Source organism: Rhinolophus ferrumequinum, chromosome 17 (genome assembly GCF_004115265.2).
Source record: "Rhinolophus ferrumequinum isolate MPI-CBG mRhiFer1 chromosome 17, mRhiFer1_v1.p, whole genome shotgun sequence".
In the NCBI taxonomy this organism is placed as follows: Eukaryota; Metazoa; Chordata; class Mammalia; order Chiroptera; family Rhinolophidae; genus Rhinolophus; species Rhinolophus ferrumequinum.
Window position 1 is genome coordinate 30,675,599 of NC_046300.1, and position 72,089 is coordinate 30,747,687.

General features: G+C 45.1%; 1 protein-coding gene across 1 annotated transcript; it reads right to left on the reverse strand.

The window, feature by feature from the left end:
• Positions 1 to 274: 274 nt before the first annotated feature.
• Positions 275 to 42,731, reverse strand: GALNT15 (polypeptide N-acetylgalactosaminyltransferase 15). The gene is made up of 10 exons (XM_033132954.1): positions 41,457 to 42,731; positions 24,154 to 24,320; positions 21,358 to 21,562; positions 15,632 to 15,799; positions 13,191 to 13,308; positions 10,973 to 11,167; positions 8,420 to 8,551; positions 7,940 to 8,044; positions 4,838 to 4,981; positions 275 to 2,274 (listed from the first exon to the last, which is right to left on the reverse strand). Exons 1-10 carry the CDS (start codon positions 41,984 to 41,986, stop codon positions 2,128 to 2,130), a joined length of 1,911 nt encoding a protein of 636 aa, XP_032988845.1. The 5' UTR covers positions 41,987 to 42,731; the 3' UTR covers positions 275 to 2,127.
• Positions 42,732 to 72,089: the final 29,358 nt, after the last annotated feature.

A 72,089-nucleotide genomic window follows, 5' to 3' on the forward strand; every position in this document is an offset into this window, starting at 1 on the left:
CACTATGAGAAAAAGGTTGAATGTCTTTTAGAACTAAATGGAGGCATCTGTTTTGTTTAAATTAAGGGTCTGTAAGTACCAGCCAGGGACTGAGTTGACAGCCATTTTTGTAATAAAGTAATAAATCATGGGGATGTTTCAGGAAGTAAAAAACACCACGTTGTTTCTTTGTTCAACCAATTAAGTAATAAGCCATCTGGGTCTTTTTGTTAATTACTGTCAAACACAACTTATACAATTGAATTCAGCTTTTTATTTAATTATATTAATTTATTTCAGCAATTTCAAATACCCACAATGCCAATAATAAAAGTTCATTTAAAAAAATAGAGGTCTTGTTTAATTTTTATTTTTCAACCATTAATACCCTTTACAAGGTTGTCGTCTGAGAATTTTTAGCTGTTTCCACCTCAGATTATTAAGAGAAATTGTTTTAAATATAGACAGATCTGAAGGGAGAAGATGGCTGCACTTTCTTCTCTCAATGAGAAGACGACTCTATCTAGATCAGTGCTATCCAATGAAACTGTTTGCAATGATGAAATGTTCTATACCTGTGCTCTTTAGTACAGTAGCCCCTAGCCACATGTAGCTATTGAACACTTGCAATGTGACTAGTACAACTAAGGAACTGAGTTTAAACTTTTAAAAATTTTAATGTATTTACATTGACATAGCCACATGTGACTGGTGGCTACAAGCATAGGTCTAAAGTGTATTCTGAGGAAGAAGAAATGCAGTGAGTCATTGACTTAAGTAAGTGGAGAAGGAACACATAATTATAATAGGTATTGTTTGGAAACCCTCATTTTCTACCTAGTTTTTCTCATTAGAAACACACTGAGTTCTGAGACAGCCCAAAGGAGATCAGCATCTTTGAGCGGCGGTTTCTAAGCTGACTATGTAAAGAGTGAACTCCATCTGGAGGAGAAATGGGTATGAATAGTGTCTTCTGAATAGCAGAACCAACCCCACTCAGCAAACTGGTCAGAAAGACTAAGCCGGGCCACAGCAAGGAGAGCTAGTCAGCTCTTGTTAGCATTGGCTCTGCTCTGTGGAGGTGTGTTCATTCCACAGTTGAGCACGTTCAACCTGTGGGAACACTTAGGGGTGCCAGAAAGTTTCTATAGGCTCGAAGATGGACCTGTCAGCCTTCATGAACATTAACACCCAACTCTGTTTCCTCTCATAAGAATTTTGGCTCAGAGGTTGGCATTTCCCCTCAGGGAGGTTTGTCTCTTTGCAAAGATTGCTATTTCTGTCAATACAAAACCTGTAACAGGGCACCAGGAGAGTTTCTCAACTGTATACACTTTTGTTAATGGGAATGCCCGGTCTGAGCTGACCCTTCCCAACACCAATGACTAGAGATAAATATATTGCATGAGAATCTGGTTGTGGTTAACCAAGCTAGAGAAGGGCAGGGCGAATGGAGGTAGAAAGTTCTAAGGAAATTCTCATTAACATGAAAACATCCTATCCCAGGATTACTGACTCTATTCAGCTGCTAGGCTGACCTGGAGAGTTGGTCCAAAGCTCTCTTCCATCTTCTCACCAACACTGTTCTTCTCTCAATAGAGAAGATTCCCTTCCTTTTTTTTTTTTTTTTTTTTGGACCTATGGCTCAACCAATGAACAAGCTAATCCAAATAAGCTAATCCAAAGTTTTGGCCATTATGTCCTCTTCACACTTGAATTTTTATGGTTGGCTATGCAGACAATCCAAGGTAAGGCTATTTGAAATAAATTGATCAACTGGATGTATGTATCCTAAAGGTGCTGCTGGAGAATGCCCAGGCCTCTATCCTTGGTCAAAAATAAAAGCAATTATTACATGCTCAATGGAAAAAAAACGAAGACTTCTGTACTATGTGATGATTGTCTACCAGTGATGAAGACAATGAGGCAATGAATTCATTTTTTTTTCTTTTGCTAAAACAGCCAGTAGTCAATCAAATAGGTGTGAGAAGGAAGGACTTTTCTATATTCATTCAGGGAGCTTTCTCTCTACTGTCACCAGGAACAAAAATATAACAGGGCCTGCTTTATAACATATACATGCTCTTTTAGTTCCCTTGGGGCCGAACTGTGATGGCCAAACTTCTCTTTTCCTTCTTACACTGGCGTTCATCGTTCATCCACAGTGTGGACATTGTCAAATCGCCAGAGCTGGCTAGCTTTTCCATCACACTGGCGCAAGTACAAATCTTTATTGTTTTCTTGCACCACAGCTTCCATGCATTTCCCAGAAAGAATGTGAACAATCATTCCATTCTGAAAAGCGAGAAGAAAAGGAAAAAAATATACAACCAGTCAGTCCCCCACAGTCAGTCAACAAAGAAGAAAATTTCTAAGATTTGTGCTAATCATTAAGAAAAGAATGGAGGTGATGTGAACTGGACTGGTAAGGAACTGTAGTATTTTGACTAATATATAATATAACGTAGGTAGCTCTAAAATTTAGATATCGTTCAGAGCCTCAGGGTCATGAGTTCAGTGATCTTTGTTGTTGTTGGATAAGTATGCCATTTCTCAGAGAGTTCTGGTTAGTAGAATGCCAGTGTAAAAATCACATTCAGTCTTTATACTGTATTGGTGACATTCACTGTTATCATTGACTTGTAAATTTCTGCTTTCAGAAGGATTAATTGAATTTCTGCCCTCTGTTAATCCTGCAATTTAGTACTGCTGCCATGAGGTGGCAGTACAAACAAAGTAAGACTTTAAGGAAACACTCAAGGCCTAAATCAGCCATGTTTAAAGATTATACAAAATCTACCAGATTTAATATTGAAACTAGCCATGCTCTTTTCAGGGAAAGATCAATGTCTTCATGAGAAGTTAAACACCCTTAACCAGTAGTGCTAATAATGTCAATTTATCCAGTTATTTGCTTATTATTTATTTATTTTTGACAGATAATTCACACCCCATAACATTCACTCTTTTAAATAAAGTACACAACTTGGTGGTTTTTAGTATATTCACAGAGTATATGCAACCATCACCACTATCTAATTCTAGAACATCTTCATCACTGTAAAAAGAAACCCACTATTCACCAAGCAGTCGCTTTCAATTCCTCCCTCCTTCCAGCCACAGGAAATTACTAATCTACTTTCTGTACTTGTAGATTTGTCTATTCTGGACATTTCATATAAATGGAATCATAAAATATTTGACCTTTTGTGATTGGCTTTTTTCATTTTGCATCATATTTTCAAGTTTCATCCATGTTATAGCATAAAACAATACCTAATTTCTTTGTTTTTCTTTCTCTTTTTTATTGTGGTAAAATATACAACAAAACTTATCATGTTAACCATTTTTAAGTGTAAAGTTTAGTAGTGTTAAGTATATTCACACTGCTGTGAAACAGATCTTCAGAACTTTTTCATCTTTCAAAACTGAAATTCTATACCCATTAAACAAATATCCCCTCTGCCTAGCCCCTGGTAATTATTTATACCATACTGCTTTCTGTTTCTATGAATTTGACCACTCTAGCTACCTCATGTAAGTAGAGTCATACAGTATATGTCTTTTTGTGACTGGCTTATGTCACTTACTATACTGTCCCCCAGTTCATGCACATTGCAGCATGTGGCAAGATATCCTTCCTTTTTAAGGCTGAATACTATTCCATTGTATGCATATACCACATTTTGCTTATCCATTCATCCATCATTGCACACTTGGGTTGCTTCCACCTGTCAGCTATTGTGAATAGTGCATCTATGAACAGTATGTCACGCCTTTTTATGGCTGAATGGTACTTTTTCAAAGTCTTCTTATTTTTAATGCCTGAAAGATGCTGGGTGTATTTTACTGACTAATATTTTACTTACTATTTTCAAATTATGTTTCTAAAATGTATCTTATCCTCAGGATGTGCTTAGGATAACACTTTATGATCATTCATAAAAAACCGTAACTTGGTTTCTAATACTCCTTTAGGTACGTGTGGGCCCCCTAAGTCTTGGGTTCACTTGTCACCAAAGCCCCACGAGCTTTGTTCTCAACTGCTTATTGTGCACTCAGCCTAGGTTTTCCATGATTGATTTTCTTCTTTCACAGCCTGCTCTGAGTACAAATGCACAGTTCTGCTTATTTTATCCTCTTTATTCCCACACAGAAGTTGAAGAAAAGAAATCAGAAAGATGTGTGTACTTATTTGTTTGTTTTATATTTACACCCTAACTCATCTCAGAAAGGTTTTGAGGTGGAGAAAAAAACTGCATATGGACACATTATTGATACTGTTACCTTCCTCTCCCAATGCTGTTTGGGGGACCCACTCACACTCCCTAAGTACTCACATTCCATTCTACTGATATATAACCTCTGGAAAGGATCTAGTGCTTCTCTTTCTTGCAGTAATAGGAATCAAAGTCTTACTAAAATGATGAAATGTCCACAGTGGAATTTACAAAGGAAGAAATTGGTACCTATGTCTATATCTATGTTGTGGGAGATGGGGGAGCCTTTCTATTGCTCCTAAAACCACACCACTGAGGTGGTTGACTATTTCTGTAACATGCTCCAGGGCTCTACTTCTGACCTGAACTAATAAACTTCAAAAAGGGGCGACCTCCCCTCTCCACCATGATCAAGTTCAGAGCTCTACAGAAACATGACAATTTAGTACATTTCAAGATGCTGGTGGCCCAACATGGCTGCAAAGTTGGCTTTACCTACCCCTGAGGACTTTGTGCCAAGCCACTAAGTTAAACAGCAGAGACACAGATCTGAACAGTCATGTTTGACCTCTCGGAAGAGTCTGGGACACAGCACCGACTCCTGGCACGACTGAGCCCTTTCTGAATGGATTACTTACCTCCTGGAAGTCCCAGTGCTGCTGATGGATGGCAGGACCTTCCTCGGTGCAGTTCTGAAGAATCACCTGCTCGCGCCTGACATCGAAGCACAGGTGCTGCGGGCTGCCAAAGTGGATGTCCTTCCTGCCGGTGTGCTCCAGGTGCTGGGAGAGAGGGAACGGTTGTTAGCACAGCTAGAAGGAGATATTCTCCAAAGCTGGAGATGAGAGTAGCAGAGCTCACAACAGAGCTGAAGTCTAAGGGGCAAATTTTAGATTTTTTGGGGGGGGTCAGCAAGACTGTATCTCATAGTCAGTTCCCAACATGCTTTCGACTAGCCCTGGCCTCTGACATCTCCCCAGTCTAGCTGCTCTCACATTCCTGTTTATACATTCTGGTGCGTTCCTCCATCATTCCGTTTACTGCACCATTGGTAAGGCCATAAAGAATGCGGTGAGCTTTGTGTACTGTTGGAAGGGCAGATGAGGACCTCCTCTGAAGCCCAAGTTGATCGCTTTCTGGAGAGATCTGACCTGGCCCTGCAACTAGTTTTCCTGCTGTTTGTTGTATCTGCTTGACTCTGGCTCATGGTTAGTATTTCCTTCAGTGTCTTGGTGTGTTGGGTTGTGCTTACCTTTGCAGATGGACCTGAACAGTGGGAAGCCTGTGTGGCCAGGTGGGAGGGCATGTCCTGACAAAACCATTTTCCATTTGCTCCTGCCAAGTACAGCCTGAACTAATTTTTATGTTAATTTTATGGCTTGGAGACAGGGTCAGCTGCATGGGCATGTGACCTGTGCCATCACAGGGGGCCTCATGCTTAGAATGGTTTAATGTTCTTGGCTTAACATACTTGATTTAATGCTCTACTGTCTTGAAATTCTTAATAAATGCTGAATTAGAGGCCTCACATTTTCACTGTGCACTGGGCCCCACAAACAAGATAGCTGGTCCTGCTTCTGGATTCCCAGACCACACTGTTGGTATAAATTTGAATCCTAAATCCACATTAGATGCAAGCTTGTGGTTAAAAATTGGGGCATTGAGGGGGGAGAGTTAATTGTCTCCTACTCAAAGACTCTGTAGAGACAAACTTCCTTGCCATTTCCTATGGCAGTGAGTGGATTTTTCTAGTTAAACTTTTCACAGTTTCTCTTTGAAGGTCAACACTGGCTTGACAGATCACCTCCCATGGACTGAAGGAAGTCTCTTGTCTCTTACTCTGCATTGAACCAACAGCTCTGGATTCCTGGGTCCACAGTATCTGCCCCCGGAACCTAGACAGGGCAGCTTGGTTCATGCCCAATGGCTCTATTTTCAATTGCCTCTTGATTTTTGGCCCCTGGAAATTTCTCTTTGTTATCAACTCAGTTACTTATGCATGGAAGAGGGTGTTTCTCTTTTTTTAATCTAACTTAACCAGATCTTTTTAGAAGGGCTTTCAGCACATGGTGTTCATAATTGTGCTGGATCCAGAAGTCCATGGTAATCTCCTTCTCCTCACCAAAAATAAAAAAAACCCCAAATAGGTAACCTTCTATCTACATGAGGGAGGCTTCATTATTCCCAGTTGCAGATGAGGAAATTGAGACTCAGAGACGTCAAGAAGCCTGCTTGATATCAACAGCTAGGAAGTGCTGAGCTGTTTCTGCCACCTTGCACGGCGTCCTTACTTTATCTCCAAGGCCTCCTCCCCTGTGCCAGGTGTGAATGCCTACCCCTGTGTTCTGGAAGATTGGTAAAGGGTAAAGCTGAAGAGGCCAAACGGATCGAGAGCATCACGTTCCCCCAGACCCCCGGGGCCTGCATGGCCGACTCCCGCCTCAGCTGGTCCTCCCTGCAGGGCTGGGCTCCAGACCTTCCAGGAGATGTTCTTGTTTGTGGCCCGAGGCTTTTAGGGCTTCACCTGACACTTTTCATCATTATCTCCAGGAACATGTCCCCTGTTCTTTGTTTTTAATAGAGGCTTTTGGAATATGATAGCTTAACTCAAAGGCCCCTGTCTAGGCTGAAAGGAGAGAGATTGGGGGACAGGCTAGACTTTCCAGGTTATCAACCAAGTTGTGAAAAGAAGTAGATCTACCAACCCTCAGCCAGCATCGTGGGAGCTGCCCACCACCTTGGGCAGTTATTCCATGATGCGAATTTTGAAAAGAAAAAAAAAATTCCTTACGATGTAAGATCTTCCTGATGTCCAAGGGGCCCACAGGGATGCTGGAATAACCCTGCTGCTTCTGACCCGTCTCCTGACCCAGTTACTTTCTTTTCTCCTCAGATACTTGAGATAAAGTCTACCAATGGCTGAAGGGCTGCAGGAAGAGAATAGTTCTACCTTTGACTCTTTCCTTTAGATTTTGGGAATCATAAGCCAGCAATTCTAGAGCCCCATGGACCCTAGGGGGCTTCGAGGATTCCCTGAACCCGCAGTGATTCTGAGTCTACGGCCCCTACTCGGGTGACCCACTTTCCCCATCTCAGATTCTAGTTGACTAATGATCTCGGGCTGATCCTGATATTTCATAAATGGTGCCCTGGTGGAAATTTGCCTGCATATAAGTTTTCTTTGATCTCTAATTATAGTTTTTAATTTTAATAGGGAGATTTGCATATACTCTGGATTTCTAGTGTCTTTTTAAATGTTGGATGATCTCGTAATACTAGGCCCACTTTCCTATAAAACAAAATGCATTAATTGAGGCTGGGGTGGGTGCCGCGGTCCTTTCAGATGGGCCATGTGCCCCTCAGTCACAACAGCCGCCACTCAGCTCACGGTGCTCATTCCCTTCATGTGCCTGAACGCTGGAGACGTCTGAGTTTGCTGCCCCTGGGCTGGCCACTCTCTAGCCTCTGTTTCCTCATCTGTCAGATAAAAGCATTGGCTAAACAGCTTCTCCAGTTCCCTCAAGCTCAGATGCCAATATTGTCTGACAGTGGTCCATGTCTGTGATCGCAGTTGGGGCAGGGTGGGCAGGGATGTGATGGGTCATCACAATGGGACTGTGGTCCATCAAGGGATGTGGACCCACTAAAAGTAGATGTCCCGAAAGGAAGTGAGGAGCATCCCAGGAAAGACCGCTTCCAGGTTTTCCCCGGCCAGTACCCAGAGAACTCTGACCACCCACCTGTTGTTGCCGGCTGTCACTGCAAGGAGCCAGCATCATGGCACAGCCCAAGATGTCCCCTTCTGCCGGGCAGTCTGCACAGAAGCCAAGCCCAGTGTTGTGGAGCTGAAAGTAGACACCCATACAGAAGTGAACCCCGCCCTCCACATACAGACACTCTCTGTCAGGCACCATTCCTCTCCTTCACTCTCTGGACTGTAGCTCAAGGTACCATGTTCAGGCCATGAAAATGAGTGAGGTCAAAATGAAGCCACTGGTCTTAAGGGACAGGCCTCCCCCACGAAGGAGGCCAGCAGCACTTGTCCTGGTGAGGGCAACCCAGTCACCTCCTTCAGGGCAGGAATGAAAGCCTCTGAGGCCCCGCTGAGCTTGGGACTGGTTGGCCAAGGTCACAGAAGACCATCAGATCATCCAGTTCCTGTCTTGGGACGCTGCCCACCCTCCCCTCTTCTTCCTCATCTTCCCTGGGTCATGCCTTGCCTTTCCAGAGAACCTGGGCCTGCGCTCAGATGGGTACAACTCAGGGTAGATGTTGGCCAGAAACCAGTGGAACATCCGACAACCCAGTCTCCTCTGCAGCTGCAGGCGTTCTGTGCAGTCCAACTTCTCCACCTGGGGACGGAGAAAGACACAGGCAATGAGATGGAAAAAGCTTATTGTACATCAGAAATCATGAGGTGGGGAAGAGTAGAAATGGCGGAAGCTGAAGGATTGGGACAGAATGAGGGCACCGAGGCCACAGTTTCCCGGGGCTGCAGAGAGAGGAAAGGGTCAGGGAGAAGAGGGTTTGGAAGTGACAGGACAGGATGGGTCTTCCCTAGAGAGAGCTGTGGAACCAGCAACGTGGTAGATGATGCCACTCCCTTCCCACAAGCCCTTGTATCTTCAGTCTACAAAGACCCTGATAGCTATGCTTTGATGACTCTTTGTGAGGAAGCTGGCAAAAATGATGGGGCTTGCACCTAGGTTGCATAGTGCAGCACCATGATAGGCCTCGTGGAGGCAAGAACTGGCCCAAAAGCAACTGAGGTGAAGTAAGCGGGAAAATGATGGGGTGGGGATGGGGACAAGACAAGCTTTCCTTTCTTCCCCTCTAGGAGTCCAATTTCCTCCAGGAACGAGTCATTCCTTTGGGCTACAGTATCCCCTTTCCTAAAGAGTCTCCTTTATAATACAACTGTCCTGGGATGGATATCAAGGTAAGTCCTTACCACTTTAGTATAAATTAATATTTTGGGCTGTATTGATAAGATACAAAGAACCCTGTCCAGTTTAGTACTAAATCCTGGATATAGTTAGGGAAGAGAGGGGTGCTAAGGAGGGTTTGGAAGGATCAAAAACAGAAATAAAAACAAAAGAGAGATGATTATTTCTTGGGGCAGAGAGAAGAAATAAGAGGAAGCTGGAGCAGGAGGTCCATGTCAGAGCTCTAGTTTGACGGCCTCTAGCCTCGCACTGAGACACCGGTCTAGCTGGCTATGCAAAGTCTGACTGTGCTTTTTCCGTCTCTTTGTCTTCAGATAGAAATGCTGGGGAGAGTAAGGCCTGGTCTACCACACTGAAAGGCTTTCTACGTGCTGCTCAGAGTGTGATCCCCTGAGCACCCAGCTCAGAAATGCCGAAGGAACTGAAGGAAAATGTGGATTCCCGGGCCCTGCCCCAGCGCCTGTGATTCAGTAGGTTGAGGCGAGCCCCCTGGAATCTGAATTTAACCATTTCTCCTGAAGAGTCTTATCCACAGAAAGTTTGAGAACAACTGCTCTAAGTCAGGAATGTCTTGGTAGTTTCATGACACTCTTAAGGGTTCCCTTGAGTCCTCTCTAGCTCTTCTCCAGGGCTGGATTTTTGCTACTAATGCAAAAACATTGCTTCATGCAAGTTCTTTCACCTTCACCTTTCCTGGTCATGAGACAAACTGGCAAATCTACCTAGCTCTTGTTTGACTTCAAATGAAGGGGCGTGCTGAAAAGCAACTTTCCTTCTGTACAACTGTGCCTGAGAGACAACCAAACAAGAGAATGTCAACTCCTCCAGCACTGAAACCCTGGCCTTGTCATTGGGTGCTTAGGATTTCTGTATCTTAAAATCCATGTGAGGATTTTGGGGTGGGGTAGGAAGGGTGAGAGGATAAAAATTGTTAAAGCAAAATTAATATTTAGTTATTTAAATTTATAGTCAATGCGTGCTGTCAAACACCTTCAGGAAGGCAGTGATGTTATTGAAATCTTGATGTCGATGTAAGCAATAGAACATTTCCAAAATATGAATTAATAGAATGTGCAAAACAAACAAAATGTCTTCTCACTTACCAGTAGGAGGTGCCATTCCCCTTGTGAAAGCCATCAAATGAACAGATGAGGACATTTATAGATCAGCAATGTGCACCTACCCAGCAATGTGGGCTGGTAAGAAGCTCGTGGGAGCTTTTCCAGGACATTTGTAGGTCTTGGAAATCTTACCTTTGGAGCCGCCACTCCCAGCACAGCAAACATTAATGTGAACCCATGTCGCACGTAAAATAACATTTATGTGTCACTCTGTAAAAACTGAACTGGGTAACAGCTGACGAGCTGAAAATGCAGTGGATTTTTAATTACATGTTTAAAATTTTTCTTTGGCTTGTTTTGGGTCCTTTATGTTTATTATTATGTTTATATTTTTTTCATGTCTTAGATAATTTCACAGCCTTGGGCACTTTGCCCAGGATGAAAAGGGCCTCTGAGACCTGTTTCATCACTTACTCCCTGCCCACTCTCTCCTCTGGTCCCACAATGAAGGATTGCATCCCACAGATGTCATCCTCAGACATGAAGGGGTTCCAGGCCGAGACCAGCCCTGATACACCATGGAAATGCTGGGAGACACAGAGGACAGCTCCACCAGGTAGAGGAGCCGCTTGAGGGAGCAACTCGAGGGAAGCATAAGCCAGTAGCTTCTATTTTCTCCTCCAGGCAGGATGAACTCACTCCCTGGCCCAGCTTCCAGCTGGTGGCCCTGTCATGAGCACAGAAGCCCCTGCTGGGCTCTCCTTACCTTGCTCAAGGAGAAGGCTTCTGGGCTGTGCTTGTAGAAGGTTTCTTTGAATGAGCCCAGCCAGATCTCAGCAATGCGAACCTTGTTCTGCAGGGTCGCCTCCTGGTCAAGGGGGGAGTGTGCATCCTGCTTTTGGTAGATGTGCCCCACCCGAGAGCAGGGAAGGATTTCAACGGAGCCACCGCAGAGCCAAGCCTGCCACAAAAGGAGAAAATACACAACTCTGTACTCCCATCCAAAAATGTGGAAAGGGGAAGTAAGGGACTTGTGAGGGGCTGGCAAAATGCACAGGAAATCATGAGCACACACTGGTATATAGACGAGGACTGACATTAAGTTCGCAAACTTGTTGCAATGATGTTGCTCACCTTTTTTTGATATCAGAGGGATTATTCATTATGAATTTGTACCAACTAGATAAACAGTTAATCAAGTTTACTATTTAGAAGTACTGAAAAGGCTGCGTGAAAAAGTTAGACGACCTGAACTGTTCGCCAATAATTCATGGCTCTTGCATCACGACAATGCACCAGCTCACACGGCACTGTCTGTGAGGGAGTTTTTAGCCAGTAAACAAATAACTATATTGGAACACCCTCCATACTCACCTGATCTGGCCCCCAATGACTTCTTTCTTTACCCAAAGATAAAGGAAATATTGAAAGGAAGACATTTTGATGACATTCAGGACATCAAGGGTAATATGATGACAGCTCTGATGGCCATTCCAGAAAAAGAGTTTGAAAATTGTTTTGAAGGGTAGACTAGGCACTGGCATCGGTGCATAGCTTCCCAAGGGGAGTATCTCAAAGGTGACCATAGTGATATTCAGCAATGAGGTGTGTAGCACTTTTTCTAGTATAAGTTTGAGAACTTAATTGTCCGACTTTGTATCATACACATATGGCATATATACAAAATAGCATATATATATATATATATATATATATATGCATATATATACAAAAAGTATAGAACTCAAGGTGCAGCAGAGTTTCTACATCTGGGCGTTCTGGGTGGGGGAGCGATAAGCTGAGAAGAATGGTGGCATTTGTCCTGGGACGGAACTGGTAGGGTGAGGGGGCCACACCCATGCAGCTACCTGACCTTGAAACACTTGCACAGATTTCGCACTTAGGGAGATGTGGCCATGTAAATTAGAACCACTATTCTCCAAAGGCTGCTGCCTCAGGAAAAAAGGTATCCCTAGTGGTCAGTCATTTCTAAAAACTTGTGAAGTCTCCTGATGCCAAGGCACCAGAAACTGTTTAGGTGGAGATTGAAGCAAGCTTTTTTGAAACATGGTCTTTCCTACTTCAGGAGGGTTCTCCCTGCTCTCCACTAACTCTTCTGCCTACTTCCAAACGCCTAAAATCCATTTGACAGAGAGCCTTACATTACACACTTGGGGGTAAAGCTGAACGTGAAAACATTGCTAGCGGAGCAAGCATATAAACTGAAGCACACCAAGGCTGGGGTTCCCAGACTGGGTGCCAAGGTGCCCTGAGGTATACCAGCAAACTCTAAGGGCCATGTGCGATAGTTTAAGTGTTTGAGAAAAGCATAGTGACATCTGTTGGATGTTCTGCAAACTTCGAGCTCGAAGTAATTCATGGCTTCCACATTAGATTGCTGCACTTTTGATGGTGGTGTATCTTGACTGGGTTGGATTTTTAAAGTTGTTGTGATAAAAAGTAAGTAGTATGCTGACATTGACGTTGAACAGGAAATGAGGGTGGCGGTGTCCAGTCTGATTCCAAGGTATGAGAAGTTGTGCAGTGCCCAGCAGGTACTAAGTTGTTAGAACAAATATCTGTAAAGTTGTTTGGATCAAACCATATGTAGTTTAACATATAGAACTACTTGGGGTTTGTTTTGTGCGTGCTGTGAAAAATTACTGAGATGCTACGGGTGCTGTGAACGGAGAATATAGGGGAATGTCTGCACTAAGGTGTGGATGACCGATAATACGCCTTTTCTTGTGAGCAGGTTTGATAGTCAACTTCACGAGGGAGGCTGGAGGTAAAATCAAGGTCGGGTACGAAAGAGATGGGAAGGGGGATGAAACGGGAGGTTTGACACAGCACATTTAATGACTTGATAATTTTCCCCCGGCCTTATCCCCGACTGGTGGTATTTATAATGGCTGCTTCCAAACTGTGACCAAACACACTCCTACAGAGAGCCCACCTGGACCCTCCCATGGCCCAGGACATACCTTGAGAGACAGTTCGAGGTTTTCGCCACCCCGCAGTGACATGAGAGGGTCATAAGCTCCAGTGTTTTGGAAGTAATGTCTGTCCATAGCCACAACCCCGCCAGGTACCACAGGGCTCCTAGAGGGAGAAGACAGGGACAGAATGCAGTTCAGAACCCGGAGCACATCAGGAAGGCTTACTTGGGGGGAAGGGGAGCCTCCAGTGGCTAAGAGAGTGGACTCTGGGCTCAGATAGACCTCAATCTTTTTAATGGCAAGACTGGAACAAAACAACCATGTTGGAAATCCCAGTATTTCATAAAAAAGAAAGCTATGGTTGCCTGGGCCTTTTATACCCTATCCTCGGGTACTGCTCCTATAGGGCGGGCCATGGGCCTGTACCTGAGGCTCCCCTACCCTCTGGCTGAGTCCCTCTAGAGAGACCTTTGGGAAGAAGGGCGGGGTTAAAATAAGACACCCTAGAGCACGTAGCACCAGGCCTGGACAAAGGGCAATGGTCGGCTCTGTACTCTTTCTTCCCTCATCCCTCTCTTCACCCTCTTCTGTTTGCTTAGTGACCATTCACTCCTCCCCAATTCTAAGATGAATCCACCAGGGACTGTGGTAGTAGATAGGTCCTGCCCTGGGGGAAATAGAAGTGCCTTATTTAAATGTATTTAATGTTTAAATACTAGCTTAAACACAGGAAACTAGAACCCCTGAAAAGGGTAATTAAGATGAAATGATATCCCGTAGAAGGTTTTAAACCAGAAAAGATGTAGCCACAAGGCTTTTGAACAGGTATCCACTCAGGAACATTTTTTTTTTTAATGGAGCAAATATTAATGCAGCTAAACTCTGGGTATGCCTCAAGATGTAAATGAATCAGAGTTCAGATTTTTAATTACCAAGAAAATAGTATTACATTAACAAAACTACTGACCTTTGGGTTATTAAAAATATGAAGTTATGCCAGAATACTTAAAACCAGTATTGTATGGTATTACTTAATACAATTTCCAGTTTTGCCACTTACTATTTGGAAGCTCAGGGTTCATTCCTGGAGGACCCAGTGCTTGCTGTTTGGGTATCTGAGAGAAGAGGGCACTTTTCCTGGCTCCCATGTGGCTGCCCTGGAGCCCAGGAGCCCCTCACCACCATCTGCCCTAGGAGACAGGGTCCAGGCAGCACCACGGGGCACCAGGCAGAAAGTGGGGTGCAGCTCCATAGAGAACCCAGGACTGTCAGCAGAGCATCATGGGCTGTGACATGGGGGCCAGGAGAGGATGTGGGATTTTGGCAGATGGCGCACAGAGGGCACAGGCTGCTGGGGGCCAGGTGTGCCAAAGCCCCGCCAGAGGCCAGGACCAGTAAAGGTGCATTGTGGTGAACATCATTGCAGGACAGCTTGAGCCCAGGTGGGGCCCTCCCTTCTTATCAGCACAACCCCACAGCAGCCCGGACCTCAATGTCAACTCCAGAGAGACGGGGGGTGGAAGTTATACAATATTGTGACTATAGCAGTGTTACTGAATTGTTCACTTTCAAGTGATTCATTTTATGTGAATTTCACCTCAGTAAATTATTTTTTAAAAAGGGTGATACGGCTTGTTTTATTTACCTGGATCTCTTAGGATACTTGCTTTAGGAACCCAGTGCCATGGTGTAACAAGCTTCAACTAGCCCAGAGGCAGTAACCTCTTCGAGAGAGAACGGATGAAGAAGTTCCTGCTCACGGCCAGCCTCAACCTTCAGACGTGTGAACAGCCTGCAAGGGATCCAAGCCCCCAGCTATTGTGTGAATTCCAGCCAGTCGAGTCTAGTAAATACAGTCCTGCCGAGGCACCAGACACCATGGAACAGAGACACCCAACCCTGATGCTTCTTCCCAGAATTCATGACCGACAGAATCCAGGGGCTTCATAGAATGGCTGTTGTTTTACAGCACTAAGTTTGGGTGGTTTGTTCATGCAGCAGAAGATATCTACAGTGTTAACTTTAGTTGTTCAAAACCCAAAAACGTGAGAAGCATCTCATAAAATTGGATATATTTTGAGACTTACGGTGTCTTAGCGTAAGGGAAAAGGGACCTGCAGCCTGGTGTGGTAGAGCAGGGTCAAGGTCCCAGCTCAGGTTCTGTCATTGTTCCACACTGGGGTGTCCACTGCAGATATCTGGAAGCGCTTCACTGGACTCCATTAGTATAACAAATGACAATAATAACACATAGCGGTGTGGCTGGCACTCTTTAGATGTTTTTCATGTATTAACTCAGTCAATCTTTACAACAACCCTCTAAGCTAAGTACTATTATTATCCCCAATTTACTAATGAGGAAACTGAGGCACGAATTAAGTGATGTGCTAGGAAACTAGTGGAGCCAGGATTAGCTCTCAGGCAGTCTGGCTGCCAAGTTCATCTGAGGAAGTGAAGGAAAAGCAGGTTCCAGGATGGGGCATCACCTGATGGGACTGACGGGGGACAGCAGAGTCTTTCTTTCACTCTCCGGCAAAGGCTCCCAGTGGAAATCCAGCTTCCAGTCCAACACCCCGCGCTGCATGTCCTTGGAGGGGTAATACTGGAAAGTCTTCCAGTCAATCACATCTATGACTGGAGACAACACCCGGCTCCTGGAAAGAATTGTAGAATCAAATAAGCGATGCAAACCATCCACTTGCTGGGGACAGAAACCTAATTTATACATCTACTTCCCTATATGGCAGCCTCTAGCCACATGTGGCGACTTATTGCGCACCTAAAATAAGGTCTGTTTGAATTTTAGATGTCGTATCAGTGTAAAATACACACACTAAATTTAGAAAATTGAATATGAAAAATATAAAAGTCTCACTAATTTTTATGTTGGTCATATGTTGAAATGATAATATTTTGGATATGTTGGGTTTAGCAAAATATATTTAAATTAATTTCATTTCTTTTTATTCTATAATGTGACTACTAGATGTGCTTAAATTACATATGTGGCTCATGTTATATTTCTATTGGTCAGCACTATTCTAAAAAATATGATTTTCCCATAAGAAATCAGGGGCCCATTTCATTAAAGAGCATGCTTGCCTCTTTTCTTTCTTTAAAAACTCCGTTGACAGCACTGAGAAACAGGAGAGTGGGGTCCTCAGCTCAGCTCTACCATTGATGAATGGAATGATCTTGAGACAGCTGTTGGACCTCTCTGGGCCTCGGTTTCCTCATTTGTAAAACAGGAGATTGAACTATTTACCCCAAATGTCTTTCTCCGATGTAACGCTCTACGACTGTGGTTCTTGACTTCCTTTGTGCCTTTGAAAAATGCTCATATGCACATATACAAAATATTGCACATAGTTTCTGAGGGCCCATGACGCCGGCTGTATTGGTTCTTGTTCCTCCCTGCATCACAAAACTTGATTGGCTTGAGGGATCAGGATTGCCAAGCTCCGGAAGGGTCCCTGGTGTTGGTGTATCTGTACATGAGCATGTGATGTCTACCAGCAAACCAAAGTCCTGAATTTAGGTTTATCTATTCATTTCCTGATGCTGATGCTGTTGGCGATTGCGTTCTCTCTCTCTCCCTTTCACTGGCTCTCTTTCACAGCCTGAGCTATGACCTCAGAGAGGGTGATGTGGGAAATTGGTACAGGTCAGAAACTTCACCTTTTAAATAAACAGGTAATCACTCAGGGGTAGCAGGAGCGTCTCTCCACCTAGCCAATATCTCAATCACATTTTTTTCCCTTGCCTCTCATGACTTCTAAAATCTTCTAAAATCTGTGCCATGGAATAAGTCAAGCCTGAACTCAGGGGTGGCTGGAAAGTACCACTCTAAAGAAAGTGAGGTTCCTAGAAATAGAAACGCCAGCCACACTGTTTACACTTCCGTTGAATTCCATCTCTGTTCCTTCTATCTCAAAAACAGCAGAACTGGCATAAGCCCAGGCCTTACAGAGAGGGCCAGGGTGGTCCTGGGATTCAATCATCTGCTTTAATCTGTGGCCTTACATGACTGACTTTGGCATAAGTAGTCGTGGGGTTTATATTTAGAGCAAGGATCTTGATATGCTTTTCTTGCCCTTTTTGCATTGTTCCTTCTGGAAGGTAAGGGGAACTTAATCCCTCTGGTCTCTACTATTTTGGGGCATCCTGCATTGACCTAAGAAAACTGAGAGGCAAGATCAAGGATGAAAGGAGGGCACCCAGCCCCCCTCCCCATTCTCCACTTACTGGGGAATGAACTGAGCAGATGGGATAGATTTGCTATTGGCAAAGCGTTTTGTGGAATTTCAGAATCAAGAGCCAGGGAGCTGTGTGGCTGAACTCTGAAAAATCCCATCAAATCTGTGCCATCGTACTAATCATAATAGGACAAGAAAGGAAATTGAATTTCGAGGAGCCACACAATCAATTCGTCCTAGACCTCTGAGCTGTGCCCTTTTGACAAAGTGTACATTATTTTTCAACAGAAAATGAGAACTCTAAAATTCATCAAATTTCTGTTTTCGCTCTGTTTTGCTGGAAGCTCAGAGTGGTATGTGAAGCTCACTTCTACTAACTGCATTACCGCTGGTTCCCAATGCCATCTTTTCCTTTGTGAAATCTCCTTTTCCTCCTGTTTTAACCAGACACGTAAGTGATTAGGCAGACTCTTTGAGTTCATTTTGGATACTGATGAAGAACAAAATGTCAATGAAGGAAGTGAAAGATGTTTTCTGTTTTGGTTTTTATTCCCATGGAGCATAGAGACTGCTTAACCAGGGCTGGATTGGGGAGTAACTGCAGTCTAGTGACACAAAAACAGTGATTTTTAAAAAAAAAAAACCCAAACGGTCTTATATTTAGCTTTGGGTTTCTTACTTACAGATGTGTCTGGTGTTCTTGGAATTTACTTAAAGCAAAATAGCAAAGCTGCCCTGTTTGACTTGGAAGGAGCTAGGAGTGTCTGCTTACTCCATGATTCTCGTTTGCGAATTGAGTTTTAACTCTCAGGTAGACACAAGGTGGATCCTCTCTTAAGTTATTTTAAGCCCCAAGAGGTCAGGCATTTGGATTTCCAAAGACAAACAGAGGCAGCTGAGCTGTCAACAAAGACTGTGGCTGGGCTTCCCCTTGATGTCCCTCTCTTCTGCGATTTAACCATCTTTTGGTCATCCCACACCTCATTCACAGCTTCCTGGGCACTCTGTTTTCTCTGGGCCCCAGCGTTTGGGTTAGGTTTTCAACATCTGAATTCGGGGACGACACAAACATTCAGTCTGTAGCAGGTCAAATAATAAACCACCATCCAGATAGTCAAAAGCTAAGTGCTGTTTCAACCTTATCAGCTAACCCTTTTCCCACAAGAAAGAAGAAGCCCGAGTTTATTTAATCCCTCTTTATTTTTCCTGGGCCCGGATACTCCTCCAGGCCTGAAATATGGACATTTTGGAAGTTCACTCAAATACTTGGTGTTTGTGAAAAGTTTCTTATACTGAGAAGCAGAAGTCTCTGAATTCTCTCTTCCCAGAGCTCTCGCTGCTCAGGTGTGACCCCAAGACTGGTGCCAGCCCTTCCAGGACTCTGTCCTACTGAGGGGGTGTGGAGTAGGATGGGGCGAGAGAGTTTTCTTGGGACACCAGACCCAAAGACGGCTGTTCCCTCTGCCGGGCTGGGAGACATCTTGTGGCCCCTGCAGCTCTTCAACACACAGACTCACACGCTCTCACACATACATGCATTCACACACACTCACACGGGATTGCTCAGGCTGCTCTCTATCACTTAACCCCTTCCAGGGCAGAGAGATAGGAGGTGTGCTGTTCCCTGCCCCCCCCCCTTGCTTCTTCCCATGGAGCAGGCTCAGCCCTTGAGAACTAGGTATCTCTACGATCGAGGACCAGACCAGTCTTCAAGGGGAAAAGAGCTTGGACAGCCCGTTGAGGCATCATCACCCCTAAAGTGAGGCTACCTTCCAGCCCTTCACCAAGGAATTCACCCCTTTCCTTTAGAAATCTCCATTTTTCTCGAGCCATGACTCTCATTCCTTGGCTTGGGTACTAGACTTGGCAGTGAGCACAGGGCAATTGGCAGCTGTCATGACAGCTACTCTTGACTTTCATCTTTGGTACTTTATGTAGAAACCAGTCATCCATCACTACCACCCAAGACTGCCCTAACAACAACCGCTCTGGAAGAAACTCTGTCTGGAGCTGCTAGGTACCGTGATGTGGGCTGTCCACTGCCCCGTCTGAAAGAATGCCTCAAATATCATCAACGCTGTAAATCAGTATATTTATTTCTAAACTCGCTGGCAGCTATCATTAAAGGTCTCGTTCTAACAAAATGAATATATTACGACACATTTTCTCAGGAATGGGAGTAAAGGGTCGTGAGGCAGGGACTCCTTTTACCAATTCATACCAAGTTGTTCTACGGCTCTCAGTAGACCTGCTCTGTGGGCAGAGGCAGGGAACCAGGGCTACTAACCAGGTCCTCAATTCTCTGACAAGGGTGTTGAGAACGTTATGATTCTTTAAAATAGTTTATTTACGGCGTATTACACTGTTTACTCGCCATTCCCACACCACCTTTTGAATGAAAGCTCTTAAGAACCTTTCCCTGATTTGGGGGGCAATGGGTCCTCACCCAGTGACAGGATGCCTCTTGTTATGAGCCTTAGGGGAAGCTAGGGCCTTTTCTTCTCTCTATTAGAAGCTGTGTCCACCGGCCTGGGAGTTCTGAAACCAGACAGTCTAGGTTCAGATTTCACCTCTCCTGTATAAAATGGGCCTAGTCATTAGTTCCTTGCAAGGTTGTTTTAATGGTGAGAAATGGTATATATAAAGCACCTGGCTCATGGACATTCAATAAAGGGTAGATGTGACTAATAACATCTACATTTTATCCAGGTTAAAAAAAAAAATAGAAGAAGAAGCTGTGTCCAATGGCTTCTATGGCTTTGCTTTACATGAGGTGAGGAAATACCTGAGCAAGGTCACTGGGGAAGTAAAGCCAACCTTGAAAGGGGATGCTCTCCCAGGCCACAGGTCACAGAGCGCGCTGTGCGTAGGGAAAAGAGGTGAGAACTTAGATCCGGGCAAGGTGGCTTCTCTTTCAGACCCTTACCTGCGAGGCCATGCAAGCCGAGCACTGGGGCCCAGAGAACACAGAGTGCACAGGAATCTGTGAATGAGGTGTGGGATGACCTTCTGACAAAGCAATTCTGTTTCTGGGTATTTATCCGAAGAAATGCAAAACACTAATTAATTTGAAAAGATACATGCACCCCTATGTTCATTGCAGCATTATTTACAATAACCAAGATATGGAAGCAACCTAAGTGTCCATCAATAGATGACTAGATAAAGAAAGGGTGGTACCCATATACAATGGACTATTACTCAGCCATAAAGAGGAATGAAATCTTGCCACTTGTGACAACATAGATGGACCTAGAGGGTATTATGCTAAGTGAAATAAGTCAGAAAGAGAAAGACCATATGATTTCACTTAAATGTGGACTATAAAGGACAAAATAAATGAACAAACAAAAACAGAAACAGACTCATAGCTACGGAGGACAAACTGATAGTTGTCAGATGGGAGGGGGTCAAGGGGCTGGGTGAAAAAGGTGAAGGGATTAAGAAGTACAAATTGGCAGTTACAAAACAGTCATGGGGATGTAAAGTACAGCAGAGGGAATCCAGAGAACAATATTGTAATAACTGTGTGCGGTGTCAGGTGGGTCCTAGGCTTATTGTGGCAATCCTTTCGTAAGTTATTCATATATGTCTAACCACTGTGCTGTATACCTGAAACTAGTATAATAGTGAATGTTACCTGTAATTGAAAAATTAAAAAATAAAATAAAATGTCTGACTTTTCCCCAAAGGTAGTGATAACCATGGTAAGGTGTTTCCCTTCCCAGGAGTATTTACAACCGAATAGAAGCTGTTCTCCAGGCCTTAGCTTCTGTATCTATAAAACAAGGGAAATAGACTAGAGGACTCTAACTTCCCTTCTAACTCTACCTCCCTCTGCTTCCTAAAAGCCTCAAACATCTGAAAAACCCTTAAGACTCTGTCGCGCTCTAATGGTGGAGACTCAGGCACTTTTTTAATTGGGGGGGAGGGAGAGGTTCTATGACTGGCTGAAGCTGTAGCCTATTTCTCCTACTCCCACCGCTGGCTCCCCAGACCCCAGGGGGATGAATTACCTGTCACCAGCTATTCTGCTGAGGAGGGGTTCCAGCCAGCCTGGGTGGCACTCGCAGTGAGAGTCCATGAAGACCAGCACATCCCCAGTGGCCCTGGTGGCGCCCAGCATCCGGGCCCTGATGGCCCCCAGCCTCTTGTTGCTCCTGAGCAACTTCACCCCCTCCAGCCTGGCCACGTATTCGCTGAGAGCAGACTTGAGCTGTCCTGGAATCGACAGGGTTGCGGTCAGTGGGGTCACAGATGCCACGCCAGTGAGAGTGCAATGACCACCACTAGCATCGGCGTCAGCGGTTCTCTCCTGGGAGCTGTGGTGAGCACAACGGCCGAGAATGAGATACATCGTGACAGTGTGGTGGTTGTTTCATTAGTTTGGGGTGGGTCAGGATCCTCTCCAGTAACAATCAGGAGGCATGGAGCCATCAAACCGGGAGAGGAGAGAATTTGCTAACCTTCTCTGAACACAGCAGTGAGGCTGTTGGTGCCGTCTCAGATGCCCTGGGACGTCTTCACTGCTTTGGTTTGGTTTGCATGTCCCCAGCTGCTGTGGTTTCGCTGCTAACCGCGATTGCATCCTTCCCTGAATGTTGGGAATTAGAACTGCCTCTCCAGAATGTGCCCAGAGTCAGACCAACCGGGGCAGGGGCACAAAATCCCACTCCCTTGCCTCAAGGCAGGACAGATCCTAAATTAAAGTTTACACTATAGAGCTCCCCATGGGATCAGACTGTGGACTTCATCTGAAACCATATATTTTTGTCCCGCTCTGTCTGCCTCTCCTGCTTCCCCCATTCCCATACAAACTTCCCCGGAGAGTACATCCCCCCAAATCACATGCCCCATCTCAGACTCTGCTTCTAGGGAACCCAACCTAAGACGGTGATCAAGGAAGTCAAAGACAAAAGGGTCCATGAAACGTGGCGGCTGGTTCCCCAAGGAGGATTTTTTGCAGAGGAACTGTCCTGAGCAGTGGACATAAGGATTCCCTGTCACTTGGCGATTGCACGTCTCAGTGGTAAAAGGTTGTACCGATAGATTGCTTGGTAATTGTTTTTCTGGAAGCTTATTAGCTCCAAGTCCATTCCCTAGAGAAGGACGTCTGTTTGGAAAGCTCTTAAAATTTCTGCACTTGGTCTCCAAGAGCCAGCCCCTCGGTGACTCCACTGTACTGAGCATTGCAGTTGTTTTATTCTCCCCTTCCACCTCACTAACAGAAACCTGATTTTTTTCAGGGCACTCATCTGCCACAACTCCCTACCTGCTGGTAATAGTGTTTTGATCCAACTCGGATAGAAATACACTGAGTGAGAGGATTCTGGAAAACTACGGTTTTACTGATTTTTTTCCTAAAAGGACAAACTTGTCTGGTTTCTGCCTCTCTGTTTTTTACCCTTTTCCTGCCTGGAATATGGATGTGATGCTCAGAGGCATAGCAGCCTCCTTGTGATTGTGAGGCCAACAGCCACACTCCAAGTATGAGTCAGTGGGAAGCAGAAGCAGCTGAGGACATTGCAGGTAGCCCACATCCGCAGGGCCCAGCGCCTTTGCCTCTCTACAGAGGCAGAAGGGAGAAGGGAAGTCTCCCAAGGGAGACTGACATAACACAGCTCATCAGCTGATGGAGGAAGGAACACAGGTGTGCCATTGGGAGGACACTGCCCCAGCTGAGGGTTGGAGACTCTCTGGGCATTTTCGCCAGCCAACTCAGCACAGCCCAGGACCTGCTCATTTGCCTAACATCCATTCAGATGCTTCTCAGCAAACGCATGCACTCCTGAGGCCTCTGGCTAGTCTGACTCACACTATGGCCAGGCTGGACAAATTCTCAACTTTGGGAAAAACCAACAAAAGCACCTGGCAACTCTATCCTATCCTCTGTTATTCCCCTTAAGAGAGTACTTGGCAGACCTCACAATGCTCAGCGTCCCTCGCAGCGGTCTGTCTCCCCACAAGGCCAGGAAGGGCTTCTGTAGGCCATTTAGCTAAGCCAGAAATAGAGTCGTCAGGCCGCAGCCAAAGACGAGAGCAGTGGTTCTCAAAGTGTGGTCCATGAGCCAGCAGGATCAGCATCACCTGGGAGCTTGTTAGAAATGCACATTCCTGAGCCCAATGCCAGCTCCAGAAACTCTAGGGGTAGGCCCAGCAATCAGTGTTTTAACAAGCTTGCCACGTGATTCTGATGCTTGTCGTGTGATTCTAGGTTGAGAACCACCAACCTAGAAGTCAGGCTGGTGTTTTCTCTGTCTCCACCTTCTTTTAGGTACCCAGCCATGCAATGGGCTGGTCCCCAGTAGTGAGTTTCCTGTCAGTGGAACTTTGCTGCACTTGGCACGACTCAGCTCTGGTCATTTCTCTTCTCTGGGCCTCAGTTTCCTCATCTGGGAAGTGAGTGGATTAGACTAAACAAGGATGATTTAATGCTTGTTAAGTGCTTCACCCAGTGTGTAGGAGGCAAGGAGCACACACAAAATGACCACTCCTCGTGATTCTTGAGTATCTTGGGCAGAAGCTGATTGGACAGTGTGGAGATTGGGGCCCAGAGGAGACCTTCATGGGAGTGACCCTTGCTGGAGTGACCCTCGCCTTGCTTGTCTGCTTCACTTTCTCTGTCCTCTTCCCTCACTTCCATACGGGTTGTCCCAGGGGCCCTTCAGTCAAGACTTACCTGCACCTGTACCCTCATCTGAAGGTACGCTTCTGGGAACCTTTCCTAAACAGGTTCCCAAACCCAGGGGTTTCATGGGACCCTCCCAGGATTCCGTCCCACCCGAGGGAGGCTGGAGGAAGCCCGCAGCCACCTTGCTGGCTGAGGTCGTCCACGAGGATGATCTCCTTCAGGAAAGCCCTGGGTGCTGTGTCCAGGATGCTGTGTACGGTTCTCAGGAGGGTGGACCAGGCCTCGTCATGGAAACAGAGGATGACGCTGGCTGTGGGCAGGTTGTCGTCAGGGTGCTGCTGCAGACACCTACAGGGATGCAAACCAGGAAGCCGTGGGGAAGAAAGGCCACAAGAAGTGTTCAACATCTTTGAACTCGCTCCCCGGACCCCGGCTGGGGCAGCTCCAACTACATGATTCTCCTCCCACTTCAACAGCTCTCCCTGGGTTTTCTTAAAATTTCCACATATAGAGAGCCCATTTCGCCCCCATAGTAATGCTGTCTACTATCTCCTGATCCTCAGCTCCCAAGAGCTTCTTTACAATGTTTAATTCATGCCTCTCTGGTAGCTGCTGAGAGGCGTTGCCACAATTCTCAGCAGGTGACTGTCCCAATCTGTAACATTCTCATAGAGCTGGTTGGTGTGACGCCTAAATAGGATGATGCACATAGTAAGTGTCCTATGAACACGAATTGCCATCCGTTTAAGAGCAGGAACACTACTTTCTGCATTTTTGTATTCCTACAACCTAGGACAGCATCTGGCACATAATAAATGTTTGTCATTAGTATTATTACTATTAAAAAAGGAATAAAGATGAAACATTTGTGAATGCCAACAATGTGCCAGACACAGTGCTAGGCCCTTTATACACACTACTGCATGTTCACCCCGTAACAAGTCTGTGAATTACCCATTTTACAGATGAGGAAACTGAGGCTCAGAAGAAGGCAAGACTTATTAAAGACCATATTACTGGTAAGCAGCAGAGCTAGACGTTTTCCTTCAAAGCTATCATGTCCTTTCCACTTTGCTGGCTCATGGCTGAATAGATGGGGCTGTATGGCATTCCCTCTGCTGGGAAGCTATCTGGTTCCCCGCTTCTCTCCAGGTGAGTAGGCTGCTCCATATTTGCTTTGCATTGGGTCTGTGGAGAGTTCTGAGTGAATCCACAGTGGAATGAATTATAACAACGCGATACATGGAATACGGCGTGGCTCACAGTTGTTCACAAAGGCCCTGTCCTGAAACGCATTTCCAAGGTGCTTCTTTCTAGGTTGCAGCTGTTAAAACCATCTCCCTTCTCAGAGGAGTATTTGCTTTTGAATAGGGATTGTCTCGAGGACCCCAAATTTCTAACATCTAAAGGCATCTACGATGGTGGAGCTGCAGGCAGAGTGACAAGCGGACAGACTGGCTCTGCCCGAGGGAAACACCATCTGAAACAGTGTCAGCCCAGGCTGCTCGTTAACTGAGCTTGGCTGAAATTCTCCTTGGTTGAAACCAAGGCTGAAATTCTCACTGAGCAGGAAACCTGCATGTGACTCTCAGTACAAAATCCTATTGGGGGAGGGGGAAATTGACACTAATTATGTGCTTTAAGGTAACGGTAAAGCAGAATTCCTAGATAATTAAAAAACAAAACAACAACAACAACAACAAAAACACAAGCACATGACCATCTCATTAACTAGCTGTGCCAAATTTTATGTATTCATACATTCTTCCTTTCTGTAAAGGATTTGAAGTCACTCACAAAAATATGTACAATACAATAAAGGTACAATAAAAATGGGGATGAAAAGTCAGGAGTAGGGAAATATAAAAATGTAGAAAGTCAACACTGGGAGAAAGGACAGAAATATATAGGCCATAGGCCTTCGGTTTTTCTAGAGTGAATTTTAAATTTGACTCTGAGCTTCCTGGTAGCCAAAGTAAAATGGGAGGTTTATTCTGCAACAGAATTGTCACCAACAGAAAAGTTACATACCAGATATTTTAGGGAAAAGAGCGATGCTCTTTCTAATATCTTTTTTTAAACATAATTTACAACACTTTAGTTTGAAATAGTTTAAGACTCACAAGAAGTTACAAGAATAGTAGAGAGTTCCTGTGTTATCTTCGCCCAGCCGCACCCAGAGATAACATCTTACGTAACCATCCGCAATGCTCAACACCAGGAATTGGACATCATTCAACACTATCAACTCAAATTGCTGACCTTATTTGGATTTCGCCAGTTTTTACATCTAGCAATGAGTTTTAAAGGCAATTTCTACGGACTTCAGAAAGAAGTCCCTAAATGGATGACAGTGTCCTTAGAAGTATCCCGAAGACAAATAAAATAATGAACTATATATGCACTTTTACCATCTGATTTCAAGGCTGTTCAAATAACACGTCCAAAGTGGAACTGGTTCCCTGTAAGGTTTTTTAGGGAGATAATTAAGTCTCCCAGCACATGCTGCGGTCTTTGCTGAGTTCTTTTACGCTCTCTAGCCTCCCCCATACCCGGTAGTCCCCTTTCCCTCTCCCCATGCCCTGGGAAGGGGGAGATCTTTCCTCCAACAACCCACCAGACTTCGAGAATTTCCACTTTGTCTTTAGAATTGCTCTATAACTGCTCACAAACAGGTTCTAAACTTCCTTTGTGTCCTCTTCACTTCCTTTGTGAATGTGTGTGAGTGCAGGCAAATCCAGAGGTCCTAGGACTGGGGCCTTGGGGGCCATAAAATAAATCTTGCCTCAGTAAACTCAGTGGGTACAAAAAAACCTAAAACAGTACTTGGGCAATTGCCGGGAGGCTGACTGTTTTCCAACTCAGATAGGAGAGGAATTTTGGAACAGAGAGGCCAGCGTATGGAATTCCTATGGGTGCAATTTTATAGGAACCAAAGTCCGTCACCACAGGACAAAACAAGGCCATGCTTTCCCAAGGGAATGGCCCTTTTCTGTACCCCAATCCAGAGACTGTGGGGACTGGAAACAATACAAGTGTATGGTGCCTGAGTGTGCGTGTCTGTGTGTCCTCATAATGAGGTGGTCAAAGAGCTTAAACCAGATGTGTTTAGATTTTAATCTTCACCCTGATGCTTCCTAAGTTTTCTTGGGTAATATATTCAATATTTATAAACCTCAGTTTCCTCACCTGAAAAATAAGGATAATATTTATCTTTTGGGCCTGTTGTGAGAATTGAAGAATAATTATAGGCACCCAATAGGCAGAGCCTATTTTAGAGCATTCTTGGAGAAAGATAAGATGTGATTAGCATGGTCACCATCTTTGTAAAATATAACTATCTTTCAACAACCATTCTACAATACAGCATGAGACACCTCGGAAGTACTTCCAGAGATTTGGTTTTCCACAGCTGCACAATGCCAACAGCGCCCACTTCGAAGCTTTTATAAGGAACAGTGTCTTAACACAGAACCTGGAGCATAGTAGGGACTCCGTCAATGAAAGACATTCTTAATTGAAATTCTAGCTCTTTAACATCAAACTTCTCGCACATTCCTCAAAGTCAGGAGCCTGGAGAGCTTTCTGCTCTGCTACATGGCCAGTGACCCAGGGCAACCTACTTCCTCTCTCTGTCCTCAGGTGTCTGCAGAGGGGCAGTCCAGCCTGATGATTCAGGCCCAGGAAACTGGAACTCGGCCACCTCCTAGCTGTGAACAGTGAACATGACCCTGGGCAAGTCGCTCAGCTTCTTGGTGCCGTGGTTTCCTCAGGATGGTAATAATAGCATCCATTTCGTAGCGCTGCTGTGATGATGAAGTGGCTTTCATAAAGCCTTGAGAGCAGCGGCTGGCAGGGTAAACACTGTGTAAGTATTTGCTGCCGTTATTAAAAGATGCACTGTTACTACAAAGATGGATCCCTGAGGCTCTTCTAGCCATGAAATTCTGCGTTCTTGACTCTTCGGGGCCCTCTTCAAGTAGGAGAGGGGGAACGGAGGAGGAAGAGGCAGGAGACCACGAGTTTTAAAGAGAATTCCATGACTCTCTTCCTCTCCGTCTGTCTTGCACCAGGATTTCCTAAGTTTTATGAATAAATAGAACCTGTGCTCTCTCTTCACAGGGAAAGAGGATAGCTAACAGATAAATAAGCAATGAGTGTGATTGGGAGAAATTTAATAGGTTGCTAAGGATTTTGAAAGGCCAAGTGGGTTTTTGAAAGCTATTACAAGGCTGAAGGAGATGCCTCCCTGAGCTGTGGAGGTAGGTGTCCTGGCATGAGCTCAGAAAGGACCCATTACCTGCTCCATAGGAAGAAGCGTGCACAGCCTTCAAGACAAATGGGTAGATTTGGGGCGTATCTTTAGGCAACTGCAAAACTGCTGGGAGATGAAAGCTGAAAATAACCATGGAAATAATCTGGTGTTTCAGGGGGAGAATAAGTGTGGGCTCTGAGTGAATCCTGTGGTTTGTGAGAAAGCCCAGTACCCTCAACATGGCTCTGGAGTGAAATGCTAAATACTATAAACACAGGTTGGGCAAGGCCTTGTGTCTCAAGCCTGATCGATGTTTTTCAGAGGAGCCAGGGACTGAAGGTTTCCGGTGGGTGGAGTGACCGGGAAGGGGAGGCCTGTGGATGGTGCAAGCTGTGTAGCCCCCAGATACCAGTGGAAGGAACGGGTACCAAATATATATACGTATGAGCTTATGAGGATCCATGGTCACCATCCCAGGGATGGACTTCATTAGCCTATGGGTGGCACTGAGCCTTGTGAGGATGGGCAAATGGGATGAGCCCTCTCTATGCTGGTGGGTCCAGGTAGTAGCACAGAGTGGAGATGGGTGTGACATGTGATACCCTGAGAGCAGCCAAACTGCAACTCCATCCACCTTGTTCAAAAACTGTGTCAGCTTAGAGCATCTTAGGAAGAGGCTGTATGTCAAGTGGCTAGCGATCAAGGCTTGGCATTGAGTTCGGAATCCTGGATCTGTCCTTATGCGACTTGGGCAAGCAAAATAACCGTGTGATTAACCATCCTTCCTTTCAATCATTTCCAGATTCACAGACCCAGTTACATCTATAGTAATCAGTTCTCATTTTTAGCCATCTTTTCAATTCCAGTAAGTCCTTTTTGAGCATGCATTTACTTAACTTCAGTTTTCTCATCTGTAAAATAGGTTGTTGGAAGGCTCAAACGAGTCAACACATATAAAGTACTTAGCCCAGTGCCTTGTTCAGAAGAAGAGTTCAATAAATGCTAATTATTGTCATTAGTTTTTGCAAGCCTCCCATGTGTCCAAATACCTCTCTGGGCCTCAATTTCTTCACCTATAAAATGAAGATAACAAATGGAGTTACTTTAGAGGTCTATGTAAAGATTACATAAACAAAGAGATGTGTTGTTGTGCTTTGTCCATAGCAAACTTTTAATAAATGGAAGCTGTTACCATTACTCAGGTTAGTGTTGTGTGCTGACTGGCCTCTGGGGTTGTCCTTCAACACTGTAGAGGATGGGCCAGATGTTCTCAGAATAATTATCCCTGATATTTGTAGAATTTTCCCTATGCTGTCTCATTCAATCCTCATCACCATCATTGGGTCTGTTGCATTGCCGAGCTTCATTGGGCACCATGCTCGTAAAACACCACGTGGTGGTGCTCCTTAGTTGGAGCATGGCAGGACTGTCCACCACATAGGACCACAGGCAAAGAAGGCCGTACGTGTGGTGGAGCTCATACAGATCCCCCGCTAGGCCCCACTCCCTAAAACACAGACCTAGTGGTGAGATGCTCTCAATCACCTCGTCAGTTACTGGGAGCAACAACCTCCCTGTTTGCTCACCCAGGTGGCTTTGTTGGCTTCTATTTTGTCTTGTTAAAATGCAGGATGGATTCCCTTCAGGAGGGTAAAGGCTGTGATAGTGAGCTGCTGTGAGTACGTAAGGTTCAGAAGATGCTGGGGAAACAATAAGAAAAGGTCCAGATGGTGGGGCCCAGCGCACTTGTGTTTGGAAACCCTAGGCCCTAATGTGACCATGAGGACACTGGGTCTCTAAGGAGAGAGAGTGCACAAAGAGGGAAGTGGAGAATGAGGTAAGTGAGGGCGGTGATGCTAAAGACCTGTCATCTGCTTCAAAATATACCCACTCTTCCTGCCCACCTCCCACCCAAACTTAGAGAGCTTTGGAGGGTAGAGAACAAGGGGTGGGTGGCCCAGAACTAGGTAGAGAATTAGCAGTCACTGCCCAGCCCCCTGGCAACCGCACCAACCCATGGCAACCACTAATCTACTTTTTGTCCGTAGATTTTCCTACTATGGACAAACAACATATCTGTGACAGGATACAGTCTGTGGGCGACCATTCTGTGATATGGGAGTTGCCCGTAACTCATAGATACCTGTTCGTTCATCCCCAGGCAACATTTTGTCCTGTCTGCTTCTTTTTCCCTCTAAGACCCCTCCTGCACTATGTGGCCTTTTGGAACTGACTTCTTTCACTTAGCATAATGTTTTCAAGGTTCCTCGTGCTGTAGCATGTATCAGTACTTCATTCCTTTTTACTACTGAATAATATTCCATTGTTTGAATATACCACATTTTATTTATCCGTTTATCAGCTGATGGACGTTTGAGTGTTTCCATTTTTGGCCATTATTAGCAATGTTGCTGTGAACATTTATGTATAAGTTTTTGTGTGCACATATGTTTTCATTTCTCTTAGGTATACACACCTAGAGGTTCAATTCCTGGGTCATATGGTAACTGTATGTTTAACATTTTGAGGAGCTGTCAAACTGTTTTCCAAAGCAGCTGTACCATTTTACATTCCCACAAGCAACATATGAGGGTCTCAACCTCTTCACATACTTGTCAGCATTTGTTATTGTCTGTCCTTTTCATTTTAGCCATTCTACTGGAGTGAAATGGTATCTTATTGTGTTTTTAATTTGCATTTCCCTACTGACTAATGATTTGAACATCTTTTCATGTGCATTATGGCCATTTCTATAAATTCCTTGGAGAAATGTCTATTCAAATCCTTTGCTTGTTCATAAGTTGGATGTCTTTTTAATTGTTGGACTATAAGGGTTCTTTTTGTATTCTGGGTACAAATCCCTTACCAGCTAGCTATATGATTTGCAAATATTTTCTCCATTCCTGGACAGTCTTTTCACTTTTTTAAAGTACAAAATTTTTAAAATTTTCATGAAGTCCAATTTATCTATTTTTTTAAGCCTTTACATTTTGAGGTGGTATATTATGCAGTGACAGATAATAGATACACATTCTCATTTTAAAGATGAGGAAACTAAGGCCCAGAGAGCTTAAGTGACTTGCGTAAAGTTACACAGCTAATAGCTGATGGTCAGTCTGATTCTGAACCTACCTAGTACTCTTAAACAGTATATATATTGCCATCTTGGACTACAGGACTAGTAGAATGTTCTGGAATCAAAGTCATAAGGCTTGAGTTCCAGTGTCCTGATCAAATGACAATGATGGAGGGTTATTTGAAGAACATATAATCCATTGGTTCCTTCATGTATTCTGGACTATCTATACTGATTCATTCAGGTCCTCAAAAAGCAACTTACTTAGATCCTACTATCTTGGCTACCTTAGAAATTTGCTTATGTGGAGTTATGCTTGGTGCTATGCTCTAAACTTTCTTCAAAGGACAGTACAAGAATCAGTTTTATGAAATCTGCTTTGCATTACAGAGGAAACCTGTTGAGGGTCTTCTCTCCTCTATCAATTACTATCCCCTCTACGAAGCTTTGGTGGAAAATTCCTGTCAGATACAAGTGCCAGGAAAAGCTTTTCCTCCTCTGAGAACCTGGTGTTTTTCCTCCTTATGAACAATAAGGACCATGATATCTACTGTGTTTCCTTTTGCAGTTTGGCTGCCAGAAAGCTCAGAGGAAGGAAATGGGATATTTAGTCATTGAGAGGGTTCTATGGATTACCTACCTTCATTCTAATTTTCTCTTTGATCTTGACCTTCCATCTTTCCAACCAGTCATTTAACGGATATTTGTTGACAACCTACTACACTGAAGACTGAAAGATGAATTAAATAGATAAGATCTTTGAAGTGGAATTTGTGGTTTCCCTGCCCACATCCCCTATGGCTATAACATTATATATAATACAGGACAGCCTGACTTCCAATTGCCCGAGGGCTTCTTCTGACTGCCAGAGATGCTTTCCCCAACCATCAGCAGGAGAAAATTAACCTCCCACCCAACCCTGTGAGCTGCCCTCAGCCAGTGACTTAAAAAAGTTGGTGTATTTATATCCAGCAACCTCAACCCTGGGGGTGAGTAATGATGAGATGTGCGTTCCATACCGATTCCCAGATTCCCCTGCAGGGCTAAGCGCTAGCTGTCCACAGAGGTAACTGCCTTGAAAACACACCTTCCATTGACTGCCTTCTATTCTCTGCTCCACAGCCCCAGTCCCTTTCTAGTGTTTCCTGGCATCACCTGCACAACAAATCCTTGTCTCAGGGTCTGCTTTTGGGGGAGGTCAAACTATGATGTCACGGAATTTATATCCTATTAAACAGATAACCAAATAATTATTCAACAACTGCAGTGAGTGCTCCAAAGAGATGCTCAAGGAGTGGGGCCATGAGATGAAAGGCGAGACCCAAAGAGTGGGTAGGACACAGTCCAGAGAAGGCACGGGGGGTGGGGAACGGTGTTTCTGGCAGATGTCACAGTCTCTGCCAAGGCCTAGAGGTGGAAAGGGGCTTAGCATGTACCAGGAACTGAAGGAAAGATATTTTAAAGTATATTAATAGCAATTTTTCAATTTTATGATGTATCTTCAAATCCTTTGAGGGAATAAGGTAGGTAGGTAAACAAACAAGAGCAAAAGCTAAGTGGTCCACACAAGGGGCTTTGGGCAGCTCACCACCTCTCTGCACCTCAGATTTTTTTCTGCCAGGTCGGGGTGCACAGTCCGGTTCTATCTGGGCTATGCCATGGCTTTGCTGAGGAAATCAATGAGGCAGTGCACACACATGGCTTTTGGACATTGCTTCACAGTGTCCACATGTGACCAGGTACTCATGGAGAGAAGCCATGAAGGAACACGTGTTTTTATTATTAAATAATGGGGCTACTTTCTTTGTCCTTCAGCCACGTATCAGGTGACTATTTCACTATCTCAGTTTGTATACACACACACGTGTCCAAAAGGCCCCCCCCACACACACACCGATCTCATTTGTCCATCTTCTGAGTGGCAGCCGAGGAGAGGAAATGTCGGGGGCTTTGGAATCAAATCAACCTGGCTTTGAATCCTGGCTCTGCCATTTCCATCCCCTAATTAGCCAGCGTGGGGATGGTGATACCTTTCTCCAGCCCAGGGATGCTGCCTGGATTAAAAGGGATCATCCTGGCCCAAGAGAACTGCTCAAGAAATGTGAGCTTTACAGCGTCGCACTCCAAGATCAGAGGAGGTCAGGTCTGTGTTTACACACAGATGCACACCCTCTCTTCATGCAGCTCCAGGATCCCGTGTGAACTGGGAAAATACGTTTGAGTGATGATTCAAAGGGAGTGAGTCACAGCACTGCACCAGATGGCCTGGCTGTGGCACAAACACTCCCCCACCCTCCCCTTGTTGGGCCAGAGTAGGAAGGTTTCTGCCAGGTTTTCTAAAGCTATGTTGGGGTTACTGATCCCCAGTTCTCCCCCCAACTCAGGTGGGCTTCCATATCTCAGTCCTGAGCCCACACATGCAATAGCCTGGCTATATGTTTGCAACCCCAGTGACTCCAATCTCCTTGGGGTGGACGCTGGGTCTTGCTCACCTTCTCACCATTAATAACTACTAAATAAATATCTGTCCAGTGAATGAAGGAAGACACCATTCTTGCTCTCAAGGAGTGTATAGACTTGCTGTCAATATAAACAGGAGAGTAATACCATAAAGCTAATTCCCTACATTCTGAGAAAATTCCAATGTTTAGTCCAGCTTGTCTGTAACTGGTATGGTTCATCTTGAGAACACCAATTACTAGGCCAGGGCTTGGGAGAGGAGGGCTGGGACACAGCCTGAGGTGATCCCTTAGAGGGATGAACAAAGGAGCTTATGGATGAGACAGAGGTGTGGGAAGGACTGGAGCTTGCACTTGAGACTGATGCCATCAGCCTGTCATTCATTCCCTACAGTGCATGAAAGGGGCATGCAGTCCCCTTCTTTGTGGGGGTTCTTTGAAGTCTCACAGCATCCTTCTGGGGCACTCTGGGCATCTTGGCCCTGCTCTGATCCTGACTCCCTAGCCCTGGACCAGAGATAGGCACTGATTGGAGTCACCAGTCTGAATACTGACCAAGGCCTAAGAAGCGTCCTGGTGCACTAGTTCCCCTGACAGGACTGGCCTCCCTGGATAGTGGCCGCGTGAACCTTCCAGATGCTCTATCTCAAGGAGTTTGATCTTCAGGCATATGAAAAGGGTCAGCAGTTGGGAGCAGGTCACAGAATGGACAGTTAGCCAAAGATGAGGCAGCAGAAGCCAAGAGATAGCCCAGTGCTTCTCAGATGTTCATTTGCATGGCATCACCTGGCATCTCCATAAATGCAGATTTAGATCCAGGAAGTGTGGGGTGGTCCTGAGGTTCTGCATCTCTGGTGAGTGAGCTCCTAGGTGACGCCAATGCTGCTGATCCTGGACCACAGCTGGAGTAAAGGGCAGTGGGTGTCAGTGGCAAGATACTAGCAGGGCGAATTGCCGTGAGGTGCCAGGGACACCAGCTGCTTAAAGACATCAGGAAGGCCCAGTCCCGGAATTGCTGTGGCTTGTCAGCCTTCTTCTTGCGCGTGCTGTGCGCCTCCTGCAGCTGTCCCTGGACTGTCCCTGTCCTTACTTCCTGTGCAGAATTGCGGTGACCCTCCCTGAAGTAATGTGAGTATCTCTGTTCTTTTTCACCTAAAAGGGCCTGTCAGTAGTTCTTGGCCCAGCTGCACCTTCGAATCACTTCGGAGCAAGTCTCAGTGAATTGTGTGTCATTAGTTGGTCTGGGGTGGAGCCTGGGCGTGAAGATTTGTAAAACTCTCCAGGGGATTCTCATGTGCAGCCAGGGCTGTGGGTGATTCTAAAACTGTACCATGGATATAAATCACCTTTAACAAGGGAGCTTGTTAAAATGGAGATGTTCATCTAGCAGGTGTGAGTGGGACCTGAGAGGCTGCATTTCTGCTGCCGCAGGTCTGAGGACCATACTGTGAGTGGCACGGGGGCAATACCAATTATCTCCAGTAATGAAAAAGACAGGCCGACTCCTCTAACCCAATATCCAAGGCCAACTTGAAGCACAAAGCGAGACCCTACCTCACTGCCTACCACGAGCTTGATCTCAAGGGATTATACTCAGCCCTGTCCACTCCACAACCCCACTTAGTGGCGACAGATCCAGAGTGCAGATCCAGGGGAGGCACTGCTCCTGGCTGTGCTAACGCTGGTCTCCAGGGCCGAAAGCTGGGTGTCTGTGGGTTCCTTTGGTGACTTGTCTGGCCAGGCCCCAGAACCAGCACTCCTACTGACCATACTCGATTGTTTTCCTTCTTTTCTGGGGAGAGGGGATGAACCTGGGTCTCTGCCCCAGCCTATGCCTGCTCTTCCCTGACTGCACCCCCACACCCAGGACGAGTCCACTCGCTCAGATTTATGGAGGTCCTCTCAGCTGTCTCCGTTCCCTGTTGCAGCCCAGGCTGCCTAAGCCAACAAGGGGTGCAGAGCCATCCTGGGGTGGCTCACTGCCTGGTGGGAACTGATGGGCCAGGCAGGAGAGAAGCTACCCCTTCCTGCCTCTCCCCACTGGCTGTGAAATGCTGTTGCCTACCTGGTTTCTGGCAGCCCTGGTTCTCAGCCCTGGCTGCACATTAGAACCACCCGGGGACACCCAGGACCCTCCCTAGACCAATGAAATAAGAATCCCTGGAAGTCGGACCTGCGTATGAGTAGTTTCTAAGACTTTCTAGATAATTCCAATGTGCCCCAAGTTTGTGATGATTTACCCACCACTGGGGCAGAACATAGCTGATCAGAGAAAGGACAATGATGTGATGCTCACAGCTGCCTGCTCCAACTTTCTGCCATCTTTCCAACTCACTCCTATGCCCTGTACTCAAGAATATGGTAAGGGAAGCTTCTGTTTGGACTTGAATATTGGGTGAAAAATCATCCACATTTAGTCTTTCTTGGTCTCTAACCTAATGCAAGGGTGTTATCTCCCTTTTATAGTTGAGGAAACTGAGGCTCAGAGAAATTGTGATGATACAAGGTCACATAGTAAAAGGTGGTGCCAGGATTCAACTCCAAGTTCAGTTGGTGACTTTGTATATAAACCAGGGAAACATGGGCCTAACCTTAAATGCAAGTTATAAGTTGATGCCAGCAAGTAGCACACAGCCAGTTACAGCTGAGCTAACATTTATGTTTATGTACAAAAACCCCAGTAATGAGGGGGACTGTGTTCCTCTCTTCTCCATTTTCCAATCTCAACTGCCTCTATGGAACCTTCCAGAACTCTACTACCTCTCCATCCACTTTCACTCATTTTTGGACCGGTGGTTCTCCAAACTGTCCTGCATCAGCTTTTAAAAATTCAGATCACTGGGCTCCAACTTAGAACTAAGGAGAGTCTCCAGTGATGGGATCTAAAAAAAATTGGTATTTTTAAACAAGACATTTGGGGGAATCTGATATGCACATACTTTTGGGAACCAGGGATGTAGCCTCTTGATGCTCCAAAGTATCTGTGGACCAGCAGTGCTGGTACCAACCGGGAGCCAGATAGAAATGTAGCATCTTGGGCCACACCGCTGAACTATTAAATTAGACTCCAAATTTTAACAAGATTTGCATGCACGTTCAAGTTTGAGAAGCATGGCTCTGTCCGACCTATTTGGTATAAAGAGTGTCTTGCAGCAGCAGCAGCAGCAGCAGCACTCAGGAACTCACAGAAATCAAATTCTTGGACCCCACCACCCTAGACCACCCGAGTCAGAACCCAGAGAGGCAGAGGCCAGGGATCTGTATTTCAACAAACCCCCGTAGGTGTTCTGATGTACACTCGAGTTTCAGAGCCACTGCCTGGAGGAGAGATTACAAAGCACTTTCTCAGTGGGGAGTCTCTTTGATCCTGGACATTAACTGCCCTACAGCTGATGCCAGGATGATCAAAGGAGAGCTGGGCCTGGAAGAGCCTGAAAGCTGTCAATGCTCCAGGAGGCTGCATGCAGCAAGGCTGGTTCCTCCCCGCCCCCCCTTGGACAGCAGCGTGGAAGGGCTGAGTCAATCTTAGTTCTCAATCGGTCGCTTTATCATGGGCACTTCTCTTCATTTCATCTACGGATTCATTCACTTTTATCCCGGCTCCTGCCTCCAGGACCATCCCCTCCCCACAGAATAACCATTCCATTGTGTTTCATCTGTTCTTGTAAAGAATGGATTGTTGACATACATGGAGTTCACATTTCCCCTGGTGATGGTGTGCTACAGCCCTCTTTCTGCATCTTACATTATTATTATTATTACTATTATTATTATTATTATTATTATTTTCAGGTGTACAAAACAACATAATGATTAGGCATTTTCAACCCTTACAAAGTGATATCCCTACCAAGTCTACTACCCCTCTGACACCGTACACAGATATTACAATACCATTGTCTATATTCCCTATGCTGTACTTTACATCCCATGACTATACATATATATTTTAATTGTAATTGACATTCAATATTATTTTATATTAGTTTCAGGTATGTAGAGCAGAGGTTAGACATTTATATAATTTATGAAATGATCCTCCCTCATAAGTCCAGTACCCACCTGACACCACACATAAGTTTTTACGACATTATTGATTACATTCCCCATCTGTATTTCACATCCTTGGGACTATTTTGTGACTATCAATTTGTACTTTCTAATCCTTTCACCTTTCTGACTCATCCCCTAAGCTCCCTTCCCATCTGGCAGCCATCAGTTTGTTTTCTGTATCTATGAGTCTATTTCTGTTTTGTTTGTTCATTTATTCTGTTCTTTAGATTCCACACATAGGTGAGATCATATGGTATTTGTGTGTCTTACTTTTTCACTCCGCATGGTACTTTGAAGGTCTCTCTCCATCAGTACTGTGCACTGAGGAGGGTGTTGCTTCTAGTCCTAGCAGAGTATCTCTGGGCTGCACCCAGCTCCTGCAGTGCCCGGTGATGAGATGCCCAGGTGGCTCCCAACTCCTTGGTGCCACCAAGGATGCTGATATACATCTTCCTCCACGTCTCCCTGTGGACCGGTGTGAGCTCCCCACTTTTATGGAAGAAAAAACTTGAAATACTTCCAGCCCATGGGACTTGCCCAGAAAGTACAGCATGATGACGAAGAGACCGTGACTTTGGTGTCAGAAACATCTGGTCAGATGACCTGACCCCAAACCCTTCTCTTTTCTGTGCCTCAGTTTTCTCATCCATAAAATGGAGATGATAAAATTACCTACCTTCTGGATTTATTATGAAAACAAGTGAACACCACTTAGCAGAATTCTGAACGCATAATAAGTGCTTAATAAATGTTCACGATAGTTTTACCTCTCTTTCCAGAGATTGTCTATTGATCTTTTACAGTGATTTTTTGCTGTTTTGGTCTTGCATTATTGGTAACTCTCCTCTCATGACCCCTTTTCAAACTGACCTCCAGCAATGACTCAGTGGTTCTCAGAAAAGGTTTGCGGCTTAGATAGGCCAAATGAGCAAAGGCCGGGTCTGGTTTGGGGGTTTGGGTGCGTAAATTGGGGCCAGCTGGTCTTGTCTGGGTTAGGAGTCAAGGATGAGCTTGCAAGAAGCTCTGGGGTGGATGACGGTGTGTGACTCAGCAGCAGGCAGAGCTGTGGGACGTCTAGTGTTCTGGGAAAGCAGCAGGGCAGGACTTGCATACAGTGGATGCTTAATACATGGCTATTCTTAGTGGGTTGTATTTTGGTCCTGTTTTAAAGTAGTGGGAGGCAAATCCTGTCACCCTGGAGGGAGGTTGGAGGTTTATTGCCTCACTGTGCAGAGAATCCCTTGTGTATCCTGGAGGGGTGCTGGGAAGGGAAGACCCAGTGCGTGAAGTGTAGACTAGAGAAGAGAGTCTGGAGGCCAGGGCCTGGGCACCCAGGCCGCACAGACCGGCTGCAGCCAGCAGAGGGCGCCACACACCTCTGGACAGAGCTGGAGGTGGTCCCGTGAGAACTGTGAAAGGCTAGGAGTGCACAGACCAACTGTCCAGGTTTGCCTGGGACCTGTAGGGGCTCTCAGTGCTAAAATCAGGGAAGTCCCAGGCACACTGAGATGAGTTGGTTCCCTGGTTTGAAGAGGCAACCATTGAAATGGTGCGCGCACACACGCACACATGCACATACATATACACACATCACACACAACACAAAATGTACCCACACTCACATCAAACACACAATACACACCCATGCACTTCACACCACACGTCTGACACACAACACTCTTGCACACATACACATGTACCACTAGCACAACACATTTATAATACATATTCAGCATTCACTCCTAAATACGTATGTGCCACACACAACAAATACGTGACAACACACCATACAACTCATACCTGTGTACATCACACTACATACACAACATGCACAGGCACCAGGCACACCAGCACGATGTAATGCACTGCACACATGTACTACACACAACACATATGCACACATAACACACACGCACAAGCACACATACACAATGTACCCACAGATATGCGTGTGCATAGCACACGTGCACAATGAGACACACACACATACACACACACACACACCCCTTTGCTAACCAAAGACCTTTTGTTTGAGGACATGTTTCTTCTTGGCAAAATGAGGATAATCATTCTTTCTCTAGGCCAAAGACAAAAACGTATGAACAATCATTGAAAACTCTGTATTCACTCATTCAGCAATCATTTCTTTACTGTGTGCTGGGACCTATGGGCTCACTGCATGGCAGGGAAAGCAGGCATTGAACTAACCAACACATCCATGACCATTTAGCTTCGGCTGTAATGAGCATTATGAGTTAAAACTCCAGAGAGCACAAAACTGCAAGGGGGTGGGCCTGGCTGGGTCTGGGAGTTTCCTGAAAAGAGCTTTTCTAGCCAAGAACTGAAGTCAGAACAGCAGGGTTGGGACGAGAGGGAAGTGAATGAGGCACACAATGTACGGAGGCGTGACGCGCATGTGTTGTCCTGCATTTGCAGGGTCGTGAGAGTGAGTGGGCGAGTAGCCAGGCTGAGCGGGAGCCCATGAAGGATGGGAAGAAGAAGTGGTCCTGCTCCCAACTGCTGCTCTACGCGGATCCCCTCACCCAGATGGTTGGAGGGTTAGCTTGCTTCCCAGGAAACTCTCTGGGCTCTGGGGAGAGCAGGGACTTACAGGGCAGGGTCCTAGCTAACTGAAATGGACCAGCTGCACTGCCCCTAGATGCTGGTAACCAGGCCACCTTCTCTTCAGTCAGCCATGGTGATAGCGGAGGGGGAGGAAGGCAGCCATGTACAGGATGAGCCCACCATCCCCCGGGCACAGCCTACATGTCATCACACTTCCCAGCTTGCTCCTGAGGGTGGGACCACCCTGCCAGGTTAGGCTGCATCAGTGCAGTATTCCAGCTCCTGGGCACTGCAATTGTCCCCTTAGTCTAGTGGACTAAGGAAGGTGGCTTAGAGTGCTAGTTCAGGCAGACTGCAGCTTCTGCCTAGATCCAAAGCCCCACCTTGGCACTTACTAGCTGTGTGACTGTGGGGAGGTCATCTGGTCTCTCTGTGCCTTATTTTCAAAATGATAAAATAGGCATGATGGTAATACTAGCACCCATCCGACAGAGTTGTAAGGACCTTATGAGTTAATACATGAAAAGTTCTTAGATGAAAGCCAGGCACATGGCAAGAGCCACATAAATATTATCTGCAATTGTTATTTTGATGTAGAATAAAAACAAACACTAGTAACAATTATAATATCAAAATGTGTTTGAGTCAGAGTATTAGAACCGGAAGGTGCCTTGGGGAACATCTGCTCAAAGACCTCTCCTGCATTAGGTACAGATAAAGCTACTTGACCCAATAATCCAGAATCAGAAAGACTAGACCCCAGGACAGCGAAGAGAAGAAACAAGTAAGAGTTGCTACCTTTCTGTTCTCTAGGACAGTGGTTCTCATCTTGAGGACTAGTTAGATACAGGCCACAGGACCCCACCCGGGGTTTCTGATTCAGTGGGTCTGGGTGGTTTCTGAGACTCTGCATTTCTAACAAGTTCCCAGGTGAATGCTGCTGTTGGTGGTCCAGGGGCCACACCTTAAGAAGCACTGCCCTAGGTATAGTGGAGATGGGGTGCAGAAAGCTTGTAGCCCTCGTTTACTGAACAAGCCCCAGTATCGCTGGAAGGGGAAGCGAAGGCCTTACTTACAGCGGATGCCGTACCTCGGGCAGCGCCCTCTGCAGGGGGATGCGGGAGCTAAGCGCCTCCTCCAGGCCGAGTGGGGTCAGCTCATCTTCTTCAGATACCTCCCCGTCCTCCTCCTCGGCTCCCCAGTCCCTCTCTAGGGACTCGTGGTCCAGCTTCCTGTTCGACTGCTTGATGAATCGGTAGCTGCCACCTCTCCTGCCCTGGCTCTGGTTCCTTCTGACCCTGGGTGAGACCACAGCCACCAGGAGCTGATCCTCCCTCAGCGAAATAAAAGGCGGCAGGTCCTCCAGGGGGCCATACTCCTGGCCCTCATCTTCTGACTCCAGCACCCATTCCTGGGATTCCCCAAAGTTCAAGCGGTACCCAGCTTCAGGGCTGTGCTGGGTGGCCCGGGGTGTGACAGCCTGGTGCAGGGCGTGCGGGGGAGGGTGCAGCATGGCTACCATCAACAGCACGCATCCCAGCATCAGGAAGAGCAGCAGAAATTGCAGCCTGCATGGTCCATGCCTGTATCGCTTCCTTAGGAGCATATTGCTAGAACTTGCCGAAAGCAACAGGTCATGTTCAAGTTTGCTTTCTCCTCCTGCTCCAGGTTCCTTCAAGCTTGCAGCAGAACCTGGGTTCCTGGTTCCACCTGGAAGTATTTTGCCCGTCACTTAACCTGATCCTTTTATCCCATTTGGCTTTGCCAACAGCGTGTGTAAGACCGGCTTCCACTTAGAATCAGAAAGACACAGGACCCAAGTCCCACTTCAGGTCCTCTCTGAGTGGACTTCTTTAATTGCCTTCTGAAAGCCCCTTCACGGGGACTTCAAATTAAATTGTTTGCCCCCTTTCACCCCCTGTTTCTCCTTGGGAAAAAATTATTATTTCCATTCTGCTCAGGTGTTTAGTCCCATGTGTTTCGTTTCCCCCCTTGCATGAATGGTCAGGTTGCTACGCGATGTCTGGGGGAGAGATGGTGGGTCCTCAGTCCAGCAGAGCTGACAGCCGTCCTCCTTTGGACGCTTCAAGTCAGGTCGGATCAACAGATGTGAAGCCGGCAGACAGTGCCTGATTTCCTTTCACACATAGCTCCGTGCTCAGCTGAGAGCCCTCTGCCAGACACAGCCCGAGCCAGGCATGCGTCTCACTCCTGGTCCTAATGCCCTCACTGTTCCCAGGCTTTGCACAACCCCACAGAATACAGCTCCAGAGGAAAATAAAAGTCGTCACTGCTAGGACCAAACCCAAACAGGAAAATGCCAGGAGTTCAGATTTGAATCTCATTCTTAGGAAGACTTCTGGCCCGACCTAAAGGGGCAGGAAAGAGTATCCCCTCCTTATTTCAGGAAGGCTGTACATGTGACATAGATGCGAGGAACTGTCTATTTGCACCCGCAGTGTCCCACATGTGATCTGCAAAGTTCAACCAGACTCTCCCTCCCTTCCTGAGGACAACTGTCCTTGACCTTCTGAAAAGGAGGGACGCTGCTCTTGTAAGCCCCTCCTGCCCAAAAGGGCATCTGAATGCAAACTATGCGCCTTCAGTTATAAAACTTCCTTCATTTAACCAACAAATATTAATAAGCACCTGCCATGTGCCAAAACTATTCTGGGGGCTGGGAGTATAGCAATGAATAAAACGGACAAAAATTTGTGCCTCGTGGGGGGTACACTCTAGTGGGAGAGACAGACAGGTAATTTATTAAAATATACAGTAGATCAGATGGTGATAAGAGCTAAGGAAAAAATAGAGCAAGGAAGGGGGCTGGGGATCATGGACTAGAGGTTGGAATTTGACAGTGAGTGGCACGAGAACAGTTCACAGAAGAGTTAGCATTTGTGTAAGGAGGAGGGCTAGGCAGCTATCTGGGGATGAGCATTTTGGGCAGAGAGAATAACAAATGCCAAGGTCCTGAAGCAAAAGTGTGCCTGACCTGCTAGAGGAACAGCAGAGGGTCATCATGGCTGGAAGAGAGCAGGCAAGGTGGAGCATGATGGGAAACAGAATGAAAGAGGTGGAAGGGATAAGAGGTAAGGGGAGACTCATGTAGGGCTGTGTAGGGCATTTGGGGTTTCCTCTGGGTGAGATGGGAGCCCTTTAAGGGTTGTGAGCAAAGGGCAAATACAATCCACTTGGATTTGAACTGGATTGCAACTGGATTGCTCTGTGTTAAGATTAGACAGTGGGGGAATGGGGGCAGAAGAAGGGGACCAGCTAAGGTGCTTTTTAGTAAGAATGGTAAGGGCATGGACCAAAGTGGCAACAGTGCAGGTAGTGAGAAGTGGTTAGCTTCTGGACATATTTTAAGGAAGAATATATAGTAGTTGCTGATGAATTGATATCCAGTGTGAGAGAAAGATGAGTCAAGAATGACTGCAAATTTTTGGTCTGAGTAGTTGGAAGAATAGAGTTGCCATCAACTGAGATGGGGAAGTCCAGGAGCAGGTAGGAGCAAACAGCAGAGGCTCAGTTTGGAACACGTGAAGGAGATGTCTTTTAGACAGCCACAGGGAGAGGAAGGGTAGGCAGCTGGATAGATGACAGCTGGAGGGCAGGGCAATGGTCTGGCCTTCAGAGAGAAAGTTCCACACCAGCAGCACATAGAAGCTTTTTAAAGCCATGAGACCCCAGATCAGGAGGGAGTGCGATACAGAAGAGAGAGGAGGGAATCCAAGCTGCTCAGAGTTTGGCTTCTGGTTGTAGAGGGTTGATTAAGGGGAACAAACCATCACCGTGAGGTGGATTTTTCCTGATTGCTATAAAGCAGCAAGGCTGTCTTTGTAACCAGGAGTGGAGTGGGAAAATTGCCATTGGCAATTCCTTAGGTAAATTGCTCATGGTTTCTGTTTTGATTTTGATCTTAGAATGTGAGCTTAAAACATCTCATGGGGAAAAAAAAAGTTTTTCCTTTTGACTCAGTTGCTTCTTTCAGTGTGTGTGTGTGTGTGTGCACATGTGTTTTCCCTGAAGCCATTCATAGAGTCAGGGGTGAAATGGTGGGTTATATGTGGCTGTTCTCCACAGCCCAGCACTATTCTCCAATTGACAGCACTTAGGAATGCTGGATTGGACCATATTTTCCAAATCCCATCAGTGTGTATTGGGCGCTAGGGTTGTATGACTTCCACACGCAAGCGGCAGGCACCCTGGGAGATGTCGTTTAGAATTGCTGGGAGGTTGATGAGGATGATGTGATAGGAACTGTCGTTTCCAGGAGGCTCTCAGATAACTGAGTGTGCAGTCTCCATCCTGGGGCACAGTGCCCTTCCCCACCCTCTCCTGGCCTCAAGCTCACCAGCCACTTCCCACTTCCCGGCCTTTACCTGGCTGACCCTCCGCTTAATGGCTCTTCCCCAGAAATCCAGCCATATGATTCATTTCTTCACTTTCATGTTTACTTGAATGTCGCCTATTCAGTGGGGCCTCCTCTGAGCACCTTTTTAAATCAAAAGTCCTTCCATCTGCACATGGATTTCTCTGTCTTCTTTCTTTGAAAATCTCTGTGGCTCTTGTCAACACTTGAGAAGTAAGATGCTCAGTTCTTTATTGTCTATCCTTCATCTTACTCCCATCACAGGTAAACTCTACAAGGGGAGGGCTTCTGTCTGTTCACTGTTGTTTCCCCAGAGACTGGACCTGTGGCTGGCATAGATTAAGCACTCAAATATTTGTCAAATGAATACAGAGACAATTGTGGGGCTATTCTGATTCAAGACAAGTGAGGTCTGTGTGTTTTCTGACACTCTACCCCTCAAAGAACTCCACACAGCACAGAATCACGGGATGATGCTTTAACGCTGCCCTAAGGGAAATAAAATTCCCATGTGATCCCCAAATGGACAGAGTCACTTTGAAACCCCTCGATGTGGTCCATACCTGCTGGGATGTCTTCAGGTTGGAATAGACCATCTTGGCATGACCACCACGAAGGGGCTCAGCCATGCTGCCCTTGGCTCTGCCTCCCACTATTCTCCTGGGGAAATTCACTCTAATGGACCCCTGAGCCCCCCCGCCCCAAGTGTTCATTACACAGTTAAATGCAGGGGCCCCGCTCATGAGCAATGTAACAAGTGTTACATATCCACACAGCACAGAATCCAGACTTCCCCACAAATCCCCAGGCTTTTCAGTCACCAGAACTGGAAGGAGCAGCAGGCTTTCCTGACCTCAGGCCATGGGGACCCTGTTCCACACACGCAGGCTGCTCGGCTCCATCCCAGACACTGGCTTGCAGGGGTGTTCCGTTGCTGCTGAGATATTTTCTCATAGCCCAGTCCTCCCTTCAGCACCCAGATGTCAGCAAAGCATCCTTGGTCTACAACTCTGTCTCTTAATTTCTGTCCTCATGCAGCTGGGATTTTCTTCTCTATGTTTTCTTTTCAAAAACAAAACCAAGCAAGCCAGGGATCCCGAAACACAACACAAAAGTCCTTTCTGTCGCCAACTTCCTCCTCTCAGCCTCAGAAATGGGACTTCTCTGAGGGATGTCCCTTCTTTCAGTTACTCATTGCCCAAAGTCTCAGGAGCTATCCTGCCCCTGTCCAGAGCTCTCTGTGGGGGGAGGGCCTGGACACAGTCCTGTGGAGCCCGCCCCCATCATTTGGCTCTCTGCTCCTTTTTTTCTCACTTGTGTTCCCGTTATGGGTTGGGTTGTGTTCCCCCACTAAAAGATGTTGAAGTCCAACTTCCCGGTGGCTGTGAATGCGACCTTATTGAGAAATAGGGTCTTTGCAGATGAGCAAGTTATAATGAGGTCATTAGGCTGAGCCCTAATCCAATACTAACGATGTCCTTATATGAAGGAGAAATTTGGGCACAGAGACACGCGCACGGGGAGAATGCTATGTGAAGATAAAGCCAGATACGGGATGATGCATCCATAAGCCAAGTAGTGCCAGAGATCGCCAGAAAACCACTGAAAACTAGAAAGAGACGTGGAACAGACTCTCCCTTACAGCCACAGAAGGAAACAAGCCTGCAACACCTTGAATGTGGACTTTCTGGCCTTCAGAATTGTGGGGCAAAAGATTCCTGTTGTTTAAGAACCCCCAGGCTGTGGTACTTTGTTACAGCAGCTCAGAAAACTAAGACAGTTCCTCTTGTCTGCCCCACCCTTCCTCCTTCCTTTTCCTTCTCTCAACTCCCACGCTCTCTCTGTTCTTCCAACCTGTCTCCCATCCATCTTTTCCCTTGTGTTACGCTAACTCCTCAGTCCAGGGTCTTGGGCCTGGTCTTCCCATGACAGAGACAGCCCTGAAGGAACGCTTCTGCAAGGCCTGGGTCTGGCTTGGCTCTGACCTGGGGTTCTTGGTTCCAGTTTAAGGGAAACAGTCTGGTGATGCCTCAGCTGCAGACCACGGGCCCCTCCTGAGACATGTGGCCTCATTCACCTCAGAGCTCAAAGAGCTGAGACAATGAACACTCGAGTCAGGTAACCATTAGGACTTCTGCGTGTTGCTTCCTTTAGCTTTTCATCTGCCTGTTTTCTCCTCGGACACAGCACATTTGGTTTAGAAAAGTCTCTTATGTGCCTACAAAAAATTCTGGAAGTTTTCAATTTAGTCAGGTAGCAGGTTAAAGTGCCTGAACAAATCAAAGAACAAGAGCTTCCACTGAGGGAACAGTGGACATCAGCTTGTACATAAACATTCTACACGTAATGGGAGACCTGGGCCAGGCCATTCAAGAAAGTCTCATCAATAGCTCTAAGCCTGGTCACCATTCTGGTTTCCATCCCAAGCTCCGGTGAAGAGAAGGGCAAGAAGCCAGGAGGGTTGGGGCAATTCCCTAAGTCACTGAACCACAGGCATGTTTTCTGCTTGACTCTTTTATAATGTACGGTGAAGGCTGTTTGCTGTTTAGTCTCCACAATTAATGGCAGCTCCATCTTTGTCACTCCCACACCCAGCACAGTGCTGGGTCAGCAACACATGTCAAATAAATGGCTCTCAGAGATAAGATCTGATATACACTATCCAATGTGCACTAGCTGAATTGTTGACGATAAGGTAACAGCCTGGGGTGAGTATCAATGTTTGGCCTTAGAGAGGGAAGAAGAGATGTGTGAAAGCATGCCACCGCATATCAAATAGCCAGCTCCCCCTCCTCCCTTTCTCAGACCCCCTGGGAGGACCATGCCTGAGCGGAGCCTCCTCACTTCCTGGTTCTCCGATACAACCCAGGTGCTCTGCTCTCCTTGTACTCCCTCTGGGCATAGATTGAACTGGGAAAGAACAGTGCTGCTGATTAGGATGTGACTGTGTATCTAACAGCCTTCACACCGGGCTGGGGAGGCTTGGCATCCATGATGCTTGTGAGTGCTCTCTCTGTGCCCAAGTATTACCAGCAGGGTCATCTTCCAATGCAAAGGTGACCAAGAATATAGGCTGTTCTTAGGCGCTTCTCAGACTTACTGAGCTGTAGTTTATGGGGTGGGCTCAGGCATCTGTGTTTGAACAAGCCCTCCAGATACTCCTCATGACTCCTAAGTTTCACGAGCATTCTTACAGAGACTGCGTATACCTCAACATGAACAGGAAGAGATCCAAACTCAAGTTGCTTCTCTCTGGTCCAGGATAAGTTTTGCTTAGGCGTGAGGGGGAAACCAGAGAGCTCAGTTTTTTGGTTTTTGTTTTTGTATAAACCTTAGGCCACAGACAGCTGTGACAGGCTGGAGGAGAGTTCTTATTTTCGCCATAAATGAAATCATGAACCCACATTGTGCAGAACCATATTGACATGAACCAATCTCAGGAAGTTCAAGGTTTCTCCATCCCCTCACTCTCTCCAGGAAAGAGCCTAAGCTGTGGGTATTACCCAGGGCCCAGGCATTGGGATGGAGCACAGCAGTCCTCGTCATTGTCATCTCTCTGCGCTGGAGTCCTCTGAAAGGGCATTGTTCCCGTCAGGCCTCCAGACACTTTCCTGCAAAGGTTCTGCTGTATCCACCTGCTCTGCAAACGCAAGGCTTCTTTGGGTCACCGGCTGTCTGTGACACACCCATGCTCCTCTTTCTGGGGGCATGGGGAACTCTGCCTCACACCCACCAGCCTAAACCCGCGTAAGACTTTTCTTCTGCTCCCACACCAGGCTGTTTGCAGAGGACTTTGAGACCTTGCCATTGCTCTGGGCTGTATTTGAAGATGGGGACATTGGTCCTCTCTATCTGGAGTTTCTGTCATTCACTTCTACAATACTTTCTTCCCTGGGATTTGGCTTAGGGGAGGGCTTGGGACACTTTTCAGGGACCCACTGGGATCCAAGGTTTCTTTGCTTTCCCTTCAATCATTCCTCTCCCAGCCTAGGGACCTTAAACATGTATTTAACATTTTTCAAATTCCCAAAGAGATTTTAGCAGCTGATTCGGCGCTCTAGATTCCCCTCGTGCTAGCTCCGAGCTCGCCGGCACCTGCAGATGGACAGTTACCGTGCACATAAACAGCTTCCCACCTGTAGTGCCTGCATCTCCCCGAAGGCTTCCACAGCGTCAGGGAACACGCTCACCTTTCATGCAGAGCAGGCCAGAAGTGCTAGGGATTTAACTGCGATTGGTAAGGAAAGGAAACTGGGGAATGTCTGCCTTAGCAGATAATGCCAAATAGGCTCAGGGAGATATTCTGAGGTACGGTCTACATAATCCTGTGCAGAGTTCCTAATGGGGTTGTAGCCCCAGGAGTCCACAGTGGCAGTCTGCTCACCAGTACACCCCTTATTCCCTTTCTCCCTTCTTTGTCTTACTCTCCCACCCCTTCTTCCCAAACAACCTACATCCAAGCTGTTATCTCAGGGTTTGCTTTCAGGGGAACGTATACTAAGACAGAGGTGCCAAAGAGCATAAATGCTTTATCTCTTCCCTTTCTTTCTAGTTGTGTAGTAATTAATTGCTGAAAGAAATAACTTCCTGCAGTATTCAGCAAGATTATTTCCATTCTTTTTGTGTAAGTCTAACTATGACAAGTTTCCTGATCTGTGTTCGGTACAATAAAGTATGTAACTATATAATTGGTACTGTCTTAAATCTACAGTCCTAAAAAGAGTGAAACATTCTTCAGTATATTCTCTATTATGCCTAGAATAATATGTTGAAGGGTAAAGCGATGCCTGACATTGTAAAGTCAACCTGCCTTAAACACCCAGTTCATGCCAGTGACCCTAGTACTATTCTGGAATTGAATATAGTCACCCAATTTTACTGAAGAAGGAGGAAGAGGAGGAAGAGAAAGAAGAGGAGGAGGAGGTGGCGGAGGAGGAGGAGGCAGAGGAGGAGGAGAAGAAGAAGAAGAAGAAGGAGGAGGAGGAGGAGGAGGAGGAGGAGGAGGAGGAGGAGGAAGAGGAGGAGGAGAAGAAGAAGAAGAAGAAGGAGGAGGAGGAGGAGGAGGAGGAGGAAGAGGAGGAGGAGGAGAAGGAGAAGGAAGGAAGGAAGGAAGGAAGGAAGGAAGGAAGGAAGGAAGGAAGGAAGGAAGGAAGGAAGGGAGGAAAAGAAAGAAAGAAAAGCGTTTCTAACAAAATGAGGGAGAAAGTCCTGTTGTTTTGTTTTCAAGAGCACCTTTTTAAAAGGCAACATCTTTCCTTCTAAAAACAAGTGTAACCACTTTTGCTCAGTGCTTCCAGGTGAGTGTCAAATTGGGAGGGAAGCCACCGACACTAAGTTCATCCCATGTGGATCCAACCTGAGAGGGTGATGGGGAGGCCATAGCACACTGACGTTGCTGATCTGGGGAGGCCAAGACTTGGGCGATGGCTGTGACCCAAGGACTGTGACCTTGACCGTGATCAACATCTTTCTGACCCCAGAAACAAGACTTCGGATTGCTCCCACCAGCTCCCAATGTAAGATGTACCAGAAAAATAACTCCAGAAAATGCACTCCAGGTGGTGTGCATTTCAGCTTCACATTGAGGACACTCTGAAAGTGTCTTTCCTTGTTTCTTCCGTCTTTTCAATGACTCTTGTTTTTCTGAACTAGGATAAAAATTCTGTTGCAACCACCCTCAAACTGGCCATGTGAGCTCTCTCTGGGTAATATCTGTCACTGTGTTTGCCACCATCTCACTCTCTACAGACTTTGCTCAGGGGACCTTTGGCTCTTGTACAGAACAGGGAGGCTCTGTCGTTACTCTTCAGCTGTTCTTCCAAATTCTTTTGTTTATGTCCCAATTTAGCTATTGAACTTCAAAAGCCAAATAGTTGACTCCTTTGCCATCCTTTCCCCAAGGTAATGAGGACAGATACCAGTTGTCAGAACGGGGAAAGGGCTAGGGCTCAGAAGAAATTATGGAGAGCAAAACACATCAGTTAGCACCTCAAAAATCTTATTCTGACATACGAATTCCAGGGGTCTTTGAAGGTGTGAGGAGTCTCAGATAACAGTGTATCTCTGCCCTTCATTATTCCTTTAATTCTGAGAATAAAGGTACATTCCTGCCCTACTGTAGAAAGCAGGGTGAAGACACCATCCACGACACTCACATTAGAAAATGTGTAGCGTGTGTGTGCATGTGCACACATGCATACATGTAAATGTGTAGTACACATTTGAAACAGACCTTGCAAGTAATTACACTGATTAGAAGTGTGGTTGAAGGAATTACAGATGCTGCCAAATTTTTGATGCAGTACCTGGAAGAATAATTACACAGTACTTGGAATAGATTTGGAGGCTAGAAGATGAGTTATGTTGCCAATATGTTAGGTTCTCAGTACCTATAATTATTCTTTTGGAAAAGCACAGTGAAGTCCTACTGGGTGTCTTTATTATTATAAATAATGAATACACATTCTTTCTGAAAACATCATTGAATATCCACTATGTGCCAGACAAGATGCTTGGCACAGAGGCTAAAAATATGAAAAGATGTAGCCAGTAAGACAGGTCCACAAATAATTATAACCATACACTGTGCTGGGAGTAATCATTGAGATGCACACAAACTAATATTTGGATAAATATTAAGAAAACAAAATGAAGTATAGAGGTCTGACATTTTTCTAAGTCTGGAGACAAACAACAAAAGTATAATTACCTTTCCGCCCATCCATATGCTGCAAGATCTCACAAAGCTGTGAGGGGTCTCATGTTCTTGGCATCTGCTGGTTCTGTGACTTCAAAGAGATTTTAGTAGTGTGTTAATAATGAAATGAAGCCAACTTGATTCCAACTTTGAGGCGGCCACTATCAAAGCCTTGCATTTGGTTCTGTTAGACATTGACAGGCCTCAGAAGTTCCAGCAGGTAACTTTGAGGGAGGAGGATAATCCTGCCATGGGTGATTAAGACTTTGTTTATAGCGATCTCCCATTGGGTCTGTGATCCATCGAAGGTGGTTCTAGAAGGAAAATGTTTGTCTTCATCAGCTCATTTTAACCATATGGAGATTTCTGAGCATATGGAGAGTTCTCTTCTCATCAGCCTAGTTCCTGGACCTTTTGTAATGTAGATTCAGAAAAAGGGCTGGAAAGAGACTGAGCTAAAGAGGCATGGGGAAAAGGAGTGGATTGTTGTTTTTGGATCAGTTCTCAGGTTCAGTTTTGTTCTGGGAGAATCTGAATGATGGAAAAAGTGGAGAATAAAGACGGGGAAGAGGAGAAGGAGGAGGTAGAGCCACTATGAGAGAGGCTAAGTTAGTCTATATAATGAAGAAGTAAGAGGGAGGAGAAAGAAGGAAAAAACAAAGAAAGCCTACGGACTAAGCACAAGAGAGGGAGATTTCAAGTTTGGAGGGTGAGATGCTCTGAAATAACTACAGGAAAGAGACAGTAGGATGAAAAAAAAAAGAGATTTTAAGAGGTGTCACTGTCCTTCATCCGTCAATAGAAAAATACACACTTCTCTGAAGTGCACACGGAGTATTCTCCAGGACAGACCATATGCTAAACCATAAAACAAATCTCAATAGTTTAACTCTTACAAAGTGTGTTCTTCAACCAAAAAATAGAATGAAAATAGAAATGAATTACGGAAAGAAATTCGAGAAATTCACAAATACATGGAAATTAAACAACACATTCCTTACTAACCAATGAGTCAAAGAAGAAATCATATGAGAACGTAGAAAATTATTTGAAAAAAATGGAAATGAAGATACAACATACCGAAAAGTATGGGATGTAGCGAAAGTACTATTGTAGGGAAATTTATAGCTGTAAATGTCTATATTAAAAAAAGAAGAGGGGTTGGCTCGGTGGCTCAGGTGGTTGGAACGCCATGCTCCTAACGCAGAGGTTGCCAGTTCGATTCCCAGATGGGCCGGTGAACTGCGCCCTCTACAGCTAAGATTGTGAACAACAGCTCTCCGGGGAGCTGGGCTGCCGGGAGCAGCTGGAGGTTGGCATGAGCGGCCGGCAGCCAGGCCAGAGCTGCTGTGAGCTGCTATGAGTGGCGGACCCACGACTGGCCACCAACTGCCTCTGCCAGGGGGAGCGCAAGGCTCATACTACCAGCATGGGCCAGGGAGCTGTGTCCTACACAACTAAGCTGAGAAACAATGGCTTGAACCAGACTGGGAGGGCGAGGGGAGGTGGAAGAAGGGGGAAAAAGAAAAAAAAAAAAGAAGAAAAATTTCAAATCAATTATCTAACTCATCACCTTAAGATACTGTAAAATGAACAGTGAACTGAACCTAAAGCAAACAGGAAGAAGAAAAAATATAAATCTTGGACATTCTCTCATATAAGTATTTATAAAGCTGCCTCATTTTATTTAATGGTCACATAGTATTTCATTAAGTGGATAAACTTCAATGGTTGATTTTAACTAGTTTTCTAACAATGCACATATAGGTTGTTACAATTGTTTGCTCTTATAATAATGCTGCTTTAAATATCTTTATACACACAAAATCTCAGATATATGTGCATGGATTTGCAAATTCCTAAAAATGGAATGTCTGGATCAAATAAAATATGCATTAAAAAATTTAGAGCTGTTACAAATTATACTCCAGGAGATTGTATTAATTTACACTTGCAGTAATAAAATATAAGAATGCCTGTTTCCCCATACTTTTACCAGTGCAGAGTGTTGTTAACTTTTTTATCTTTGCCTACCCAGTAAGTGAAAAATGCTCAACAACAAAAACTTTATGTTACCTAGTTATAAATCTTGCAAAATTTATGGGGGAAACTATAAACTTTATTGAAGAAATAGAGGTAAACCTGAAGAGATATATCATGATCCTGGGTAAAAAGACTCAATGTCATAAAGATGTCAATCCCCCTCGAATTCATGTATAAATTTACTGTCATAACCTTCAAAATCCTAACTCAGCTTTCCAGGATTTTTCACAAGCTATCCTATAATTCTTACAAAGGGGTAAATAACTAAGAGTAGATAAGATAATCATGAAGAACAAGGAGACAAATCCCATTCACCAGATATCTAGATTTATAAAGCTACAATAATTAAAATAATGTGGTAGTGGCACACGAATGAGAAACAGAATAATGGAAGAGAATAGAGAGTCTACTAGATACAGATTGATAAAGAATATTTAAAGTCTGAGAATACCATTTCAGCCAAGGATGTGGGGGAAAGGGACTGCTTACGTACTCCTGATGGGAGTGTCAATTGGTATATTTTGATGAGCGTATTGGCAATATCCTGCAATGTTAAGTATACACATACTATCCAACCCAACATTTCCTCTTCTGGGAGAAATTTGTATACATGTCCACAAAAAACATGTACAGGATATTCACTGAAGCACTATATTAGCAAAATATGTAAAATAACTCAAATGTCCATATGATGTCATATAATGAAGTCCTATCCAAGCAGTTAGAACGAGTGAACTATTATAAATCTATATGAATCGACACAACTAAGTCTCTAAAACAACATCAAGTGAAAAAGTAAGTTGTAAAATGACACTTCATATTAAGTATATGGGGTAAAACATAAAAATTATTCAAAAGAACCATCCTTTCCGGAGACAAGTATGGCTGAGAATGAAGGGAAAGAAGGCATGGAGCGGAAGAAGGTGGATGTTAGCTGTGTTTGTAACTTTAAATGTTAATTAAACCAAAAGAACTGATGCCAATATGACAAAATATCAACTTTTTAAAAATGTGGGATGTAAATATATGTGTGTCTGTTATATTACTATACCGTTTTCAGAATGGCCTCCTCAGTCTCCAGGCTCCAGCTCCTCAACTCGGGGCTACCCCAGACTTCACCTGGGTTCCTCTTTCCTGCACTGCAGCCTGGAAACATCTCTCAGCAATACACTGGGAAAATCATAGGACTCACTCATTTGTTTCCCCTCTCTTGCGGATCGCTGCTCTCTCTGTGCTACCTGATGGCCAGTTCCCGAAAACCATTGTTTTATATTTCTTCCCAGGTTTTTAGTTGTCCCTGAATTACTTAAGGAGGAAAGTTTTTCTATGATGTTGTCTTCATTTGGGGTTCCCTAGAAGCAGACTCGGCGTTTAGTTGATCCTTCCAGATTCTGTCTTTGTGAATTTGCCTACTTATTACAATTTATGTAAGTTTTGTGTCCCTTTCCCAGTCATTTGTGGACCTGTACAGAGGGGCCAAGAATTTGAGTTACCTGATGTGCGTGTTCCCAGCTGAGGTCAAACAAGGTGACCATTCTGCCTTCTTGTTTCAGCTTTCATACTGTAAACAAGTGTGCTTTGTGCATTCTTTTCAGTGCCATGTTTTTTGCATTTTTTGTGCTTCGTGTTGGTGATTCAGCTATTTAAAATGGCCCCCAAGCACAGTGCTGAAGTGCTGTCTAGTGTTCCTAAGAGCAAGAAGGCTGTGATGGGCCTTACAGAGAAAAGACAGCTGACCCTTGAACAACATAGGTTTGAACTACACAGGTCCACTTGCATGCACATTTGAATAATAATAACTTACACTTATGTGTAAGGGACCCACACAGTTCAAACCTGTATTGTTCCAGGGTCAACTGTATTTCCCATCTGTGGTTGGGAATCCAAGTACGTTGAGGGCTGTGGATTTTTGGCTGCATGGGCAGGTGGTACCTCTAACCTCCCTGTTATTCAAAGGTCAACTGTAAATGCATTAGATGAGCGTCCTTGAGGCATGAGTCATAATATGGGTAGCTATGAGGTCAATGCTAACGAATCCAAAATGCATATTAAATAAAGTGTCTTTGAATATAAACACATAAACAAGGTTATGTATTTTGATGAAAACATTGTGACCAGAAGACCAGGATCCTAGCTCTATCAGAGAGGTGAAACCTAACCCTCTATTTCCCCTGGGCACCGTAGTTCAAGATTCACCAATTCAGTGTTTACAGCAACTGTATAGAACATTACTGTGACGAATTCTTGTTATTGTACAATACACTGTACAAGTAATTTATTCAGGTGGCAAAAAAAAAATTAAAAATCACTGGTAGGGCAGATAGGGAAGGTAAGGCAGGCTTTAAAGGGCATGTCAACAAGGCAACTACCATTGCGGGCAACCAGAGCTTAATATAGTTGGGGACCTCTGGGAACCAAGGTAGAGCATGTGCCTCCAAGTGATCCCAAGCAAGGGGTAGGCAGCTGGGGTATTTATGCACCAGTCCCCCTCAGGTGAGGACTGCTGGGAACGGGCACTCATGGCTTGCTGAGGAGCAGACAGAGGGACTGCTAGCCAAAGAAAGTCCTCAGGCAAAGAGGTATAGACACGGCGGTTGAAATCCATCCTGGGTTTCTACAGCCCTGGGAGAGGATATGAGCATCTGCTACAGATGGGATGACCAGGGCTTGTAAGCTTAGATGCCGCCAGAAGCCAGACAGGTAACATAAGCAAGAGCAGTAGGCTGGGAGGGACTGCAGGAGCTGGAGAGTTTCTTTCCCCGTCTAACAAGAACAGCTGTTACTCAGCTACAGCCAATTTTTGCCATGCAGCAAAATTGACCTATACTTGCCAAATCTGATTTTTCAAGAAAAGTGGGAAATTCAGATTTTTTAAAAACGTAAAATCCCTAATTTGTAAAAGTTGGCAATAAATTTTAAAAAATTGTAAAACACTGTTAAGGCCAAACAAAATATGTTGGCCTGCCAACTTCAAGCCACGGACTGCCAATTTGCAACCCCTTTGACAGAAGATGTGCAAAACCCCACCTGTTGGGTATGAGCCCAGAGAACATGTTTCATTATCTCATGTACACTCCAAGGAATTCTGGGAAGGCCAAGAAATGCCTAGAACTCTGTCCTGACATCCATGTGGCGAGGCACCTCTGTGTCTCGCTTCACTTTCCTGCCTTGGGAATTATTAGATGGCCAAGGAGCACCATCCATTGTGCCTGGTGAAGTTCTCCAGTGATTTCTTGTCACTGTTTTGGCACTTTTACTCTCATGAGAAGATAGTCAAACCTACTGGGCTGTTCGTCTGGCATCTGCTAGTCTACACAGCCAGTCAGCCCACTTCATAGCTGAGAACAGGGCTGCCTGCCCAGCCTTCCACCTGCACATAGAATAGAGATTGTCAGAAGGAGCTTGCAAGTCTAGTGGCAGCATGTGTGGAAATGGAGCCTAGGGAATTGGCCACCATCTGGCACTTTCTGCAACACAGAGGGAGGAGCCAATGGCTGCCTCCCAGGGAATGGCAGAGTACCTAAATCAGTCAGTGTTCAGGGGTCAATTAGGGAAGCAGAATCACTAGAAAAATATACACAGTAGTCCCCCCTTTTCTGTGGGGGATGCTTTCTAAGATCCTCAGTGGATGCCTGAAACTGCAGATAATACCAAACCTTGCATATTATGTTTTTTCCTATACGTACATATCTATGATAAAGTTTAATTTATAAATTAGGCACAGTAAGAGATTAACCACAATAGCTAATAACAAAATAGAACAATTATAATAATATACTGTAATAAAAGTTATGTGAATGTGGCATTAGTATGTAAAATAAGAGTTACTTAAACACAAGCATGGTGATACCGCAACAGTCAATGTGATAACTGAGCACCTACTAAGTGACTAACAGGTGGGCAGCAAATACAGCATAAGCTGAACAAAGAGATGAGTCACATCCTGGGCAAATGAACACCGACAATACAAGAGTTCAGAACACTACACAGAATGGCGCACGATTTAAACCTTATAAATTTTTTATTTCTGGAATTTTCCACTTAATATTTTTGGACCACAGTTTACCATGGGTAGCAAACTTTAGAAAGTGAAACCGTAGATAAGGGAGGACTATTGCGCACACACACACACACACACATTACATACACATACATATATGTGTGTATATGTATATACACATACATACATATACATATATATGTATATATATACCAGGGGTGCTAAACAAATGTATACAAGTGGACACTTTGGTCCACATTGCTCAAACAGTAGTTCGCAGTAATCAGAAGTGTCTGGATGCTGATGGTAACCGTTTTGAGCACCTTTTGTAATTGCAGAAGTCAAACATGACTTGTATTCATCTTTTGTTCTTGGTATATATTAATACAGTTTTTTCCTTTCTTAAAATGTGTATACATTTTTTGGCACCCTCTATATATGATATGTATATATGTAATATATATAATATGTATATACAGAATATATATGTATATATATGCTATGCATATATATGATATGTATATCATATCATATATATATGATATAACAGGTAGATGATATGTATATATGATATATATGTACATATGATATATGTATATATCATATATATTTTTTCACGGGGTCTTAAGGGATTTGTTACGGAGATACGGCCTTACATAATCATGGGAGCTGGTTAAGCCGTCTCTGTAAGGCTGTTGTCTTCACATCTGATACTGGAGCTTGATGTCCACAGGACAGGCAGTTAGGAAGGAAAGACAGATACCAAGGGGAGATCAAGAACAAGCTGGACCCTGTAAGTAGAGCTGGAACCCCGCAAGGATGAACTAATACCTGTGTCAATTCTTGTTGCCGCCGACGTAGGTGATGTGGGCGTCCTAGAGAATCCAGGCCCGTTAGCACAGAGTTCTATACAGACACCTGACCCAGAAATAGGAGCAAAGAAGCTGAAGGAGGTTGCAGGGGAAGGTAGAGCAGTTACAGGCACAGCAGCTACTTCATGCCCCTGAGGTGAATCAGCAGATCAGCAACAACACATGTGAGCTGCACCACATCTGTTGCTTCCCTTCTGCCTTCCAGATCTCCCCAAATTCTCTCTTGTGTCCCACCAGAGGGCTATTGGCAAAGCTCTATCTGTACCTCTGGGGCTGCCCGAATGTCTGGTTTTTGACTTTTGACCAAGAAAAAGGCAACAGGATGTATGATATATGGTTTAAGGTCTGAAACTCTCCTTGCAAGCCCCAGGGTCATCTTTTTTACTGGGAGTTCTGGAAGTTTGCAACTGGCCTCACCAGTTTGATAAACCTGGCTTGACTACTTGAAGAGCCACCTAGTTCTTTTCAGTAGATTCTCCTGAAGCCAAGGTTCCTAGCACAGATCTTGGCAGTTCAATCCAGAGATCCAGTGTGGTCTCTGTGGGCAAAGGTTGGACTGTTGTGCATAAACCTGGTGCTGCAGAATGTCTCTTGGACCTACCCTGCTTTCCTGCATTCTCTTTCTCTCCCTGTCCTGCATCCTTTGCCTTTCAATCAAAGTCTTGTAAGAGTATACTCTGAGGAATCTGGGCAATCCTTTCAAATATCTGAAATAGTGGAACCAGCATAGGTGAAAACATATAAGAAAGAGAATTCTGGGAAATGCAGGTCAGCCTAGCTATTTGACACATTAGGAGATTACCGAAGTGTCCATTGGCTCCAGTGCTTTGTGGCTGCCATCTTGTTATAGGGAGGCCTGCTCTTCATGTAGGAAACAAGATAGCAGACCTAGGCTATTTCAAAGAAATTGTTCCACAGATGCCTGGGGAAATCAGAACAGATGGATTCTTAGAGGAAGTGAAGACTTGCTGATTTCTTAAAAGTTTCCCTTCTTGTGACTCTGTAGCTAAAAATTTATGATGTTTCTTGCTAATGAAGAGAGAAAATGTAGATGAGAATGTCTGATTCCTCTTGGGAAGGACCCTCTTGAAAGAGCAGGAAGACACAGAGGAGAAAACTAGAACTGCCAAGGGCAAGTTACAACATAGCAGATTTTGGCTCCATCAGTGGGTGGATTTTATAACATTAGAGTAATTGCTCTATAACTGAAGGGAGTGCCTTGTGAGGAACTGAGTTCAATTTTTTGACTTGTTAGTTTTAAGCAGATTTAATAACATCCATCTATCCATCTATCCTTCCTCCCACCTCCCCTCCCTTTCCTTCCTTCCTTCTCTCCTTCCTTCCTTCCTTCCTTCCTTCCTTCCTTCCTTCCTTCCTTCCTTCCTTCCTTCCTTCCATACATCTGTCCATTCAGTTACTTGTTTATAAATGCAATCATTCAACCAACATTTACTGATTACCTACTATATGGCCAGGTGCTATGTTGAGTTCTGGAATCTGTGCCAGGCACTTCTCTGGGTGCTAGAACTCAGAGCATAACAGGGAAGGTTGTCTGGGGGTTATTGACCATCTACTATGTGCCAGGCACTGCATTAGTGCTAGAGATTAGAACCTAGAATAAATAACAGTCTGAGACTATTGTTGAGAGTCTTCAATTTTAAGCCATTTACTCTTAAATGAATCTCACAGTTGGTGAGTGCCAGCCTGTTGGTCCTACCAGACATGATTCCTTTACTCATAGCGACCCACAGGGCATCTGCAGCCACTAAGACTATGTTTTCTTGGCTGGGTCCAGGAGGGTTGGGATGTTCTGGGCTATGACCTCATTGTTTATCATTTTTGAAAAGCTTCTACCTCCCTTCTGGAGGCTGGATCAGAGCCGGAGACAGCAGGGTGGATGTGTGAAATAAACTCCAGCCAGTGTTACTATAATCTTAAACATCCAAACAACGGGTCACACGCCTACAGCTCATGACTTCTTGGCAGCTTGGCTGATCCTAGCTCTTCCACTTTTATCTGCCATTTGATATGCAAAAGCATTGGAAACAGTTAATCTGTGAACGTTTACAGTGTAAAATCCAAGTGCATAGGGAAGAGATGAATTTATGAACAGTCCAATCTTACCCCTCAGGGAAAGACTAGAAAATACATTTAGGCTGACATGTAAAGAGCTGATGTGATCCAGATGCTGTAAATTCAGCACCCAGCTCTCCCTAAGCACCGTGCAGCATCTGGAAGGACAGGGCTGTGGTGTTATAGGACATGCAGGTATAAGAAGACAATGAGAACAATGGTCCCCAAGATGGGGGATGGGGGGCTGGGCTTTACTTCTTGGATGTTCTTTGCACTGTGTTCCAATTTGCAAGGGTGGGACTGTCTCTAAAGGAGGCTTTTCAAAACCTTGTGTCATCTTGAAAACATGAGATGATCCCTGAGAAAGATTGTACAGGCTGGAGATAACTCTTGACAAAAGCAGTTTGCTAAAAGCAGGCAGAAATATAGGCCTTCCCTGACATTAGAGAGGCAACAAGAGAACTCTTGTTGCCTGCAGGAGCCTTTCATTAGGCCTTCTGTGCAGAAGGCTGTGTGTCCAGATGGTTTGCGGCATAGATCCCCCAAGCAACTCTTCAACGTTTGGAAGAAGGACCTTGTTGTGAGTTCACCTTGAACGTATTGAGTAAAATGGAGGTAGAATTTGGAGGAAATCTTTTGAGAGGTGGTCTTACAGGCTGGGATTGAATTTTATGCACCTGACTCTGGGTTGGTCATAGGTGTAGTGGTGATCGGATTCCATTTCAAACTCTGCAACTCATCCTCTGTGTACTTCTGGACAAGTCCCTATTTATTGACAAAAGGAAAGGGATGGCTTAGACATTCCCCAGAGATTTTTCAGCACTAAGATACTATGATGGAACTGGACATGCATTATAAAATAGAGATTTCACCTGAGCCATTTATACAGAATCTCTCAATAGCCATGCAGCAGCAGGAAAGTGAAGACATCTTGAACATTCTATACAGCCTCCCTGCTGTCTGAACGAGAGCGAGTTCTTGGAATAACCACGTTCCTGGCATCTGCAAATATAACCCCACGGAGAACCAAATCATTAGCCACAAAGAGCCGTAACTTCAGGTGTTTAAGACTAGCCTGCCTTCCCATTAAAAATGTCCATGCCCTTGGCTTAAATTATTGATTTACGTTTTAAATTACATTTGCATATTGATTTCAAAAGGCCCCCGCCACAGCTCTGTAAATAAATCAGATAAATTAATTAGAACCACCGACTGTGGTAGCACTCCAACCCAGTAGTGAAATTACTCACAGAGTGCAGGGTTGAGCTTGTAAAACAATCAAGAGAATTGTATCCTTGATGGGGAAGGTTAAGTGTGCTGTTGTCGGCAACTGTCTGCTCCTTAGTTGGGACTGTGTGGAGAGGCAGAAAACAGTTTCGGAGAGAAGGCTGAAGGGCGCTGTCTGGGGAGGGTATTTGGGTATTAGGACTTTTGCTACTGGAGGGTGAGAAGCGTACATACTGAACAATAGCTTTGCATCAAAGATTGGAAGCCTTGCATCATGAGAACCAGTGGATCTGTAGAATCTGTCTCTTCCTAATAATAGCAATTACTGTTTTCATTTTATTTGTTTACATATTAAGCCTTTCTTCTGCAAGGATTTGTGGCACGTTGTGTGTATATTCAATTCAATAGGACAGCTAAGGACACTGGGTCGAAAGGAAAGTAAGCTTAGGGAGTAAGATGACACCAGAAGTAAAGTCAGCACAAGAAGTGTGTATCACAAAGTCTATGCAATTGTTAAAAGTGAGCCACTGTGAGCTCCTTAGCAGCCACCGTAAGGATGGGAACATGATTAGCCATCAGATTTACAGTATCCATAGAACAAGAACATCCGATTGGACAATCCATAGGTTCTCCTGGTCATTGTCCATGAAACCTGGAGTTCAGGGTTTTAGTTTGTAAATGACAGGTACCTGGTGATAAAGTGTCTACATTGTTTGGTAAGGGCAGTGCCCAATGCTTTGACAATCAAGAAATTGTAATATAGGGCTTACATTATTTTTTATTTTAAAAAATTGCTTCAACCAGGGTTTATGTCCTCATGGAGGCCCACTCCACACCTTCAGGGAGAAGGGAAGAAAGGCACCCTGAGCAGAGCCAAGGTTTTCCTCAAAAAACTGTTTTGGACAATGGGACCATCCAAGGCCAGGGTTCTAGGTCCCAGAACAGTGAGTTCTTACCCCTGGCTATGCCTCAGAATGACCTGGGAGCTCTGAACAACACTGAACCCCGCCCCCAGGGGATTCCAAAGATGGGGACGATTGTCCAGAGCATGGATAGGGTTTTTTCAGGTGGAAAAACCAAAAACAGCTGTTACCAATCACTGGCCACAGCCATAGTTAGTAAGATGCCTTTGCTATGTCTGAGTGATGGAAGGTCCTGGTGAACATAAGGGAAAATGTACCTGGAGAGAGTGGGGGAGTTGACCTGCGGCATCAGATTGTTGGAACTTCGCCAATTAGTTTTGGAGGACACCTGTCCACAGTAACAACGTGAACCCTTTCAGAATAGGGCCCCCTGTGGACATTTGCAGTGACTTTGGTTTAGGTAGGGTGACTAGCCATCCCAGCTGGTCCAGGCTAACCAGGTCATGGACTTTCATTGCTAAAACTGGGGAAGTCCCAGGCAGAATGGGATGAGTTGGTCACCCTCCTGCTTTGGCTTTTTCTCAAGACAGAATCAGAGAATGGAGGGCTGACCTGGCCAATGAGAAAGAGTCAGGCTGAGATGCTCAAGACCAGTTCTAAGGCAGAGCAGGTTCTGGCCTTCTGTGGATGTTTACCCGGTCAGCTGTGGCCCCATTTCTAGTTGGGCTGCCAAACATGGGGTCCTCTCCCTCCATCTCTGATCTTATCTCTCTGAGACAGTTCTGTGTCTGTTCCAGATTCCAGCTGGGGCCCTGGAGCCTCCGGGACGTGGGAGAAAGTGGAACTTCCTCAAATCCTGAAGATGTGCTCTCTGGGACACTCTAGGACCTTAGCTGTCCTCCAAAGTCAGGAGACGGGTCTTCAAGACTCACTGCCTTTTGCCTGGGAACTTTGTCCTTGAAAATCAGGTGGACAGCCCCAGGGTACAACAATCAGATAACACAGGATCTCCACAGGCAAATGGTGACCTGCAACCAGGGCTGATTTCGAGAGTATTCACACGGGCCCGTTCTTAGAAGGGCCTCCTCTTGGTTTAATATTCTGCTGCCACCATCTTGAAATCCTTCATAAGTTTTGCACAAGGGGCTCCACATTTTCATTCTATACTGAGCCCCACAAATGATGTATGCAGTCCTGCCTGCCACCTCAGCCCAACAAAGGGGGTAATTCCAACAAACTGCTTTCATTGCCATTATGGTGCCATTATGGTAAATTAAAAAAAAAAAGAAAGAAATCAACAATAAAATGGGGAAATTTTACTTCAGGGCCTCACAAGCCTGGCCAACTCCTGAGCCTAGTTCCAAAACCTCTTAAGCAAATTTCCAAAAGACAGCTCCCAAATCTACATTTTAGGAAAAGTTCCTGGATAATTCTGATGAATGGTGAAGATTAGGCTCCAGGCTGTTAGAGCAGAAATGGATTTTAAGTCAAAATATATAAAGAAAAAAAGGAGGGGCAGGGAAGAAGCTGTGAGAGGTAGGAACAGCTTGGAGTTGCTGGAGACAGAACTTCAGACCACTGCCCTCAGCCTACAGGTCCCCATTTGGCCCCGATTATGGCACCTTTTGCTCTTCATGTGTTTCACTTCCTGAAAGGAACAGAAAGCTATCTCTATTACGATTCCTGTCAGCAAGTTCTTTGAGCCCCACGCCTGCTCTCTGCCCATCTTTTAGCCTCTGCTACCCCTTGAAGCTGGGCCAGGCTGCCTAGGAAGCCGCAGATCAGCCCTGGAGCTTCATGTCTCTGCCTGCACCCTCCCAGGTCTCAGAGCCTCCCACCTTCTTACCCTCAGAGGGCCCACCTTCTGCCCAGCCCCTCGACCCCATATTTGCTTCTGATTTTGACTCACCTTGGCCTGTGGTCCTTAGCTGACTCTTTCAGGTACCCTGGTAAAAGACTCCAAAGCAAACAATTACCCATTCCCTCCAGAGCCACGCTGCTAATCTTTATGGTGTCTGTATGAGAGTGAGAGAACAATGCTCCAAAGCACGTCTCATGTTAGTAAAAGGTGCAGCAGGGCTTCCTTTGGGCATAGTTGGATCTAGCGGCTCTCTGTATCTCTTTGCTTTGATTTCCTCTATGAGGACTCAGAGTTCCATGTTCCATACCAAAGGAAAGGCAGGGTGACTAACATTTCTTCCCCCATCACAGGTAGCAGGAATTTGATTGTAATGGTCTGCCTCCTCTGAGGTCTCTTGTCCTCTGATGTTGCATCAGATGATGGTATGCTGGTAGAAGTTTAACAACTGGCTCTCACCAGGGAAGTGGGGAGGATGCCCTGATTTGCAGCGTTTGCCCATTTCTGGGAGGTAATATGATCGTCGTGGCCTATGTCAAGCTACCTAGCACTATGTTTCTCCACACAAGGTTGGGAAGCGATTCAACCTGTAGTGGGTAGCACACCATTACATAGTAATTCCAGATGCCATCTATGTAAATATCCTCAAGTGCATAGATACCAATAAAATGTAGTAAAATAATTAGGAAGTGATAAATTGTGAGTATCCGTTACCTTTCATTTTAATATAATTCATTTAGGTATACATTTATATAATTTAATTTTTAATAATGAGTGTTTAAGAACCAGCTAGCGTGATGCCTGAAATTTCATAACCGGCTTTCAAGAGCTAGTAGCAGCCACCTCCAGCTCATCAGTGATTCTGGAACTGGGCTCAGGGATTAACAGGGCTGTGATGAAGTACAACGTCCACTAAAGGCACAGAAAGGAAGATGGCGGGCCCACATGCCACACATTTACGTGTTCTAGAATGTCAGTGATTTTATGAAAGCAACTTTTGCTTTTTAATTGCAAAGACCTTGGTGTCACCAAAGGAAATGGCAGATTTCTCCCTGGAAGGGAGCATTGTAAACTTGCTCCCAGTTTACAATGCTTCTGTGGTGGCGGCTGACTACATCTCATTACCATTGCCAAAGTCCTGGACAGAAAAGAGTGGGAACCACCTGGTGAAGAATTTCTCATTTTGCCCCAAGGTACTAACAACTCTATTACTGCACACTACAGAAACGCCAACTGCTGAAATGTGGGCGTAAATAGTTTTTCAGCTTCTTTTGCTTGAGCAAAGGGAGTCTTTAAGGTCAGAATTGCACAGTTTAATATCCCATTAAGACTTTCTACGTTGTTTTCCCATTTCCCTTTTGTTTTTCCTCGTGGTATTTGCCAGCAGCTGAGGAGAGCTGGGGTCCGGCTGGTTCTCTGAGGGACCAGGCAACAGCTGCCTCAGTGGAAGCATGAAGGAGTTAATGTGACGTTCTGTGTGTCAAAGTCTCTTAATGAGCTGTTAGCATTTGTTACAATTTGGCTCACTGGCTGTGACTTGAGGACTTCCAGATATTGCTTTTGGAGTGGAAAAAGGCTCCCTGAGAACTAGAAAGCCGGGTTGCTTTCTGCCCCCACCCTTGCTATACCTGTACAAGAATCTGTTCGCAGTGGATCAGATGGAGGGCGTGAGTCACAACGAAGGCATAATCGTTCTCACCAACAGACATTTTTTCCCATTTATTTTATTTTCATTTTGTTTTGCTTTATCGGGTTATAATTAACATCTAATTAAATGTGTACCTCTTAAGTGTCCAGCTCAATACCTTTTTGCATATACATATGTAAATATCTATGCGACCAACCCTTTATCCAGGTATGGAACATTTCCTTCACCCTAGAAAGTTCCCTTGTGTCCTTTCCCACTCAATGCCACCTTCCCCAGAGGTAACCACTGTTCTGATCTTGTCTTAGTTTGGGCTACCATAATAAAATACCAAACACGAGGTGGCTTAAACAACAGAAACTCTTTTTATGTTTTGAAGGCTAGAAGTCCTAGATCAAGGTTCCAGCCAACCCATTTCTTTGAGAGCCCCCTTTCTGGTTTGCAGATGTCTGCCTTCTCACTGTCTCCTCGTGACTTCTTCTTTTTGAGTGAGAGAGAGAGAGCGCGAAAGAGAGCCTTCTGGTGTCTCTTCTTATAAGGACACTAATCTTATAGAATCAGGATGCCTCCCTATGACCTCACTTAACCTCAATGTTCTTAGCAGCCCCATTTCCAAATATAGCCACACTGGGGGAGTTTAAGCTTCAACATAAGAATTTTGGGGGGACACAAACAGTCATCCCATAATAGACCTCATCACATAGATTGGCGTTGCTGGTTCTAGAGCTCCACATAAATGGAATCGTGCAGCGCACACTCTTTTGTGTCTGGCTTCTTTTGCTCACTGTAAGGTTTTTGAGATTCGTTCACATTGCTGCATGTGTCAGTGGTTCATTCCTTTTTATTGCTGAGTAGTATTCCATTGTACAAATAAACCATAATTTGTCCACTCATTCTCCTTTTGATGACTATTTGGCTTGTTTCCACTTTGCCAAGAGATATTCATGCTGTATAGGGCATTATGTCAGCTTCTGGGCTATAAAGAAAGGTAAAATATGTCCCTGCCCATCAGGAGTGTATGCTTGGGATCTGTGCTTGAAAAAGAACTAAGAATGCACCAAGATATCAAACAAAATATGACTCTGACTCACTGAGCAGAGTCTGAGTCGAGGACTCAGAAAAAGGGCGTTTTTTAGGAACATCAGTAAAGTCTGTTTGTAAATACCGTACATGCACTTAGAAGATGAGGCAGCTTAAAAACATCAGCTGCCAGAGAACCAAAAACAATTGCAAGTGAGGTCAGAGCTGGCGAGTAGCTGGGCCTGCTGCGTGGGTACCTCTGGGAAGCCTCGTAAATGCTTCATTGCCTGGGTTCTGGGCCAAAGAGCTTCATAAAGTGGGAGCAGGGTGAAAACATTCCCCTTGGAACAAAGCTGGCTCCTGGTTTGTTTTTGTGGTTTCCTCCAAGAGGGTGGGGAGGAAAAGGCCTATCCTCAGAAGGACAACAGGGCGCCACTCAGGATGGGCTCTCTGTGACCAGGTGTGGATGCTCCAGGCGGCAAAACAGGATGCGCAAAGGGGTCTGGGTCCTGGGCCCCAGTTTTGGATCTAGAGGGAGCATATTCGGTCACCCTGGTCCAAGGGTGGATTTGGGTGAGTTGGGTAAAGTTTTCTTCACCAGGGACAGTGCCATAGGGACAGGGATGGGGTGGCCAGAACTTGATAGCCCCCAAAAGGGGATCTGATTGCCCACCAGGGATCCATCGGCAGAGCTGCTAATATCCCTGTCTGTGAGTCTGAGAGTTGAGGTCTTGTGTATTTGCATAAACCTTTGGAAGCTCACCCCACCTCCTACCTCCCCAAGCTCCACCTCCTAGGTCAAGCTTTGCCTCTCTTTGCCTTGGTCATACAGCATGATAGAGTTGAAAGTCTATCTTGGAACTCTTAAGCATTTGGAGGTGAAGGGGTAAGCCCTGAGGAAAGCCCAGGGTGTCATCAGTGTTTGAAGAACAGAAAGATGAAGAGGACTTGTGACTTAGAACTGCATTTTTGTGGGTCTAAAGGGAACAAAAAATGGAGGAACAGTGAAGGGAACTGCCCAAAGTATAACTTTTAAAATGTTAACAAAGCATAATTCTCATACAAATACATAATGAGTACATGCCAAAGTTTTATTTTAACTCATTAATGAGAAAACAATGTGTATAAGAGGAAGTGATGTACTCATATATATGGTTAGAAGAAAAAATGTGGAGTAAGATTACTAAGTTAGATACAAAACTGGTTATTTTTCTTCAAGGCAATAAAACAGTAACCTATAGTGTTATCTTCTGTCTCAAACAGAAGTCATTTTTATCTCTAGAGGAAAAAATTATTTACACCACTATTGGATTAAAAGCTTTTGTACCTTAATGGTCTTCAACAAATTAATAGCTAACCTTAGAGTTATAAAATATTGAATCAAAAATAAATAGTAAGTTGAACAAAGTTACATTCTACTAGAAATTCTAATGACCCTGAGGCAGGCTTGACAATGAAGGTCGTGCATTTTTTCTGCCTGGTTTCTGACTTTGGATACTGATTTTCTTGAAGAGAGAAGCAACCTGGACAGGAGGTTCCATGGTGATACTCACTGCGCCCTCCAGTTATTTCAAGCACGGGGAGATTGTCCCCTTGGTTTGAAGCACTGTGGGGTACGAGAAGCCAGTGAGGACAGAAAAGGAAGCTTGGATAATTAATGCCCTACCTCTGGGGATGGGCAGAGAGGGAGCGCCCAGAAGCTGAGAGAGGAACAGGAGTGGAACTGTGGGATTTGGCTAGAGGACAAGACCACCCCGAACCCCAAGGACTCTTATTTGGAAGGCTGCCTGGAATGGACCTTAACAGTTCAAGTGGAACCTGTTCATTTTACAAAGGTACGTGATGCCTTCCCCATAGTTTGGCCTTGGTATTTTTGAGCCATTAACAGTGTTGTTCATCTTTACCACTGCCACCATCTTATCCCAAACATCCCTTAGTACCCTCATCCTAGAAGCTTAAGAGACTGGCTATCCCTCTGCCTTCGTTCTTTCCCCTCCAGGCCCATCATTGCCTCTTCCTCCTGTTCCAGAGCAGAATCTGGCTATTTGCAGCAGAGCAGTGGGGGTCGCTTCTGATTAAGGAAGAGAACTCGAGTTAGGGTGATGAACTCATCCTGGTATTCCTGGGATCTTCTAGGTTAGGAAGGCCCACATCCCAGGAAGCCCCTTCCGACACGGGCAAACTGCGACAGTTGATCACTTGACTGAGTCCAGTTGTGTCTGTGTTCTGAGCCTCTGTGGGTGCTGCTCTTCCCACCCATAGTGGATTTTCGTTTTTTTTTTTTTTTTTTAGCTCTTTCCCCTTAGTTCTCCTAGTCTTAACTCTATTCTATCCTGTTAAATAATCTCTTAATTTAGGAAGCTCAGGAGATAACTCAGGACTCATAGAAGTTTCCTGTGCATTTCAGTCTGGCACAGAAATGGATACAAATTTTGCAGTTTGGTTGTCTAGCAATGAGATATTTGTGGAAGCTTCCAAGAAGACAAATGGAACAAAATGGGATATTAGCTTTTATGGATCAGAAATGAATCACATTGCTTTCTTTCCGTAGTGGCATCGAGTTGTAGAGTCTTAGGAAAGAAACAGCAGAAACAAAATGTTTTCTGGTAGAGATCTGTGAAAGGAATAAAGGCTCCTGAATGGAGGACTGGGATTAGGAAAGCGAGATTGACTCTGGTTGGACTCTTGAAGGATAATAAACTTGCCATGCTTATTTACACCTGGGTGCTGTTTTCAAATGCTCTCTCTAGGCATTCATTCTGCTCCAGGGTCTTCAGCAAAACAGATTAATAGCTGGCCAAAAGAAAGGGAGAAAAATGGAGATTGTGTTTGTGTGGAGTGGTCCATGGCTGAATTCTCCTTAGGGCTGAAGGCAAGTAAAGGGGTATCAGGCACCGCTCCGAAAATAAAACGTTATTGGCTCAAGTCTGAAACTGTCACTTTCCACTAAGATGGAATATATTACTCAGAAAAGAGAAGCAGCAAATATTATGCAGTCTGCCTTTGGGAAAAGAAAAAGAAAAAAAACACCCACTTCTTATAAAAACACTTTTTTGGGGATGAAGGATTTGATTTCAACTGATGAGTCATCACTATGTTTTTTTACCACTTAGCCAAAAAAATGAGGTTTTTAAAAAAGCATTTCTTGAAGCAAATTATTCCACTGCTTGGGTTTCTCTCATCTGAGAGAGAAGGCATCCTAAGCACTTATATCCACAGTGCCAGAAGCTGTCCCAGTTTGCATGAAAGATATTATGAGACAAGGTTTGTAGTTACCAAGTTCTAGATTCATTAGGAAAAAGCAACCTCAAAATAATATTTATGGTCTGGAAGCAAGAAATTATCAAGAAACATAAAATAAAATTTAAAATACAAACTTCTATGAATAAAAGAGTCAGAAAGGCAAAGGGATTTCAGAGAGCTTGGAGGATTTGGTAGTAGAGATGACCATATGTCTTGGTTTACCAAGGACAATAGCAGTTCATGCCTAGAAAGCACTTACTTTCACTCTCAGGAGCATCTTGCTTTGGACAATGAGTTATATGGTTATCCTAGGTGTGGGAGTTTTAAAACATGTCTGCAGATGCTTTGACACTCTTACCGTCAAGAAATCTACATTCCTTCCCCTTGAAAAATGGGTGGGTTTTTGTGACCGCCTGATGAACAGTGTGTGATGGCAGAGACACTGCCTGACTTGCAAGTCTAGGTTAGAAAACACCATGCAACTTCTCCTGGTTTGCTTAGGAAACTTGCGCTGGGAACCATCAGCCGCCCTATAAGAAGTCTGGCTTCCCAGGAGTTGCTATGCTGGAGGGATCACATGGAGAGAGCAGAGAGCAACAGATGCCGGAGGAGAGGCAGCTCTGCTGGCCCCGCTATCGGCGTCTTCCCAGTCCAGGCTCCAAACACGTTAAGAGAGGGAGGCTTCGAGGTGACTCCAGCCCCAGCTATCATCTGACTACAGCCACAAGAGAAACCCCTAGTAGGAACTGCCCAGCTGAGTCGAGGCAGCCCTCAGAACCATAAGAGAAAATAAAGATAAATGATGTTGCTCTTGTGCCAACGAGTTTGAGGTGGTTTTTTACATAGCAATAGATAACCCAGATGTGAATTATAGGTTGGCTAAGCACTTTGAGGGCCCCTACTAAGGACTTCTAGATCGTTGTGAGATTTTTACCATGAGCCTTTGCTCACTGTGCTGCAGCTACACTGGCCTCCTTTCCGTTCTCTGTAGAGCCAAGCTCCTTCTGAGCCAGGACCTGCTGTCTAGAATACTCCTTTCTCCATCATTCCTTCCCCATCCTCCAGACCCCAGATTTAAACCCTTCTCGGATCCTTCTAATAAGGTCTTAGATCTCTTACAGCCACTTGTGGGACATTGCACTTTCCCAAAATCACCACAGCCGTATTTCTGATCCTATATGCTGTTCCAAAACCTTGGCATTTCCTTATCAAGAAGTGAGGGCCTATTTCCCCTCCCTTTGAAACTGTGCAGGAGTCTGCAACAGCACTGATGATATGGCTTCTACCCCTCTCTCTGTCTCAGAACACACACCCTGGGAACCCAGCCGCTATATTTTAGGGAAGCCTAGGCCACACAGAGAGGCCACGAGTGAGTGTTCCACCTGATAGCTCCAGTGGAGGTCCCACCAGACAGCCATCACTACTTGCCAGACAGGTGAGGGACTTTTCTTTCAAATGATTCCTGTACCCAGCGTTTAAGCCACCCCAGCTGATGCCGACAGAGCAGGGATGAGCTATCCCTGTTGAGTGTCATCAATACTTGCAGTCTGTTGTCATTATTTTAAGACTAAATGTTGGGATGGTTTGTTATGCGGTGGATGATTGGAACACCACCTTATTTTGATCACAAAACAGTCCCAATTGTGATTACATCAATACTTTTTAAATGATTTGCTGAATGTTTGTTTATCTAAATTGTAAACTCCATGACAGCCAGGATGCGGAGTGCCTTGTCCATCATTGCATTTCCAGCACCTGACTGTGACTGCCATACAACAGGCACTCCAAAATAT

What these genes read in the sequence shown, in the direction of transcription:
- GALNT15 (XM_033132954.1), bottom strand. Translation starts at nt 41,986, where the DNA reads ATGCTCCTAAGGAAGCGATACAGGCATGGACCATGCAGGCTGCAATTT. An exon ending in GGACGACCTCAGCCAGCAAG is followed by an intron (nt 21,563 to 24,153) that starts GTGGCTGCGGGC and finishes TGTCGATTCCAG; the next exon opens with GACAGCTCAAGTCTGCTCTC. An exon ending in AGCACTGGGACTTCCAGGAG is followed by an intron (nt 2,275 to 4,837) that starts GTAAGTAATCCA and finishes CTCGCTTTTCAG; the next exon opens with AATGGAATGATTGTTCACAT.